This window comes from Sander vitreus, chromosome 15 (genome assembly GCF_031162955.1).
Source record: "Sander vitreus isolate 19-12246 chromosome 15, sanVit1, whole genome shotgun sequence".
In the NCBI taxonomy this organism is placed as follows: Eukaryota; Metazoa; Chordata; class Actinopteri; order Perciformes; family Percidae; genus Sander; species Sander vitreus.
The window spans coordinates 14,892,941-14,946,943 of NC_135869.1; the positions used below are offsets into that span (position 1 = coordinate 14,892,941).

Consider the following 54,003-nt stretch of genomic DNA (forward strand, 5'->3'; position numbering starts at 1 on the left):
AGATAGGGAATGGAGAACCAAAAGAAAACAATTTCATTCTGTGCATTAGGACATGCGCTCAGTTTGAGGTTTGTCTATAGAACTTCATTCACATGCGCTTCAATTCCCCTTTAAATAGAAAACTGTGTGTAGATATACAGTACATTCCCATTGAGTGATGAGTAGAATGTACATTGCAGGCCAGGGTGCATTATGTGCTCCAAAACTGACAGTGCTATAATGTAAATCATATTCAGCTATAGTAAACCTAGCCGAGCACTAGACTGATTACAAACTGTAACCTTGCATTGTGCATAGCAATGTATATTGTTTTTACTGGTTAAATCTCTGACACATTTGATGGACACATTTTTGGAACAACCAGCATTACATCAGTTGTTTGGGAGAAGGCTGGCTTGAGGCAAACTCGTAATAATTTTGTTGTCTGCATAAACTGAAATGGAAGTTTAACTGACATGGCTGTGATACTTAATTTTAGGATCATTTCAAGAAATAAATAATTTGTGTTTAGTTTAAACCTGCAATAACTGATTTTATGGCCACCGGGGGCAGCGGGAAAAACGGTTGTGAACATTGACATATCACCACATTTTACTGTAAGATGATGTGGCCAACTTGTTAGAAAACAGCTGCTTATTTATACATCCAGTGGTTACACAACATTATCATTCAATTGAAGTTGTGTTTCTGGCCACCTGAAATCTAATATTCATTCTCTCTTTTAGCTCTATTTTGGTCTCTATCATCTCCTGAGGGAAATATCTGGCTTTTTAGCTGCTTTGTGTCTGTCTGCTGTTTGGTGCGAAGACGGTCGTGTATATGTGTTTTTTTAGAGCTTTATCATTGAAAACGACACTGTCCAGTTTCACACTGTCACATAGTCATTTTATTTTGTTATCCTAAAACATATTGATTAATGCCGCTTTAAGGATCATCAGTATTCACCATTGCTTGATGCACTGCACTTAGTAATATACTGTCTGCCATATGAAGGAAAACTTTATTTTACTGCCTCCTGAGCATGTGTAGTAATTCCACTCAGCTCTGTACGCTGATAAATATCATCAAGTTAACCTCTGCATACTGAAGTGTACAGGGTGTGCACTGCTCTCATATCTCTTTCCTTGAGAAGGTCCCAGCAGGCTTTTACAAAGTTGGAAGTGTTGGTTAAATAGCACACAACCTTGCTATAATTCCCCAGTTTACTCTGTGTTTATCAAAACAAACTGGCTGTATGCCTTTGAGGTAAGGGGTATTTAGCCATCTCCCCTGCTTCTGATGTCCTTGAAAGGCAATGTCAGTGCTGATGTTACAGTTGTGTATTTTTGGCCAAGATACAGTTATAGCTTATACAGTGTAGCTCAATATCTACACTTTTGGCTATGGTTGTATCACTTCACTCATGCGTGTTTAGATGGATGTTCCCTCAGTTGCTGTGTGAGCTTTAAGAGATGTTTTCTGGCAGCTGTGTTCAGGGTAAAGTCTGCTTCTTGTTGAGCTGGGGAGGAGGAGGCAATTGTTCACAATACTACTGACAGACATGACTTTGGTACTGACTGCTCACTTCAGAACAGCCTGCATCAAAACTCTTGTTTTTAGAGCTCTCTTTGTCAAAGTCCTGGGGTGTACGCTAGAGAACAAAAAGGAGAAATCAAACATGCATCCCCTTCAATTCATAATTAAATCTATGTATAACATTTGCTAATGTTAAATAATGCACTCACATCACTGGTGTGCCCTGCATCAGCAAATATGTAGAAAATGGGGGAAGAGAAAACTTCTATGATTTGTAAACAACAACAAAAAGACATTTTAATAAAAATTAGCTTCACACTGTGCTTTAACGACCAAATAACTTAAAGTTGAGCATTTATAAGTGTTGTATATGTTAAGAGTTTGCAAACATGGTCACAATGTTGGCGGGTGTGCATTCAGCTACATTTTGTTTGTTTAATAAGATTTTTGTTAGTCTAATTTGTAAGTCAAATTTAAAAATGGTAATATAAGGAATTACATTTTGCTGTTTAAAAGCAGCTTAATGAGTTGACAATCTTATATGCTATCTTGTTTTTGTTTTCCATAATAACTGATAGAGAACTTAATTTATTACAATTAAATTAATGGGAGAAACATGCTTTAACTTTGACTTTTCTTTTCGTGTTTGTTTGTTTGTTTGTTTGTTTGTTTTATTTGGATCCCCATTAGCTTCAGCATAAGCTAAAAGCTATTCTTCCTGGGGTCCTACAATCTATCACGTGACAATACAATTTACGACATCACATTACACATCATACGCATAAGACATTACTTCAGATTACACAACATTTGAAAATTCAAATCATATTTTACAATTAACGCAATTAATCACACACAAAAAAAAATAAAAAAATACAAATAAATATATTTAAAAAAATTGAAAAAATTACGCTACTCCGAATAGATTTAAAAAAAGATAAGATATAACGAAAAGCCCTATAACAGAATCTCTCTAAATTGATATTAAATATTGAAATATCTTTGAAGGTAATATTTCTTAAGTGATTTTTTAAAACCATACTGAGTGTTTTGTTGTTTGATAGTATTTGGAAGAGAGTTCCATTCACACATTGCTCTGTACCTAACTGAATGTTGAATTGATTTGGTTTTCACTTTAGGTAAAATAAAACTACCTCCTACTGCATGCCTTGTTGGATAATGATGTATATCAGTACTAAAATATAGTTTTGTATATAAAGTAAAAGGTGTTTTGTTTGTTATAACATTATGTAAAACAAAAAACATTAGTAAATACACAAATCTGTTTTTAACTTTAAACCATGAGAGGCTTTCATGCATTTTATCAACATTTGATCTAAACCCACATGAGAGTGCCACACGTGCCGCTTTATTCTGAATCACTTGTAGTTTTCTTATATTAATTGTTGAGGTGCTGGACCAAACTGCAAATGTTGTTTTGCAGTTTCGGCTTTGCTCATGGCCTCTATTATTTCAATTAAATTCAATTTATTTATAGTATCAAATCATAACAAGAGTTATCTCAATACACTTTACAGATCGAGTAGGTCTAGACCACACTCTATAATTTACAAAGCCCCAACAATTCTAGTAATTCCCCCATTTATTTATTTTAAATTTATTACAAATAAATGTATTTATTTTATTTATCCCCCCTAATTATTGTTATGGCATATAAACAACAGAACTGTCAGTAACAAAACAAACACACAAGTGGAAATATATCTGACACTGATCTTGTGGTCATGGAAGATCTATCCCAGAGCCAAATTGTAGCACTTTACAGTTCTGTCTACCATGCACAATGTTGGCTATGACAAATCACCAAAAGAACTGCCTTCCATTTCTACAGTTTTAGCATCCCTGAAACTTGTTCTGAATTCTGAATCCCCACCCCTATGACACTTGGTGCAGGGAGAGGTGATAAATGATTGAAGCTTCCCATTTTTTTCATTCTTCTATATGTTTGCAACACTATCTCCTCTGACAGACACACGCTGTGTGTGGAGTTCCCTTCAGCAAGATTGGTATGGATACAGAGTCAGACCTCTGTGAAAAGACAATCCTAAATCAGATACATTCCTAGATTGTGTACATGTGGTGTCATATCCAAGCTCTGATAAAACATACAGGGCTCATACAGGGCGAGGAAATAAGATGAACATGGAGTGATCCGAAAGACAAAGCAAAGCACCACCATACAATTCAATTATTCCAATGCCTGTGTAAGGACACACAGTTTGCTTCTACTGCGTGTTTCCATGGACCCTGCCAAGCACCTTTCCTTTTAAATCCTCTCCTAAATCTCGATAAGAACATTAATTGAGACGAGATTCCTGGAGGATAAGGCGGCAAGTCTGCATGGATGACAGTAAATGAGATCTGAATATATAGTGGAGACCAAGAAGGATTTAAATATAAATTATGAATACGGCAGAAATTTAGAGTGCTCTAAAAATTCTCTCTCACGCTTGAATAATAGATATGGTTTAGTGCTCTGCCGATCCATATGGGATCCACATTTATACCCTGGTGTTTGTGAGAGTAATGCCAAATTATCTCTTTTTACATGATAACATTTTCATTATTGTATTGGCTTTACCTGTTGAATAGAATAAAACTCATGACACTGTATTTGATTTTCAAGCCCTTTTTAGTAATGTTTGATGCTAAACACTTGTTAAAGCACTCGCTTTAGGCTTGTCACCTGTTTTGTTTATGAAGGGATGGAACATATTCAAGTGCATAACCTGTGCATGATCAGAGGAATGATGGTGTTTTACCTCTTTACTTTTCAAGGAGGAGTACGCTGGAGGGGAGTCAGTATCATTCAGTTATTTCAGATGAAATGCTATGCATTTATTTTGTATAGATTAGTACATCTGTGAATAAAGAGTTTTTATGTTTTTGCCATTTTAAGCACACTTTTGTACTATGGCACCTATAATACACCACCTGTTCAAAGTCCTGCATGCCTAAAATCTGTTACTGGGACAGAACCTCTTAGTCTTATGTAGACCAACTGTTAACTTGAGGTAAATGGGAGTATGCCAACCTGCTCATTTGAATGGGTTTAGGTCCACAGGAACAGAATGGAAGAGATGACGACTCATTAGTCTGTTAAAGGATCGTTGCACAGCCAGCTCTTTGGAATGAAATGCCAATTTGCTGCAAAACTAAAGTTAAAATTAAAGAACATACTGTATTTTCCAAGTAAGAAAAATGTTTGTAAACCAGAACCAGAGAAAAACCAACAATTACCAAACTTGTTCACACAGCATCAGCTGCTAAATTGAAACAATCTAAAGTAGGATTAATACCTAAGAATAAACAGCATATAAGAACATGATGGAGCAATACTTGTTATTTTCATTCGCCGAATCAACAGCCAGGAATTATCCCAGAACAACAGAAAAAACCCAGTTGATATTAATCACAGATCATATTAATCAGAGATAACTAAGGTTGTTAAGTTTCTGAATAGGAGGGGCGGGGTCATTTGAACTGTTCTGCGCTGAAGTGATGCAAAGGCTCATGGGGAAACACACACATTGGAAATTAATAGCTCTGTCACCTGAGTGAAACTTTCCACACAATACAGTACTTTACATTGTTTAAGTACAATGTTGCATGTGTAATGTTGTCTCTCAGTTTATGGAACAAATGTATGAAATACATTGTACCTAAAGTCATGAAGGAAAAACAATTTTTATATAGACAAGCATTTTTTTTAGTAGTGGTAACTATCCGTTTCATGTTTTTTATGTTTCTTTTAGGCTTCTTTTTTTTTAGGCAAACTCGATTCCTTTTAAGGATTTGGGTTATTCTGGGTTGTGCGAGTCACTTGAGTCACTTGAGTCAGTATTGCTAAATCGCCAAGGAAACTCAGTCCTACTCGCCACCTCATTCAGCTGCTCACAGGAGAGCCATTTAGTCACAGGAAAGAAAGCATTTTGAGCCAGACTGTTTATTTATTGTCTTAACTTAGTGTAGCCTAAGCAATATATAGGCTTTCAATGTAGACATAGAAACAGGAACGGAGAAATGCCCATAGTGAATAAATATATATATATATATATATATATATATATATATATATATCTATATATATATATATATTATATTATATTATATTATTATTTTTCATTTTAAATCGATCAACCTAATTTTGATATGCTACATTTATAGGCAAGCCGAGGCGAGCTTGCAATGTTTGCGACTGTCTGCTCGACCTAATTGCATTTCAACATACTGCATTTATACACCAAACATAGTAGGCCTAGCTAGGCTACGTGCAGAACATTGTATGTTATTTCAGAAGTGAAAGAATGGCTTTTGTTATGGATTTGCTTGACCCTGAGCTTCACTCGCTCGTCTGCTACCGATCCACTCATGACAACGTAGCCGGCTGATTCGCACGACTGACTGACTCATGCGAGAACTCATGAGTCATCGAGAAAACATGAGTCATCGAGGACTCATGTGTCCGAGGCGAGCCGAGGCGAGCTTGCATTGTTTCGGACTGTCTGCTCGACCTAATTGCATTTGAATATACTACATTTATACACCAAACCTACAGTAGGCCTAGCTATGCTACGTGCAGAACATTGTATGTTATTTCAGAAGTGAAAGAATGGCTTTTGTTGTGGATTTGCTTTTCACCCTGACTTGAGGAAAGACTTCAGGCGCGAACTCATGAGTCATTGAGGAGTCATGAGTCATGATGACTTATGAGTTCTCGAGTGAGCCATGGTCTGCGAGCTTGCAATGTTTCCGGCTCTGAGTCTGCGGGTCGGGAAGTTCCTATAACCTGTCTCGGACTGTCTCTGCTCACTCAGTCGCTTGAGTTGACTTGTGGAGTTGTAGTTGCCTACGAAGTTATAAAGCATTTGGCAGCTAAGATGGCTAGGACTAGTAGTAGCTAATGTTGCAAGAGGTTTGTGTGTAGCACTGTTATCATTTTAGATTGAATTGTAGTAAGACAACTGATCTGAGTTAATGATACTAGAGACTCGTGAGTTAATTTAAAGACACGGGTGAAAGATCCGAGTGAATCACGACTCAAACAGGTTTAGTTTCTTTGCATGTTTAAAGCTATAGTGCGTAGCTTCTGTCTCTTCTGAGGAATCAAAATTGTCGGCGCGTCCACATGATACAAGCTTTCCGTGATCGCGCACCACCCCCACCCCTTCTCCACGCAGTTGCTAGTAACCAAGGAGGACACGGAGGATTATAAAAACATGATGGACTCTTCAGACGCGAAAATCGCCGGGCAACACCAGTTTCTGAACATAGTCATACTGAGAAATACAGAGAGAGTTGTGTGGAGCTGATAGTCTTAATTAGCTTTGTATCAACTCATTTGGCAATGGCTTAAATGTAACGGACGTTCATTAATATAAAATAGTCACGCACTAAAGCTTTAACTTTACATGCTTATTTTAGACAACATGCTCCAGAAAAAAATAATTTGTTATTAATGATTTTTAGAAAAGACTACTAATATAAACTTGATTTGTCTACTGCATCAACTTACCGCTCTGTGTTAATACAACTTGACCTGTTTAGTTTCACCATGCAAATTTGTAGTAAAATCAACTAATTCGGGATAACAGTTACATGCAAGCAACCAAACGACCCAATGTTCTAATTCAAAGGCCTTATTCACAGCAGACATTTTGACATGTCACAGTAGGAAAAGCACAGGTGTAAATAAATAATTTAATGATGGCTGATTTCCATTTAGCTGCTTCAGTTTCAGGGACGCGGTAATACACATGTGGATACTTGCTGACTTACTGTCACACTGTCATGGCTTACTGGGGCACTTAAATAGAACCGAGCCATTGTTAATGTTCTTAATGTCACCTGTCCTATTCACCTGGTTTCAAGCACATTTTTTATTTGTAACATTGGAAATATTTTAAAACCCATTTCAAAGAGTTTTTACACTTGGTTGAGGTGGAAAAGTTGGTGTATCAATAAAAGGAAAAAATGTGGCAGAGTGCAATGGAAATGGACTTCATTTATAGCATAACTTCAACAAAACACATTATTTTTTACCGTTTAAAGTTTTGACTGGCACTCTTTTAATTACGTAATTTCGTTGTGCCCTCTTTGACTTCCTGCTTTGTTCCGTCATAGTGTAACTACTATGGTCACTAAAGGGCACCACCTATCAATAAAACATACATATGGGTCGTAATTGCTGTTTGTACAAACAACGAGAGGACAATCTTAAAATGACATACAGAAAATCATTTATTGAGTCACACTAATATTTTAAGAGATGTTTTATGTGAAATGTACAGAAGAGCACTTTAGTAGGTCCATTTAAAGTACATCACTCACAAAGGCAAAAGTAAACACTCTGGAAAAGTTGGCACTGACAGCTAATCTGTGTATTGACTTTCTGTTTTTTGTTTGTCAGAAATAATTTTTTATAACCTGGAACATATTGCATATATTCTCATTTGTGTGTGGGCTTTCTACTGCCTTATATACTGTATTTGTATAATGGTGACCAATATAATCTAATACTCTGACAAAAGTCCTTTTAAAGAACATATATGTCATTGTTTTGTTCTTTAAATGTTTTTCCTGTTCACTATGATGGCTTGGGAGAATGCTTGATTGAAACGAGTGGACAACTTATAAATGCGTCACATAATATTCTGTGCATGCGGTCACATCAGCGTTTGTGAAAATTAAACACTTCACAGTTTTGCTTGAAGCAGAATATTACCAAATTAAATATTCTCATCTCTGTCAAACATAATATGCCGCAGGACATTCCAATCAATATTTGTCACTGTTAATTCTCTCTTGAGGATGTAAATGAGACAACTACCACTGAAATGTGGGATGTTAGAAACAGGTGACAAATCGAAGCTACAGCACTTGAATTTGCTGAACCAAATTTGACGTTTATGTGACAACACTGGTTCTTGACTTCGACATTGAGAAGTTTCCATATAAATTGGATTAAATAAATATACTGACTGATAGAGTATATTGGCTCATACAGAAACTAACAGAGGCTAACAATGTATTATTCTAACCGAGCAATAGCAACAGTTTTGTTTGCACGGAGACTCAATGTGTGCCATTATAAGTGTTATTTTACTATTTCCCAGTCCAAGGCTGTTCTGTGATGCAGGGTCCCACTGAGGGACAGTTCTCATTTTGTTTGGATTCAGGATTGTTGAGCCTCAGAATAACAGCAGGGATTAGGTACTCCCTGTTTATGTGCTTTTCACAAGGCGCTGGCCATCGAGAATAAGAATCTGTGGAGATACAATCAAAGGAAACAAATCTGTGAGGCACTGAAAGGACATTGCAATCCACTTCACAGCCATCAATCGACTCTTGTTGCATTTAGCCAACAGAAACAGGGGTGTAGCCTTCTATGCACGGTGATCAATCACTCACCGAAGCAACCTTTTGTCTGTGTCATTGAAAACCAAATAAAACACACAAAATCCATCAGCCATGCAGTTTGTCTCAATCAATAAGAAGTTGTGTTCAAAAGTGCTCTAAGCATATAAATGGCTTCATTTTTAAACAACGCTCATGTCCTTTTCTGATGGCAGCTGTCCATCATCAGAGAGCTGCAGTGGATGGAAATCAGTCAGTAACAGAGGTGTACGAATATTTTAATTTTGCGGGGACACAGGAAGCCTCTGCATCACTTGAAACTGACAGAAATTACAAAGATGACAACCTACAATCAATAATTTTTATTTTAAAAACTATTTAATCATAGTAAATGACTTACTGATGCAAGCAAGAGCTACGGATGCTTAAAATTAGTGCTGTCAGTTAAACGCGTTATTAACGGCATTAACGCAAACCCATTTTAACGGCGTCATTAACGCTTTTATTGCGAGATTAACGCTCTTTTTGGCATAGCAAAGTTTGTAGCAAAGAATTTCTAATAAGGGAAGAAGTTCCACTCTCTCGTTACTTCCGGCTTCTGAACTGGTTGCAGTTCCACTCTTGATCCATATAGGGGGTGCTCACAGGCGAGTGCAGAATGAATGGCTCTTTTTGAACTGGTAGCAGCCAGATCTGTGGGTGTTGACTTCAGCTCTCCATTCAAGGGGATCAGAAATAGTTGCTGGGTTCATGAAACTGCTGAGCGTTGTCAAAGCAAACTGTGTACTAATTGGACTATTTCGTCGAATATCGAGGCGCTCAGCGGACGGCAGAGAGGATGGTATTTCTTAACCATGTTCCTTTTTTGTGAAGAAACAAAAGAAAGCAATGCATCACAATAGTCCTGATTTAAACAACATGGACAAAATGTCAGCAGCAATTAGCTGACACCATGGTTGGCGAGGAGAGAGGTAACCTGCTGTTCAATGGCCTTTAGTCAGTGCTTGACTTTTGTTCTTGTTGTCTTTTCTTTGTAGATCAGCAACAAATACACAGGAAGAGGAAGAGCATGAATAATGACACAAAGAAAAAGGCAAAAATAAATTAGTAGTAATCATATTATTTAAAAACAAACTTGCAAGATTGGAATTTGATGCTGATTTTCCTAACTGAAATCCATGGCACTACAGCTTTCATAGTCAAAGCCGCTTTAGTTTAAAAAGTCAGCATGTGCCTGATGGGGGAAATTTTCATTTTCACACAAATTTTACACAAATTACAGAGCTTCTAGTGCACCAAACATTGTATTATGGTATGTGTTAACACTTTTTCAAGTCTGTTAAAACACAGGTGCCCAAATGTTCATTGAAACCGTTTTAGCTTGCTGTAAGTGTTATGGGTTTGGCTTGTTGTTCTGTGTTTTGTTTTATTGTGGTGGTCTGTTTTGTAATTTGCTCTGTTTCTGTTAGGGTTTGGCATTTTGGTTCTGTGTTGTCTTATTTTGGTAATCTGTTTTTTCTGTTTTGTATTTTTGCCCTGTTTCCTGTTTTATTTTGACGGTCTGGTTTTCTGTCTTGTTTTGTTTTACTTCCTGTGTTTTCCCGCCCTTATGATTGCCCTAATGTGTTCCACCTGTTTCCCAGCCTTGTGTCACCTGTCTTGTGTTTCCTCGTTACCTTGTGTATTTAGTCTTTGTCTTCCCCTTATCCTGTGTCAGATCATTTTGTGTCCTGTCGTGATGTTCTCTGTAAGTGTGTTTTTTTGTCTCCTGTCTGTATTCCTTTGTTATTGCTCCTGTCCGTGTTTTTGCTCCAGTCTCTGTGTTTTGTGTTAGTCTTCCCTGCGGTCTCTGTGCTCAGTTTTGTTATTTAGCTCTGTTTACCCTTTTTGTATTTTGGACTACCTCAGTTTTTACTCCTTGTGTGGTTTCTTGTGTTTTTGCTGTTTTGTATTCCTGTTGGTTTTGTACCCTGGATTTTCTGTTTGGAATTAAATCTTCACATAACTATCCTTGGGTTTTCTGCCTCTGCATTTGGGTCTGCATTTTTCTCCTGCTACACGCAACAGTAAGTATTCCTTCCATTCATTGTGGCCATTATGAGCTCCCTTCCTAATGTGTTTCCAATGTAACTGATGGAGAAATAAATCCATAGGTGTCTCTTTGTGCAAAAGTCCATTCCAAAGTGTATATGAAGCTAATATGATGCGTCAGTAGTCTAGCTAGACAAATCACGTGAGTGTCCTTCAAAGTTAGTCTTTACTACCGCTTTGTGACCCCATTCATCAATTTTGCACTAAACTAACTTTGGAAGATCTGCACTTGTTTTGATTAACTCAGACTGCTGAAGCTTCAGATAAGCTTTGGGATAAGTTTTTGCAGACTGAGGACTGAATTTTGTTCACCATTGTCTATAGATGGGCCTTGAGTATTGTTTTAAGGCAGACTTGCATACCTCCCAAGCACAGAGAGCTCCAGCACACTTTCTAAATAAGTGAGACATGTTTCTTTAAACGCCTACATGCAGAAAATTGATAGCGTAGTATAATGGCTAACACAAAAGGGGTCCATTGGTGTGAAAACTGCTTGATGTTACTGCCCTGTAAGTTTCTATTTTGTCAGTCTTTGGGTGCAGTTCAATTACTTGAAATGTGCAGGAGTGACTGATGGCAGAGTCTCAACCAAGACAAGAAAAGCAGTGTCTCACTCTTCTACCTGAGGAAGCAGCAATAAGATCATCTCACTCTACTGATTCACAGCAGCCCACATTTATGTCACTGCTTGCGCATTTTTATGAACTGGGTTCGTTCAGTAGTTGTATAACACTGTTTTATAGATTCAGTGGTAGGGTAATAACATCCAGGATGCTTGTTTCAAAGAAAACAGTAGTGCAGTCTCAAAGCATCAACATTGCTTTAACTCCCAGAGTTCCCTTTGTGCCTCTTGTTCCCGGCTCTTCTCTCTGAACAATCATCTCCTAACTCGTCCAATCAAAGGGCACAGTGCTGCAGTGTTTAGGATGCATTTTGACTAAATCTGGCTTTTACAGCACTTTATATAGTATATTTGGAGTTAAAGGGGTGATTGAATGATTATATAGGTTGCATGTGCCCTAATGCAACCCTGTGAAGTAGCCCTAGAATGAAACGAGAGGGTTTTCTCCCTTATATGGTATGCTCACAAATAGTTAGAGGAGCTGTGCGCTGATTGGTTGATTTGACTGTCAATGTTACGATAGCCTTCCAAACGTACAGACCCGCCTGCAGCGCCGGCGGAGCGGGAATGGCTGGAGCAGCCGAGGCCCGAGGAAAATATCCCCGGCTGGCTTCAAACTTCATTTCTGCTCCAACACAAACTAAGTTGACGTCGACTACTAGCTTCGTTGGGATTTGCCCATTTTCAGCAGCAGTTTCAAATTGTGAGATTTTCGTAGGAAAGAGGTGTCAATGCGACTTTGAGGTTCTGTATGTCCATTTTACACACAGAACTGTCGTTATTCAACTATGACAAGGTAAACTCGGGTTTGCATTCTATCACCCCTTAAATGACTCTCCCAGTGGATTTTTCTTTTTAGGCTGAAAAAAGATTGAAAGGCTTGAGATACGCATTCACACTGACTCTCGATCTGATTTGCTACCGGATAGAAATCTGGACAACACTGAGTGGGTGTTTACCACAAATAACACATTTTACTGTAAAACTTTCCTTCTGAAAATCATCAGTCAAACCTTTTTTTTTTTTTTTTTTTTTTTAAAAACCATAGTTGTCCTTTTTAAGCTGGCATCTTTTTCAACTTTATCTCAAACTGCAGCCTACAGTGTTTATAGCCTACAGTGTGCCACATCAGCTATCCTTATTTCAGGTTTTTCACAGAGTGGGTAACAATTTAATGCTGTCAAGTCCTGATGTCATACTGATAGGGTGACCCTATAAATTCTGAATAGCAAGAAACTAAATGAAAAAGCAAAATATCCTGATATCCTTGGCATTATAGGACACCAGCAAGAATAAAGGGAAGGTGTTTTAATACCACAGGGCGCTCTGCTGCGCCATTTGTGCAGAGGCTTGCCAAGGTTGCTTATTCTTAATGGTTTATATCATCTTAAAAGGGAAAGATTATTTGAATCCCTGAGGACAATATTCTCGGCTGGAAACATGAGCTTCAGCCAGAGCACAGCTGGCAGTTTAGCAGCATTAATATAGCAGCAAGGATATAATAGGAGAGGTTGATTGGCATATAGCAGAAAGTGGTCAACAGACTTTTTTTAGGTTTTGTCTATATTTATGTGACATGAAACGATTTATGTATTTCCAGATAAACCAGTACATACTGTTTGCTGTGATGCAGAATCTGTGTGAACAAAAGTTGCCGCATGAAAGTCAGGATGCTGCCCTACAAATGTCATTTTCTGAAAACTTTCTGCATGACAAAGTATCACATATAGCAGAAGCTGGTAATTTAGGAGCAATTTCTGGGATACCTGCACACATCAAACAAGAGTTTTACAACAGTCTGCTCTATTACTCATTGGAATTGCATCCATTTGCACAGAATACAAACAACTTTAGTTATTCGTTAAAGCCCAGATGGGGATTGCACGCATATAGTCGTGCACAAGTAATTTCACTGTTTTATATCATTACAACTTAAAGGAATATGCCACTGTTTGTTGAAATGGGGTTATTCACTGTCTCCTCTATATTTATATAGGTGGGCAAATGCATTTCTGTCTCAGTGCATGCATTGTCTTAGTCCGGCAGCGCCGCCGCTAGCTTAGCGTAGTGAGTAAAAGTGAGCCAAAAAAAACGAATTACTTCTTGTGGCCTGCGTATTCACATTGAGTACAAATAGCAATGCAGATTAAGACTTGATGATTTCCTAGGCAGATATTGATTTGGGACTATATTGGGTGGAAGCACAGCCGAAGCACTGCAAATATGGCGTGGAGATATCACGTAGCAACTCTATACAGGTCTAATATGGGTCGATCTATCCCGTAAAATAACCATGCGTCATGTTTACAATAATCATACTCTGTGGACAGCTGTTTTTATTGGGTCCATTCGATGTTTTTCCCAGTTGACTTTATCCCACCGAGAAGAGAAAAAAAAGTCGAGGACTGCAGGATGGATCAACGCCGAGAAACGCTCATCTTGATCTGATATGTTGAGCCTGGTCATCTAGGGCAGTACCTTGTCCCACTCGCCACAACATAGACACACTATTTCAGTCGGCATAGGTTGGTATATTTCCCCCACACTCACACCACCAGTTTGTGTCGGCTCTCATCCTCACGTCCTCAGGCGGTTGAGCGATCGCAACCTCCTCCTGTCATTCTATTTCCAAAGCACGCAGCTCCTCTTCTGAAAACTGCAAAGCAGAGGTATGCTTCCGGATCTTGACTGTCTGTCTGAGAAGTCATCCTCTTCGTCTCTCACAAAATCTACTGTAGGAAAAATAGCCAGCTAATATTCATGCTGGTATGTTGATGGAAGTTGGGGGTTTTCAGGTGCTGCATGATATCTCTGCGCCTAAGTAGCAGTGCTTCGGCTGTGCTTCCACCCAATATAGTCCAAATCAATAGGAAAGTCTTAATCTGCATTGCTATTTGTACTCGTGGATACGCAAGCCACAAGAAGTAATTAGGTTTTGTTTTTGTTTTTTTTGTTTTTTTGGCTCACTTTTACTCACGACAATGCTAACCGGCACCATAGGATTCCATTCACTACGCTAAGCTAGCTAAGACAATGCATGCACTGAGACAAAAATGCATTTGCCCACCTATATAAATATAGAGGAGATGGTGAATAACCCTATTTCAACAAACGGTGGCATATTCCTTTTAAGGCTGTGTGTGTTTATGGCAGGCTTGGACAAAGTAGTCCCGAGATGCTGTTGTGAGGGAGTCCATCTTTCACAGTGTAAAGGATGTGAGGGCAGACAAGTGCAGTGTTGTCCACACGTTTAAGTGCTGTAGGAAATATTTTGGAAAGGCTCTTTCCGTACCTGCTGTCCGTGTGAGCAGACTTTAAGTCGGTGGGGGAGTATTTTCTGGGTAAGGTGTGTGAGGAGTGAAAGCTTTAGTACTGTTACAGTAATGAAGTCACTATGCCAGGTTATTATAAAAGGAACGAGTCCCTTAACATGATCAATTGCCAATTTAGAGTACTTTATTATCTACAAATTTGTATTGCTTCGGAAAGCTAATAAAAATGACATGTGAACCACTCGCCCACGAATGCAGACAGATTATAAAGCAAAAAGGTTTTCAAATTTGGACACTGGGGATCAAGAAAGATTCAACGCAAGACAATATACAGATTTTAAAGATTATTTCCGTTTGTCCCTGAATTTCACTTTGGAGTCTATATTCATTAATACCAGCAACAAACATGAGTGTCGATAAAGCCCAGGGCCAATCTCTAATGTAGAGTCTGAGTGACACATCAAAACAGTAAAGTGGGAAAGAGTTGGTGCCGTCTTAAATGCATATTCAGCAGTTCCAAGTGTCTTACTGTCCCTTTTTGAATCGTAAAATGGTTTGAGCTCCAACATTTTTGTTTTTACATTTCATCTACTTTGACCTTGGACTCATGTGATCTACGTGATTGCTGATCATATTTCACAGTCAAGGTAAGAAACCTGAGCCGCGAACCAAAAATGTTGTGAAAGCCTCGGTAATGAGGAATTACAGCAACTTTGTCTCAACCCACTGCTTGTTTTCTCACTGCGGCATGTATTGGTGGGATTGAGGGATGTGGTTATCTAATTAATTTGTTATTTATGTATTTTTCTTTTTAAATACCAGTGCGACAAATGAAAAATACACACCCAAAGGAATTGCTTGTGCCCGTGTTTTAGTAGTGTAAAATAATAAAACAGCCACTTGTTTATTTCCTGGAGTACATGCAGTGACGGTAAACCCCAGGGAGCCAAGACTGTTTAAGCCACACTAAATCTCAGAGACTATACTTGTATAATGTGACAATATTCACAAAGCACCTCTGAATGTTCTCCTAAATGGATTCAGTGAACCCCAGTATGCAGCATAAAACAGTTTTATACACTTCTTTAATTTGCCATAAACAAAAGTTAATGAGCAAGGAAGGGCAAAATAATAGATACCAATCGTTGACGGTTTTGTCGTGAATGAAAATAAACGGTCGGTTTTGTTCTTGTTCTGTTAATTTTACAATGCTACTGTTGTTGTAATGGCAAATGTGAATTTTATGTGCCCCGAGTGCAGGTGTGCTGAATTAATAAAGAGTTAGAAGAAAGCAGCGGCTGGTTATTGAATCTGCATGTTCGATTTAAGAGTGGTTTTCCCTTTACCTCCTTGCACTTCACACGTCTGTTTTCCACTTTTAGCTATAAGTACACTTTTGTGATTATAATTCTTTAGAAAACCAACTTCTTTCACTTTTGTGCTTTTACCCTTTTTTAAGAACTCTTTTCCTTAAAGCAGCAAGTGTGTACTGCCACATAACTTAGCTCTGAACTCTTTCACTTCGCACTGCTTAACATCATTGCTGTTGCTAAGATGTTGCTTCAAAGGACATTCATACAACCACAGCAAATAGGTCCCAAACTTCACCAACGAAAAAACAATAACAAATTGAAGCAAACAGGAAGATTCAGGCATGTGTGGTACCTGTAAAAAGAAAAAAATTTAAATACCATTTATATCATAGATTTAGTTCTTTTGTTCAGAGTTACACACTTATTGCACTTGCCAACAGGTGGCACAGTAAGCTTTCAGCAATGTGGCACATTGCTGAAAGCCTTGCATTGCCAGACTTATCTCCACATAAAAACGAGTATTGTCTGGATACACTGCTCATCTATTCTGGAATAGCGGGAAAAAAAAGCACTGTGGCTTGTTTGTATTTCTTTAAACGAATCACATCGGTCCTGGGCAGCACTAAGCCCTGGATGCAGCAATGGTGCCCTTACAAAATAGATAGTGGAGATGGCGAAAAGGGGAGGGACAGTTGATGTCAGCTTTATCCCAGCAATGTACATCCGTTGAGCCAGACTACTGCAAGTCTAGAGTAAGACTAGTTGCAGTTGATAATCTGAGCCTGTTGTCCGTGATAAAAGTGTTAGCTTTTATGACAGCCAACCTTTACTCAAGGTGGGCTTCCAGAGGAGTACAAAGACTGGGTACCTTCATTGCAGCTAGAACGGGTCTTGCACCTCGCTAGACAAAGGTTTTATTGGCCTTGGAAGCAAAAAGACATTGAGCTTTTTTAAAAAGCTATTGGCAACCAAGAAAATAGTCAACGAGTAAAAATTTGAAATTTGGCTTCCCTATTGAGCTATACCATGATCAAGGCAAGTAACTTGAGAACCAGTTGCAAAAATACGCTGGCATTGAAAAGTCAAACTACTTTGTAATACCCACAATGGAAAGATTTAATCACACCTTGTTATTTATTCTGCGTACCTTGGATAAGGAGACATTGACTGTGAAGTTTCTATTTGCTTTTTGGTAAAAAGCCCCATTTGCCAATTGACTTGATCTTTGTGATATGATGAGGAAGGATGTAACTCACACCAGGAATATGCTTAAAATTGCAGTAGCAAATGAAAGAACAAATGACATAGCACCCAAAGCAAACAAGAAAAACATACTATAATCAACAGACGCAAAGTTCAGTACTTTTCCTTGTGAAGAACATGTCAGAGCATGGAGGACCTGGAAGATATATTTTGAGAAAATCAAATACATATTGTGATTTCTCAAAACGGGGTCTACAGCCCAGTTTATGAGGTAAAGCCTCAATGGGCACAGGGCGAGGATGGATTTCGGTATTCTGTTTTATTTACTTGAAGTAAACATAATTGCATCAAAACATTTATTTGATCTAAGCAAGTATAGAGTCAATCCAAGAGAATATAGTCATTTGGTGTAAGACCTATGCAGAGAACACTCATCACAACACTCATGCAGAGAATGTTCAGCCTTGGTGAATCTGTATGTTGTAAGTGAAGAGCAAAGGTTTTGCACAGAGCAGAAAATTGAATACAAAACTGTTGCTGCTTTCAACTGTGTTTTGGTAGAGTCCTCTGAAGTGAGACATGTTAGTAATACACTGAACGTTGAAAACACCATCTCATAATGCTCAGTTAACGAACCTACAGTACCAGCAGCTCTGATTTCCTGAAGTCATGCAATTAATGTTGAAATGCACTCTGGAAGCCAAATGTTGCATATTTTAATCTCCAAATATGATGTTACCTAAATACTCAAGAATTAAAACAAAAAAAAGGCATATAGAATTATGATGTGCATGAGCATGACGTCAGGAAGTTAATGTTAAGTTAATATGTATAGCAGGGTAATCTAAGTGCATATATCTTCACAACTTCTTTATGAAAGGGAAAAGTGGGCTGAACATCAAAATCATCTCGGAGGCGACCAGAATAGTCGCGATGGTGAGAGTTTTAGAGACACAGGACGCGTTGGACTTTGAACAAGGAGAAGGAGAATAAAGACGAGCGTCAAATTCCTCTAGGATTATTGACAGTGGCATCAGTAATTGATCCAAATGACTCACTTCAAAGTAAACTTGTTTAAAGTAGCCTACGACTGACCCATTTCTTCATTTGGAAGCTGCTGTAAACATATTCCGCTCCAAGTTTCTTGCACAGTTCAGCAGCCTATGAAAATGAATATTGCGACTTACGCGCAGTTGATGCCTTCGAGATCCACCCCTATCCTCATATGCCAGTCTGTCTGACTTTGAAACCTATTTGCCAGACTCCGACCGCAGACCAAGGAGGAAGAGTCCGATGGAAAATCATGCAGCACTTTGAACCCATGGAGACATGGCACATATGTTTCTCTCATCTACGAACAGATTTAGCGCTAGATTCGCCTTTATATTCACTGTGTCACTGTCCTGCACCTATTTATGCTACAGTATTATTTTTTGTCGCAGCACAATCATGACAAACCAGGGTTATGAGAGAAAAGGATGCCCACCGAGCAAGAACGCAGGAGGGAAGAAACTTCTTGGAGAATTAAACAATTGCGCTTCGCTGGAAGTCAGGTCCGCGCTGGATGAGTCTGCTGCCCAGCGAGAATCAAGCGATCTCCGCGACCAAAGTAAAGCATATGCTTCGTCTGGAAGCCACTGGGCTGACATGAAGTTGAGAAACATGAGTAGTGCGCAAAAATATGGGAATAAGAAGCTGCCTAATGCGTTAATAGTCGGTGTAAAGAAAGGAGGCACGAGGGCGGTGCTGGAGTTCATTCGGATACATCCAGATGTGCGCGCACTGGGATCTGAACCGCACTTTTTCGACAGAAACTATGACAGAGGGCTTGACTGGTACAGGTGAGGAACAAATGATACAAGTATTAAAAGTAGGCTATAACAAGTATTCATTTCTATTTGTTTAGATAGATGCACTTGCTTTGATATATTTGCTTTGATATTACGGCATAGATGCACTGTTTTCACTTAACTCATCCCCCCCTCTGCTCTGCTGGGTAGTGTTCAGGGATAGGGTTTTAGGGATATGTCCAAATATCCTCGTTTTTCTGACAAGTATGAAGGCACTTTTCAGTCATATAATTGTTTTACAATTTATCAGTGGCCTATACTGTAATTAAATTTAAGGGGCACAGTTAGCTGTGTACACACAAAGGCATTATGTCTATTATTGGGGATATCACACATACACATGCAGACACACATATCTAAGTAGCATGCCACCACTAAGATCACAGGTTTGGTTTTAGTCTGTATGTTTTTGTCAGAGCTGCAGATGTTTGCTGTCAGCAGAGCTCCATGGTGCTGCACAGACAGCTCTATTAGGCTGATGTAGGATCAGTTCACACAAACAATCACAATCAACAGGCACAGATGACACAGGCAGCCCCCAGGTTACCAGCCGAATTAAATGGGATACACCAGGGCAGAAAATGTTCTTGCGTTGGTTGGTAAAGGAAAAGGTGCATCGAGCCCAGAGCATCACTCCCTATCCACCTCTGTCTCTCTATCTCGCTCACTTCTTCACTCATTTTTTTTCTATTTAAATGGCCACTGACAAATCTAATCTGAAGACAAAACATATTTTTTCATTTTCTGTCTGTTAAACTAAAATTGAAGCAAATAAGTTAAGTTTCTTCTCAACAAGAAACGTAAAGATCATTGTCAAACTGACATACGCAGTGACTAAAATTGTTACAGCCAAGTCTGCAAATGTCCTCCAAAAAGGTTTGATGGTGTTGTGTTACAGTATGTCTAATTGTTGGAGCTGCCTACAGATTTCCACTCACATACCCTCATTGCCACCAGTGTGTCAGGAACAGACCACAGAGCAATTCTTCCAAGAACATGGAACGAAGATCACTACACCGTTTGAATCTAATTGTTTCTAGGGCCTCATTTTAGAAAAGTTTAAAACTGTTTTCTAAAGTGAAAGTCCTGTAGAGCTGAAAATATGCAATTACACCTTAAAGTACAAAAAAGGTTGGAATTGATTATTACTTTACATTTGTGACTCACACATAGAAAATGATTTAACTTGATAGTCAGTCTTGTCCTATCAGACAGTTAATTTCAGAGTGAAAATACATTTACAAAATAAAATAAAAATCCAGTCTGTACAATAGAGTTACCTCAAAAGCCACACTCTTGAAAATAGAATCAGTCCTTTTCATCTTCAAACCAATGAACCTGAGGCTGAGATATTACAAAAATGCATTAATGTAAGACACAAAAACACTTCAGAGTCCCGTGGTCGAAAGTTAAAAAGCAACCACGAGTTCCAACATTTGCATGTTTATTAAGGTCTCTTTTTAATTGCAATTTCTGATATAAATCTTAATTTTCCATGTATTCCACTTGGTTATTTAAAGTTACACTGGGATGTCATTTTATTTGAATGTACAGGACGGAGCTTTTTAAACCCTAAAGTAAAACCTCCTAAGGGGACAGTCTGTATTGTGTGTATTTCACAATTTAAATTGATTTTGAAACATTCACAAACCAAAGGTGCCGCTCTTTGTCATACTTAACAGAATGAGCTGGACACATGAAGACATTTAATGTAGGCCCAGAGGATGTTCCTTTTCAGTGGTGAAAGTGTTGATTATTGTGCAGTGCATGTGAAAAGGCCCGATGTAGACACAGTGATGGATTCAGTTGTACATATTCATAGAGTTTATGCTTGGTAATAAGGAAATGTATTCCTTATTACCAAGCATCAACTCTGCAGCAACAGTAGTTAACCAAACACTGGTTAAACATCTAAACAGTATGCAGAAAGAAACAACTGTGGTGCATTTTTCTGTCTCTCTCTGTCCTGCCTCAACCATTAGATAATTCACTGCACTAGCAACTTTCTTTTACATGAATCTACCATCCTAATACAGCTTAATGATGCATTAGCATCCGTTTCATCCGATAAAGATAAATTGAGGTCCCACGCTGATATAATGCCATAATTACAAAGCCGGAATATTGCATACTTGTGACAAGCTGACAGTTCATACATTCAAGATACTTAAAGCTATAGTGCGTAGTTTCTATCGCCCCCATGATGAATTCTAAGTAATGATAACACCACTGTTTTTGCATCCACATGACACAAGCCTTCCATAATCGTGCACGTGCCCCCAGCCCTCCTCCACACAGTTGCTAGTAGCCAAGGAGGACACGGAGGACTAAAAAAACATGATGGACCCTTCAGAAGAGGTAATTATCTTTACTCGAGTTTCTGCGTGCGAAAGTCGCCGGACGACACTATGTTCTAAACATAGCCATATTGAGAAATACAGAGAGAGTTGTGTGGAGCTGATAGTCTTAATTAGCTTTGTAGCAACTCATTTGACAACTGCTTGAATGTAACTGACGTTCATTAATGTAAAAAAGTTACGCACTAAAGCTTTAAACAATACCATGGATACATAGGCTGGTTTATTTCAGGCCAAAGCAGCTGTTTTTCAACTTGAGTGACTGAGTGATGCATCGTGTTTGACTGGCTCTCAGTGATTATCTGTCACAATGTTTGGGTTGTTGGCAGCACGTCACATGAAGTATCTTTCCATTTTGATTAACTGTCACATTCGTCTCTATAGCAAATAACACAATGTATTTGGACATTCTACATGTGTTGCTCTGTTTTGTGTTAGTAGTTGGCCTTTCTATCTGTCCATCAATGCACTGTAAATTACAGATATTTTTATTATGAATTCATCTATCAGTTATAGTTTTTAATTAATCATATTTTTCAGTGTATGAAACCTAAAATAAGGGCGTAAACTCGCCTACACTAATAGCTAATTGGGAAAGCAACATTTAGTCCATAGGCATTACATTCACTATAATGTACAAATAAACATCTGTATAATCAAATCACAAACCTTCAATCATTGTTAAAAAACATACATAAATGAGAAATGAAGTGTAGCTTCAGATCCACAAAATACAATAGAAAACTATCATTAGAAAGTCCTGGGAGAAAGTACGAAATAAGTAACAGAAAGATGTTTCCTTTACAAACTAGAAGTCATAGACAGATAAAACAATGTATACAGAACATATGAACAAACTAACAAAACAAGATCATGATTAATGCCTATAGAAGATTATCAGAAACCAAACTGACCGTCTTGTCTCCGCTGCTGTTTATGCCAAAGTCCTACCCTACCTATGTTATGCAACTTAAAAATAGTAACATCAATTCCCTTTAGTTGCATTGAATGAAAATTAGTCATCCTCCGATTTGCTGTGTTCATACTAACTCTCTAGCATCACATGGTAACTCTATGGCTGTTAACTGCTAACATTACAAAGGTTCATTGTTGAGCTTGGGGACAGTAGTTTGACAAAATAATCCTGACTTCCACTTTGAGCAAACGTATCTTTCTAGTGTGTAATGAGCATTATAGCCTTGCAGGCCTGATATTTGATAAATTAATCCAATAATTAATTCACTACTAAGATGCCAATTATTCATTTTAAGGTAATTTGACTAATGGGGCAATGTGGGCATGGAAGTTTATTCTTGACCTTTTGATTAGTAGGTGTGAGAAAATAATCACCATTTACTAGCTTTTTCAAAACTGCAACACCGACCGTATTATGGTCTTCATCATCGAATGCAAATTGCCACATCACAAGATAACAATGGACAAACTAATTAATGGATCATTTTCAGCATTAATTTATCTTTAAAAACTAGACTTAAACCTCTACTCACTCTTTTCTACAGTGCCATTCATGATACATTTCAAAGAACCTTGTTTTTATTGTAAGTTATTCTTATTAGCTAAATATTTGTTGAACAAATACAAACATACATGTGACACCAACTTAACTCTTGTCAGTTTCAGTGTACTGGCCAGTTGTTTTGCACAGTCTGTCATGTTACATTACATTAAGCGAGTGACAGATCATTTAGGCTCTGAAGGAAAATGGTGCAGTGTTCATTACTGTGCCTCCTGAACAGAACACACACATGGCCTCATTTATTTTAATGCAAGGGTCTTCAAATAACCATACAATACCTGATAAAACAGACATTTCACGCCACCAATTCCCTTGCACTTCTCTCTCCACTTTTTCCATCCTCCACAGAATCAGAAAGATCAAACAAAAGCACGTCGCTATACACCATCAAGACTTAAAAGGGCATCTCAGCTCTATTGATTTCACAGGAGTCAGAAGCACTTCCAGTAGATTCCCCGAGAAGGGTTGAAATTGTATGATAGGCTGCAGCAACAAATATTCTACAGGTCCACATTAATTGGCTCGGGGAGGCAGGGAACTCGGGAACAGTATCATCAGAAAGGTTGATGAGGACAGAAAGTTAGATGGTTCTCATTTAACACAGAAAACTGCACATTATAGAGCAAGGGATCTTAAGGCATATCTCTGCATTATTAATGAGCTGTCCTCATTTCAGTGCAGCTCAGAGACATATAGTGGTTAACATTAATTAAAAAACAACTCTTTTCTGAGATGTTTCCCCAATGAGACTAGTCTGAAACGCAGAGACATGGTGCTTTTATTCCTTTAATAGAATAATTCAGGAAATAATGTGATCATGCATACATTATGGACCAATCACATGCTAAAGCTTTAGTGTATGCAATTAATCAACCAACATTGCTAATCTGGCAACTTAGATGGTGTGGAGAGTCGGGTATTTTGATATAATACAATAAGCTTTCACAACTTGCACCACTTGCTTATTAGCCATCAATCGGTCTAGGCTGAAACATCTCAACAACTATTAGATGATTTTCTATGAACTTGATAACTATGGTCCCCAGAGGATGTATCATAATAACTTAAGCGATTGATTACCTGACTTTTTCTTACCATAATGAGGTTCACATTTGTGGCTTTGACTGAAATGTCTTGACAACTATGAATTGTAATCATTTTGGTAATCCCTCAACTTTTCCGTAGTGTCATTAACATGACAAATGTTTTTGTCTAAAACTGGTTTATGACTCAATACACACAAACAAATGGCATTCTCATCAGCCACAGCTGTACTTATGTACTAAATGTTAAGTAGCCAATGTTGGCATGTTAACATGCTAAACTAAGATTAGCATGGTAAACCTTATATCTCCTTTTATCAGCGAGCATTTAGTTCACGATTGTGCCTTACTACAGCCTCACAGAGCTGCTAGCATGGCTGAAAACTACAATTGTTTTAACAATATTTCAAAGGTTCCTTGTGGAGTTGTGTCCAGTAGTAGCAATATGTTCCCCATATATATGGTCCTGGGTTAAATGCACTAGATTATTTCCAGGCATGTATACATTGCAAATTATTCCTTTAAATTAAAATTAAAAGAGTTGCACTACTTTTGAACAACCCTGTCTAATAAAATTACATGTATATACTACTAATTTGAAACAGCAAATATGTTTTGACAAAAACACAGTGCCGCCTGGAAACATTTTAATAAGCATATAATGCGAATTCGCTAAATGTTCGTACTGTACCTATCTGCTGACACCACATTTAATTTCCCTGCATTATCCACTCGTGTCAACTACAGAATAATTGACCTGGTAATGTGGCAATTCAAAGCACTTGGTTAAGATATGAGAAAGATGCAGGTCTTGATGAAATAACAAAACAAATCAAGAATGATTTGAAGGGCAAGACATGCTGTGTATAGCCTGAACCACACACATTACTCTGGATGCAAACCCCAGTCTGCTGTGTCAAAGTCCTGTGCTTTGTACAGCCATCATCTGCCCCAAACACTGCTCTATAACTCCTCTGCAGCTCAAAAACATTACACTACCTGGACTGGAAAAGAATATTCCCAGTGAATATTCCCACTTAATGTGTCTTGAAAATAGTGAAAATAAAATTTCATTTAGGCTTCAGTAGTCCCTGAAACAAATGATACTCTCAAACTAATTTTATCATTCTGGAGACATTGTGATTTTGGAAATATCCAGCAGTCAGCAATCCTTAGCTCACCTTAGCTTATCCTTAGAGATTGTCAGCTTGTTAACTTCTCCTCTTGGCGAACCCAATGCATCCCCACTGACCAAGGATCAAATCCTGTTTGAGCTTTCATTCATGTTTCTCCCCTATTCCGTCTCTTTTTGTACTTTCCTACCATCTAACTCAAGAGTAAAACTACTATGGGTGTGTGGACTGTCCGCTTTCCATTTATAGATACATGTCTCTGTTACATAAATGTGCAATGTAAAACCAGAAATAACTTCTTAAAGCTCCAATGTTGATGAAAATTCAAGAAATCTCCATTTATCAGTCAGTTGAGATGCTACTGTAAAACTGCACAAATAGACGGGAAGTAGGGGACAGGATGTAATCTGCCCATCACTGTGTTTAAGACATTCACAATGAAAGGCATTTTATGTGAATTATAAGATTATACAACATTTTAAATTAGCTGCCACACTATATCATTGCAAAATGTCTTGACATACTTTATACAGTATAATGTTATCATCCATTAAATTCGGCAGCACAACAGCTGTCATTTCACCCAAAAATACAAAAAAAAGCAGAAATCCTCATCTGAGAATGTGCAGTTTTGGATTTCAGAGGCTTTTTTTCATCTTCATTTTAGTGTCCGTGGATACTTTCCTGTGCCACATGTTAATGTGACAGCTCGTAGCTCAGCTCAATTCAACGTGTTATTGTTCAGGAGAGCAAGTGTCAATCATTTCCCTCTGCAGACCAAACCATGAATAATTATTATTTCAAGAAAAACAAGAGTCTGGTGTTGAAATGACAGCGATTAAATAGGATTTGGTTCAAGGTCAGATACATTATGCAATTTATTTTCCAGTATTGCAGGACTGTAGTATCTTACTATGAATATGTTTTGATTCTATAATGTGGCTGAGGATAGGCCAGGAATTCTCTACTGCAAGAAATCCTGCTCAGTCAGTCTGCTATATTCAACCAATTTGTCCTCTATTAAATTAGAAAAATAGATGCTTGATTCTCAGAGTGCTGAATTGTTATTCACCCCTTTTCCTCTCCTAGCTGAATTGGCCGCAGGATTGTCGAATTCGTCAGGACTGCTCTTTGTTAACTCTTAATACACTTTCAAGGCAGCAAGCCTCTGTGGCTAGTGATTAATGATCAGATGTCATCACAGCTGTAATCTAAGTGAGTGATACTTTAATAATGAAGCAGCCTCTCCAGTGGATCTATGCTGTATCAAGAAAAGAGGAAGATGGCATTTTTAGGAAGTGCAGTGGCACAGACATTATGAGACTCACACAGCATAAGAACATTTTATCTGCGCAGTCTACCCGAGTCATTCAAACTGTTAATGGGTTTGGACGGCAGGGAAGCAAATCTCTGTGTGGTATTGCCTTTTCAGGATATTTCAGGACAAATGGTTTGGATGAAACGCTACTTCCCCAAGTCAGTTTCTAAAAGTATGGAAAGGAAGTTTGCAAACAGATTTGACACCCCCAAATCAGCATTTATAAAAGAAAAATATTAAAATGTTAAATCATGTAAGCAAAATTACCAAAAAATGAATTTGCTGCAACTAAGACAAGACAAAAACCCAATACATAAAATCCCCAATTGAAAACATACTAATGTGTCCGAAAAAAGCAATCACCCTGAAGCTGCTATGACAGGCTCTCTAGTGTACAACTCAGATACTCATTTAATAGGACTTTACTAACTCGACCAAAATTCATTGATATGTTAGTTCAACATTGCATGGTATTTGTATTCTAATGTGTGTGTGTGTGTGTGTGTGCATTAATTTGCTGTTCCCTTTTGATAGCGCTGTCGTTTCATGTTTTTGAGTAGCTCTAATTAAGTCTGAAGATAACGATACAAGCAATTTCAATAATTAAATGATTGTGTGTTGGATATTATTTGACTAAGCAGTAACTCTGATAAAAGTTGTAATCTATTTCTGTTAGGAAATGTCACCTTTGTTTGTTGTTTGTATTGCCAAGGACCGTGACCATTATTAGTTTGCATGCTGCTTACTGTGATAACACACAGGCAATCAGAGCCCAGGAATACTTTTCTTATAATTTACTGTGTAATGGTTTTGTTGTTAAATTACTCCAGAGACCAAACAAACACAGCACATGTAATGGATACTTTGATTTGGGCTCCTCCATGGTTAGCCTGTGAGCCTGCATATTGTTCAGTGGTCAGGGTTCTTATTATTTGCCTTAGTAATGGCAAACATTTGTTGTCTGGCAGGAGGGAAAGGCCATGCTCTAAATCTCTACTCCTGCCCCAGCAGAAACACTTCACATTGTGAATAATAGTTTCTGAGTTAAATCCCAGTCTGATCAGTGCAGTGTCAGTGAATCCATTAACTCATTCAACAGTTTTGTTAGTAATAGTCTGTTGCCACAATTTGCCTTGATTAATTACAAGTGATAGGAAAGATTGTGTGCATTATGTTCAGCACTGGTTAGTTTCCAGGTGAATTATTGGATGCTTGTAGGTGCAAATTGTGAAAACATGAATGAGCTTTTGAAAGGTTGACCGTACCTTTGTTTTGACAGAGAATACGGAGGTGATCACATTTGATGCCTATTGTATATGATGAGAATATATTTAATCAGATGTGAAAAAGTGTTTGAGAGAAATTTACTGGTTATTTTTGCATGTGTAGCCTTGTTGCATGACAATTTTGTATTTGTGCTGCAAACATTTACTGAGAACTTACTGACAATGTTAAGGTTAACTTAAAGTTCTGATTTAAGTTTTAAGTTCTCTGTTTTAAGTTCAAACTACAGTGAATGACTAATAAATTCTGAGTTCATTGATCGTTCACAAGGAGAAGTTTCAAAGCTGACCTTTACTTGTTCTGATGGTCTGCATCCCTGATGAACCTGCATTTCTCTTTGGAAGTTTAAGTTGTTCAACAAGACACTTGGCTGGAGCTGAAGAGTCCACCATTTTGCTGCATTGGCTATCTTTACACTATGAAACAAATAATGCACATGCTGTAGGGGAAGCAGCAATTTGCAGCTTTTTTATTCATACATATGCAGTGTCACATACAGGCGTGGATTTTAACAGTCTGCAGTCTGTACTGTAATACAGCCATGCACCAAATAGCTTTTAACATCAAAATTAGTTTGTGAGTCAGAGAGGTTCTACTTGTTATTATTCTACTGGTATGCTGGATTGAAGTTTAGTTAGTTTTTGGTATTTGATCTGGCAGTTATAGGGTTGTGAGGAGGGTCTGTTTATCTGTCAATTGTTATCTGCGATTGAGACAAAGGAAGATTATTATTTGTTACTGGCCATTGCTCTACAATTTTGCTATAGATACAATTCCCCCTTAAGAAATCCTATTATATTTGTTGACCTCTTAATGTTTACTTAAGCACCACCAACAGGCCAAAATAAAAAAGTATGGATGAAGTATAACAAAATGTAATGGCCAGGTTGCCACAAACATGCTGAGCATATTTGTGCTCCATAGAGGATGGACCCTTTCTAGTTTGGACACTGTATGATTCCCTCTAGTGCCACCCTCAGTAGTCACAGTCTGCACAGGTCAACTGGTGATTTACTGTAGCTGGGGTAGGAGTATCAGCGTCACATGCATCCCTCTGATAGTGCTGTTACTGAAGTCACTGCTAATGTTGAGCCAGATCACTGTCTAATTAAAGCACAAAAGTCTGCTCCATGATGAGTTGCACCAGGGCTGGACTGGGACAAAAAATTGGCCCTGGCATTTTTGTTTCAGGCGGCCCACACCCACTGTGATTGGTCAGACACATTCCCTGCAGACAGTCCTCTTAAAATATGCGTGCATTCTATGATATGAGTTGCCTAGTGTTCTGCGTTTGTGATAGTTTTGGATCCTTCAAGAGGGGTCTCAAGACTTATCTGTTGATCTTACACTTAAATAATTCATTCATTCTTAGAGTTATGATTTGTATATTTATGGTATTTTTATTACTTTTTATTATTGATATTTGATATTGTATTGCCATTATTGTTATTATTATTACTATTTTGCTTAATATTGGCTTAGCAACTCTAAAAACAGTTTACTGTTAATTTTAACTATTGTAAGATTCATATTTTTCCGCTTTGGACAAAAGTGTCTGCTAAATACAATAACCATAACCCTTCCCAAAAGCTACAATAAAGCTGAGAGTAGTATATGCCCTGGAAAAGAGCTAATTAAGCAATTCAAGGAACACTGATGCTTGTATCAACACTGATTTTATAGATCACACAGACTTTTCAGCTATGTAAGCTTAAGCAGTTAGGTTACCTGACAGCCACTAACTTTAATGTTACAGCCAAACTACTTGTTGTCGTTATGACGTGAGGCACACACACACACACACACACACACACACACACACACACACACACACACTACACACACAGCCTCCCTCCCTTCCTGAGAATCTGTGTTAATTTGCCTACTCTTCACCACATCGTCATCTACTCTCTCTTCCATCTTTTCCTCACTCGCTCCCCTGGCCCTGTCATGGCCACTCTCCTTCTTCCCTGTCATGATGTTGTTTCTGCTTCTCTGTATAGCCAGCCACCTCTCCTCCTCCTCGGCTTCAGGTAATGCTGATGTTGAAGCAGCTACTACAGCCCCAAACATGTCAGAAATTTCGGCACATTTTGAGGCAGCCGCGTGTAGATTCTTAATTTCTTTCTCCTGTAATTTCTCGGCACCTCCCTTGCGCTTTGGTGGTCGTTTGTCCATTTTAACGTGGATGCTAAACTTCCAGCATAACTATTACAGCTCGTTTCTCAGGGCCGGGAGGCATGGCCATAGTGGTATTAGTAAATTTGCGGCCCGGAGTGGGGAAGGGGGTTCCTGGATTTGATTGGGTCAGGCCAGTGCCAATAAAGACAATTAACCAATTGGCCGCTGTGAGTTCTTTATGGGCCTGTGCGGCCAAAAAAATAAAAAAAAGGCCTATTTATATTGGTGATTCGGCCCAAAGGTGCGTCGGCCCACCGGGAAAATGCCCGGTATGCCAGATGGCCAGTCCAGCCCTGGGTTACACCACAGCATTGCACAATGGAGAACTAGTTTACATTCAGCCAAAAACTAACCAAAGGTGCAGGCCAGATGGGTGGTTTTAAACTCACAGCCAAATTAATATCTGCCTGAGCACTGTGTTCACTACCCTGTTTTGATGAGGTTTTCTCCTGACCTGTGTGAACTGTGAGGGCAGACCCTGTAGGGTTGAAAGTTCTCATCCCGACTGGTTCAGCAAGTACAAAATACTGAAATGTTCAGTATGTTGAACACCAAAGATGAATGACTGAACCTTTAGGGCCCTATGAGAAGTCAAAGCCTAAGTAAAATAGAACAACTTAGCAATTTACAGATATTAACAAGCAAAAGACAAAGCAATCATTACAGGAGATTAGTTTACAGCTATAAATGAATTGCTGTTAAATGGCTTTAGGTATAAATGAGAGTAAGAGAGTAAGATTAGCATGTTCTCCCAGTGGAACTGCATGCTGCAGGAGAATGGTGTGTTGTGTGTGGGTCATTGGTACTTAAAGACCTCCATGTTTGTGGCATATTCCTCCATAATGATATGGCAGCATCCAACTCAAGAACCCCTGCCTTCACTGCGCCAACAGAGATAAATTGTTCAGCAGCAAGATAGCCAGCAGGCTCCTTCACGGTCATTACAATATGCAGACAAGCTTTCAGCACACCACAGGTCATTGATGAGTGGCAATGACTGCCATGCTTTCCACTGTTGACCTTAACTACCTGAAGATAAGAGCTCAAGAAGGATGCTTGTTTTTGTGTTTTCTTTCTCTTCTCTCATGGAGTGGATAATGAAGCTAATTTAAAACATAGTGAAAAGTATAGTTAAAATTGACAAAGTGCTTATTTATGTCTTACTTTATAGCCCAACTTCTAGTTAAAAAGCCATATTTAATAATGAATACATGCCTCTAAATAAGTCTGTTCAATTGTAGTGTTTGCTTCATCTTACATAGACACATCTACATCTTTACATTATTCAGTGATACATACATTGTAATATACTGTAAATTATCCCTGTTGTGAGAAGACCCAAATTAAAACCTTCACAATAAAAGAAACACCATGCATATACCAATTAGTGACTGCCTTAACACATTTTCAGTGATTTCCTGTTTTGTTCAAACAGAGGGTGCAGCTCCTCGCTGTTAGATTTTTTTGGTTAAGATACAACAAAGTGTTTTTGGCCTTACATACAGTAAGAAAGGACACAATTTATGTCACGGTATAGACATTGAAATAATCTTCACAAAAGTAAAACTGATACTTGAGGGTTAATTTATAATGCTGCTGAATTAATATTAACCAGCCAAGACCCTGTCTATTATGTCTGTTAACTGTTGGGGTATTTACAATAAAATATCATACTAACATTTATAATATAAATTAAAAGTCAATGTTAAATTCAAATTCAATTCAAATGCGTTACAGAAATTAGCGACAAGAATTGTGCAATGAGAGCATCAAACGCAATGCTGAAGCATCCAGAACAAATTAGCGTTCAACCATGTCCTCTCATTTGACAAGGAACAGGTCGCATTACAGTATCGAGCTGATCTTCGACACCTGAGTTCATTTTCCCAGAGTGATTAAAATGTCACAGCCAAGCCTGTAATGCATTCTGACTTAAAGTTTCACCAAGAATTGGGAAGAATACTGTAAATGCCTCCGAAGAATTTAGCATTGACTCTGAGTGAAAATGTCTCAATTAATTAAGGTTTGTGTCTGGGTATGTGTTTCACACATGTCCCAAAGCAAAAGCAAAGCAAGATGTTCATATAAACATGTATTTTACAGGTTGTTTCTACTCATACATGCATACTGATGATAAAGAAAGGGTCTGAAACAACAGTTATTTATTACCATCGGAGCAATTCCATTGGTATTACAATCACGTAGATTTTCTAACTGCAAGTAATCATTACCAAGAGAGGATGGATCAGCTTTAAGTGAAAGAACCCACTGCCATAAAGATCCTCAATTTCATATTTAACTTTCAGATCCTGTGTGCAGTGCTGATAGTTTCTTGGAGGCATGGGGGGAAAAATCCTGGTTGGTTCAGACACCTGCCTCAGGTATCACGTTCCCCTTCTGGCCTGATTCCCGCTATCTCAATAATGAACAGATACATAAATGAGGCTGCTGCTGCTGCTGCTGCTGCTGCTGCCGGGTGTGTTTCGGTGAGCAAAGAAAATGATTTATCAAAAATAATGAATCTCTACTCGTTATTTGCATTTTGTTTGTTATATCACATATGGCCATTAAAGGTTAATATGCAGCCATTACAATCAGTTGCAGCAGAGCTGGCACATGTTTTGTATCGTAATTTTTTTATAACCAGATAATTGAAAACACATTGTAGTTCAAATACATTTTCCCCATTAACATCACTCCAAGACTGATGACTTGGAATTTATTGATCCAGGCTGCTGGCATCCCCTACAATTGCCCTAATTTCAATAAAAAATAAAGACTAACATCCTTTGATCATTGGGTTGTACCTTGTTCTCCTTGACTGCAGTTACAGCTAGTTAAGCAATCATTTGAATAGACAACAGAGCTCAGTGAACACAGAGGCTATAGGTATCAGTTTAATGAGCCACAGTGCCAAGATAAGAGTCATACATTTAATTAGATGTTGTCTGTTTCCATCTAATCTAGTCTGAACAGAAACTGAAGATGCAATTAAAGTTGGTTTTGAGGAGAACTACTCTCAGAACAAGATACTACTGTAGTGAGGATTTGTTAACCCATCAATGACAATAATCTTAAAAGACCGCATACATTTATTGTGAATCATATCCAGTAACTATGTTTACTCTGACTCTGACAGTTTCACATTCGCACCCCAAACCCTGTGTACATCTGGATAATGACATCTGATCACATGCCTTTGCATTCACATACGGATTCTCTTTTTTTCATTTCTGGACGCATTGTTATTGTTTCCTAACATGCAGATTATGTGTCATTCTAGAGGATTTTTATTGTTATTTAATCTGGAGGACTTGGACAGACAGAGACAGGCAAAGGCATATGTTAGCTACTTTGAGGGGAACTGTGCTAACAAGTGCTATTGTTACTTATACTGAAGGTAATCGATTCCAGCATGAAAGCTTTCTAGTCTTAGTCTGAGTTTTGCCACCCCTGTCAGTCACGTCACATTTGTCTTGCACATCGTGATGGTGGTGGTGATGGCGCAGTGGATATGACACATGCCTTTAGTGTCGGAGGCTGGGTTCGAATCCCACTGCGTTACATCAACCAATGTGTCCCTGAGCAAGACACTTAACCCATAGTTACTCCAGAGGCGTGTGACCTCTGACATACATAGCAATTGTAAGTCGCTTTGGATAAAAGCGTCAGCTAAATGACATCTAATGTAATGTCCCTCAATGAGTCTCCGCGAACAATGCTGTTGTATGAGCCATGGATGTATTAAGGAGAACTGTGTTTACAGATGGAGCCCCATTCATTCCTATAATAGTTGCTTACGCGACAGGCGCATACGTCTCCTTCCCCATGCTTTTGTTTTTGAGTCCATAGAGCATGTGGTCTACTTCTCCAGCCAAGCCAGTTGAGAGCATGCACGCCCCAGACTTACGCTGGTTGAGCCATCTGTCTTCCTGTTAGCTCCCCACACACATGATTGCCATTAAATCATTTAATTATACCTCACTTCTAAACTTTACAAATGTTATTGGAAAAAATGGATCAAATTCTAATAATAAAAAGAGTAATTTTGCAGGGGTGTGTAACACAAAATGTATTTACCATTGGATAGCCACTCCTTTTTAATGACTGTGTTTGGGAAAAACGTGTTCTTATCCAGATAAGAAAGCCAGAGCCAAATCACATGTTAGCTGGAACTGACTGTGGTGGTGATGTGTGTATGAATATGTGCATTCAAAAAGTTCCATTTACTTTCAAGTCAAATCTTTGAGTGTCTGTCATAACACCTTTAATGTTATTACCCTTCTTTACACTTTTAATGATTATTGATCCCAGTGGTGCCGCTGGCTTCTCAACTTGACAGTCAGTCTTTTTATTTTTTCACACCTTTATTTCCTCTTGTCCATATCAGTCACCTCAGTGCTGTATAATTTCAATGCAATATATCCGGTGCTAAGACTCACAGCTGTAAAAATCAATAACTCAAGGTAAGTTAGCACATGTTGCAGCTTCGTCTGATGGACGGGCTCACTTGGAGTTTTATATTCTGTAACCAAACAAAAACAACCAGTGTGAGGGAAAAATGGCAGTGTGAAATCCTCTTGATTTCACATTATTGGCTTTTTTGAACTCCTTATTGCCAGTATCATCATGCTATGGTCAACAGCAGGTATATTGTATAGTAAACAGCAGGCAGCTCGCTCTCTATTTTCAAGCAGAACCATCTGCAACCTTTCACTGTATGTGTTCACTTTGTCAGCCCAGTTTTGCGAAATGACAAGTTGCAGTTTTAAACCAGCATGTACAGAGTCCTCAGCTACACAATCGTCATCTCTGAGCATGGTGAAAATGTATGGAATTGACAAGCCAGATAGCGAAGACAGTTTCCTTAGCACACAGCCAAAGACTGCACCTCCCGGAAAATGGCTGCACGTTTTTTAGTGTGTAGCAAAGCTGTTTGCTTGAAAAGGTGCTGTTCTCATAAAAGATTAATAATTGCTTAGTGGCCCTGGGGCACCAAAGCCAACAACTCAGGATTCATAAATAAAAGTAAATGGATCAATATTTTCAAGACTTAAGAGGTAACCTGTGGCTACCCCTACCTTGAGAAAGAAAGCTTTGAGAAAGGTTAGGTTTTAATCAAAGCCTTCCCCCAGTAATAATAAAGAAAGTGTTGTATTTAATCATCAGAACTGTGTGGTAACGTACCTGAAATCCAGAAACCAATGCATATGCTGTGAAATATAGAAATACAGTCACTATATATTCTGTAATCATAAAAGAATTTTTTTTTAATATTACTATTTTGTAATTATTCTCACAAAACTGCAGTTATTGTGCACAGCCTTTTTTTATTATTTACAGGAAACAGGGAACGTGTGGATTAATTGTGGCTGAGGAAATCCTTGTCTCAACAGCCAACATCAGATGCTCATTAATCAAGTTTTATTGAAGCGAAGTGCCAAAGCAGAATGACATATTACACTAGGAAGAAAAACTCACATGAATAATATGACAAATAGAAACATTTGCCTGTAGTTTAAAAAGCCATTATCTCGGCAACATGATCATGATAATTATGATGCATGTTCTGCGATTAATATCTACTACATTTGCATTGTGTTCATTTCAACATCTACAGTTATTTGATACTGTGTATTAGCTGGACAATATCCCTATAGTTTGACATAGTCTATGAAATATTATAAAACTGTATTCTCTAGTGTTATCATAACACATGTTAATACTAAGGTTGTTTTTAACTCAGTATTTGTGATACAAGAAAGGATTCATGTTTGCTTCCCTCTGACTGTTACATTTTTATAACCTATCACCTGTCATCCATCCAACAGAAAATATGTGGAAATGGTGCTGAACAGGAAAATATCAACTCTTGCTGACTCATTCATGTGTGTTCTATTCTTTTATTTCTCTCCTAAGGGGACTAATGCCACGAACACTAGACAGCCAGCTCACATTAGAGAAGACACCCAGCTACTTTGTCACCAGAGAGGCACCCAGACGCATCTCCAGCATGTCCCATGAGACCAAGCTGATTGTTGTGGTGCGTAACCCAGTCACAAGAGCCATCTCTGACTATACACAGACTCTTACCAAAAAGCCCGACATCCCTACGTTTGAAGAGCTGGCCTTTAAGAACATAAGTCTGGGTCTCGTCGACACTTCCTGGAACGCCATTCGGATCGGGATGTACATTCTGCACCTGGAGAACTGGCTGCAGTACTTTCGCCTGTCGCAGATGCACTTTGTGAGCGGGGAACGACTAATCACGGATCCGGCAGAGGAAATAGGCCGTGTTCAGGACTTTCTAGGACTGAAACGAATAATCACGGACAAGCACTTCTACTTTAACCGAACCAAAGGCTTCCCCTGTCTGAAGAAGCCGGAGAGCAGCAGCCAGCCACGCTGCCTTGGCAAATCCAAGGGCAGGACTCACGTACAGATCGAACAGGAGGTTATAGAGCAGCTGCAGGAGTTTTATAGGCCATTCAATATCAAATTCTTTGAAACTGTGGGGCAAGACTTCAAATGGGATTGAGAGTGCCATACAGAAACGGTGCTGTTTTTAAAAAATGGCTACCCTCTGGAGAGAAATATAAATGAGGGTATCGTTAGCTTAATGTTTAGATGACAAGTTTATTGAGCTATGTAATACCTTGACACAATTAATATAGAAAAATACACAACTCATTAAAATCATATAAATGGTTTCACATTGTGCTGGGTTTTGGGTTTGGTCATTCTGATGTGCCATTTCATACATTATATACAAATACCAAGTTTCTTTATAACACACATAACATATGAATTCAACAACAGGCAACCAGCATTAATTCATTAACCAAGCCTTTAACCAACAACCATCACAATGCCTCATTTAGAAACACCAGACCTACATTAATGACATTGTTTAAATATTCAAAATTAAAACCACCAGCTTTACTGTTAAAATGAGATCTCAACATGAAATTGCAGTGAAATGTCAAATGAATAATGAAATAAAAATCAGCCTGCCAATTATTCTGCACTGAAATTCATCTCCTTATTGTTGACAGTGACAGAATAACTGAATACATGTGCTGTAACTGTACTGAGAAGCAAAAATAACAGCTATATTGAAACAGATGATATAGCAATGGTAAAGGTTGACCGTTTGTTAAACTTCAGCTCTTACTGTGTCAGTGTTTTTGTTGTGATCATCAAAATAAAAGACACAAGTCTTAAATTCAAGTATTTATTTAATATATTTTCTGGTTTTCTTGCCACATGAATGAAAATAGTTTTTTGTTCTTATGGTGCCCAGTAACATTATACAAGCATATGTTTTCCTTACATTTGTGGTATTTTCTTGTCCTCCTTATATTGATCAGTATCTGATCTAACATATCATGTACACTACACTAACTGTGGGGTTTCCATTACAAAGACTAATCAAACCTGATGCTGGTCTCTGTACAGGCAGTTAATGCATAACCTGATGAGCCATACTAACAGGGGCGCCGTATAGGGGGGAAAAGTTATTCCAAGGGCCCATGACTGACAGGGGCCCCAAAAAATAGGTAAAAACGAATTTAAAATTATTAAACCATCATCATTCAGTATATATTTCAAATATAATAATAAAATTAATGATCTCTTTGTTTTTACTTGTTTTTGACAGTAAAAGTTAAATATCCCCATTGATCAAAAAGTAAACATCCATCCGTCCATATAGACCTGCCGTAGCGCACTCAGTGACGGTGTTAAGTTGCAGTCAATAGATGCGGCAGAACTACAGTGACCACAGTGTTGACAAGTAATGTTAAATCAAAATCTGGTTTTCAAAAAAGGAAAGAGAGAAAAGAGAGAGAGGAAAGACAAAGGAAAGGGTGTCAAACTGTAACCCAGTTTTTCACCAAGAAAGGTGGGTAGCCTATAGTCTGTGAGTGGTATTTACCTGTTGGCTTAATGTCCATAGTGAAATAAGCTAGCTACAGACTAGTGTTAGCCTAACATTTAATCATCATGATAATCATCATTTAATCAGTGCAGGTAAACGTTTAGCAAGATATTCATATTAAATCATTGTCCCTGCCCCTTTTAGCAGACTTAACAACAGATGAGTCAGCAGCACCCCAGTCTCACCCTAACTGTGCCCCTCCCTGTCCCGGTGAAGAAGGTGAGCAACATTGTGTTCAATGACATGCCAGTTAGCATCATTGCAGGGAGTCTGTGGGGATTTCTCTGTCTTTCATTAATAATTATAATAATAATTCATTTTGTTAAGAGTATTTTTCCATTTTGTCAAATTCTAGTACTAGTATTGAACTACAAGAAGCAAGACAGTTGCAAGCCTTTAATTAGAGTTATGTAAAGCTTTTGATGGGACAGTTAGGTCCTAGAGATGTGGTGACAACAGCTGTGCAGAGGGGGCCCAATTAGATTTTTTTGTCATGGGGCCCAAAATTCCTGGCGGCGCCCCTGCATACTAAACATGCACCAGCTGTAAAGCCCTGTTCACACATGACTACAATAACATACAGACTTCACTCACATCTCCTGACTAAATTTCAAAGAACAACATACCAGTACAAAGAAGTTTGTATTGAGCCTGTTAAAAGATAAAATGTTCCTTATCAAATGCTGCCATGCATGTCAGTGATCTTATTAACTTTCAAGATTCCTCTTTTGATAGATTTGATTGTGCTCTTTCTGAATGGGTCCCCATGCTAAGCAGCTAGATTAACCTCCTGAATTTGCACCCTGAAGCCAATCAGAGTTGTCATTAATAATTTCCACTGAAGCCCCTGAAATTCACAACACACAAGAGGAAGAAAAGCTCAGACAACCAAAGAATCTGTACAAAAAGTAATAATAATACAATAAAACTCCAAATTAATGATATGTAAATGTGTGCTGGATGTATCTGTGTTCTGTGAAATATGGCAGTAAATACAGATTACAGATGTCGGATTAGCACAGGATTAAGAACACAGGCAACCTCTGCAATTATTTTAAACAAAGTCTCCGGGTAATTGTTGTGTCCCGTATGAATACAGCTTTAGATTTAACTTGACTTGACTGACTACAATATGACCTTCCAACCCTGTAGAAAGTGCTGGCATGTTGTTTCTAGGTTTAACATTAGATTACCAAGCCTAATTGGTCTGAGGTGTTGGTATCCTCCTTATATGAGTCCCTGTTTTGGTGGTACTTACTTATGACTTATACTGATGTGTGCTTTTTGCTTAAATCTATTTGTTTGCCGTAGGAAACACACAGCAGCAGGAAAATGTGAGGTTTTACTCTTTTTCTTGATGTGGAAAAATAGTCTGAATCTGAGCATTTACTAACAAAAATGTAAGAATTAATGAAAAATCTGAATAACTATATGCTTCATATGATGTTCTAATTCAAAAGTATTGCAAACACAATACAAGAAAATTTAGGAGGTTATTTGAGGTAAATTTGAGATAAGATAATATGGTAATCTAAGCAAAGCACCCTGGCTGAAACAGCCAAGTTAATTTGCTATGGTAATGATGAAACAGTAATTGGGGTATGAAAAAAAAGTCTGCAACTTCTTCCAAATAGGTGTTACACTTTCATTGTTTAATCCCCGACTGCAGGGCTGTGTATTGAGCAGCCTTATCTGGTCAAACTTAGACTAATGTGCAAATGTGACAATGTGACCTTCCATATGATGGAAATTAGATATTCACTTTACTTCCAACTGTGCTCTTCCAGTACCTGTCCATTGGCCAACAGCAGTATTTAGACTGTCATTTGTGATATTCTCCATATTTTTGATTTACCTGCTAAAGTCGTCTGCAGCTGCCTGCACCTTAGTGAGCCATCAGCAGACACGCCAGTTTAGCAATAAGCTCAACTTTATCTCAGCTCAGTTAATTATAAACTTTTCCCCAAGAATGCTTTGGGCTTGATGACATGGCACTGAGGGAAAAACTCCCTCACGGCTGCCACCCTATGATACCCAATGAATACTTTGATGTGTTATCAGTCCTGCATATGGCTACTTTCCATGTGACTTCTGTTGAAGAATATTAGGTGAACTTTTTGGGGAATATTCATGGATGCAAGACATGTATGCTTTCTTGCAGTATCGTAGGCATCCTACACATGCTATTATGTCACACATGCAGTTGTGGCAATGAAAACAAACTGCTCATTGATGTATATAATGTATGAACTCCTCATTATGAGATATATATATAATAAGAAGAAAAGTGTTCTCTGTGTAGATAAACGCTGTCTGACCATTCTAACCTTCAAAGTAAATACCAAAGAAGTGATTGTAAATGTCATGAACTTTGAAAGACTCTGAAGTGAAACACACCTCTGCCACTCATCAGAAATGTCTCACAGTACACAAGAAAATCAGTTACCTCGGAAACCATTTATTTCCCTGCTTATTTAATGAAAAGAAATAATGGTGCAACATTCAAATATGTGTTTTGCAGTTGCCTCTTACGGACTCCAAAGTTGTCAAGGTCTTTTATAACTCCTGCCTTGAAAACCTTTTGAAATTCTACTCAGGCTCCAACCCTGAAACTTCACACACTTTACAAGCTCGTGTCTGTAATCTCTATATTGTGGGGATGACATCTAAAGAAAAACAGCTGCAAATGTGCAGTCTCCCAGAAAGCACAGAAACTATAGGCTTATTCAAAAAATGCATCAATAACATAAAAAAATGCTCAAATACAATGTTAGGAAAAAGCAGAGAATATCTTACCCCGTAATGAGCCAAAGCTATGGAGGATAATGAGGATGTTCCCTTTCTCCAATGGACAATGAGAAAAGCAGACTTCCCTTTAGATGATTTAAAACTTGGCAGCCAGAATCCCCTCCAGAGGAAATCTCATTAAGCAAACCTCTACCTGCATCAATGCACCTTTTGAATATGTCATCATTCCCCAAGGTTCTTCTATAAACATCACTGTGTATCGTACGTCAAGCTGTTCCTCTAAATTAAAAGATGTACCCAAAAAAATGGATTTATTTCCTCTGCAGATACATGTTGCTATTTCCTCAGGATTTGTGTCTGCAATGCTGTTTCATGCTTCATGTAATACAACTGATGAGCTCAGTGTCACACGAATCAAAAGATTCCCATTAAAGAAGCCATGCATTCTTCGGAAAAAAAGGAATAACACAGCCACACAAACCTACCGTATGTACTACTCTAATAAGCACTTTGAAAACCATTCCCCTCACCTCATTTCCTCTGGTTTGTTGAACATGCGCTGCTTGCCTTACCTTCAAAAAGGTCAAGTGCAGAACAGTTCTCCAGGCACACAGTCAACTAATTAAGCAGTAGCGGTGGAAGATGCATACCAGCTCCTGGGATACCGCAGCAGTCGGTAGCCACCCTCAGGGTTAAAGAACATATTGTTTCACATGCAAGAGAGGTATTTGCATTACATTGTTTTCATGCTAAATATAAAATAACTATACTATGGCAGGAAAGACAGCAGCTGCATAATAAAATGTACTAATGTCTAAGTGTTTCTACTTAGTATTCCTCTATGAAATAGAAATCTTTTTGAAATGTATTACTGAAAATATAATATTGTATTTCTATAGAAGTTTTGTGGCCTCTTTATTCAAATGACAATGCATTTTGCAATTGGCATTTCAATGTACAATTTGGTCATGCATTTTGTAAATGGATTTTGCAACTGGCAATTCAACATGCAAAGTGGCAATGCAATCCTCAATTCAGTTTGAATTTTTTGGATCAAAAATTAGAATGTAAGTTCAATCAATTATTTGCCCCGGTTTTTCGGCCTCTTTATTCAAACCAGCCAGCCAGCCAGTGTAAACAGGATACAAAGAGTTTCTCTGCAAGAAAACAAATGTTTTTTCTTAATATGTCAAACAGGATCAACTCTGGATTAGATTTACGGTAAATTTACAGGGTAAATCAGCCTGAAGGGCCTACTTACTGAAAAAATAAATTTGACACAAATTAGTGGTTTAAAAAAGATTTCATTGGCGTCGATATTTGACGATGTTGCTCCCCACCGGAAGTCAGTTTGACCCGGTGAGTGTGAGCTAAGCATGGAGCTAACTAATGCTTGCATCACTGTAGCCGTTATCGCTGTTACTGCTCCCTGTTTCCTCCACCCTCTATCTACTTTTGTGATCTGCTGATTTACGTATGTATGAGCTCCGTATAAGCACCAATCTCCCAAGGAAGCCCGACCCAGGTTGTGTGCAGTGCAGAGCGGCAGCAATTAGCTAGGCAGTGGGAGCACTATTGCCTACAGACTGCTATATGTAGCAACAGTCTGTTATACAGCAATGGTCTGCTATACAGAAAAACAAGACATGAGAAATGCCATGATTTACCATGGATCAAGTATTCCACAATGTAATAATGATCTGTAATTTATGCCAATAGATGCTTTTTTGTTACCATAACAGCTTCCCAGTTCTGTAATATCTGGACTTTCCAAGACATCTGCTAAACAGCATTATATTTAAATGCTATTTTGTTGGAACATCAAACTAGAAGACAAAGTCACAGTTATTCAGTGTTGGCAGAGGCTCTGCTCGCTGCCTTCCATTTAAATGTCGGATCAGAGAGGATGTCAATTCAGTGTACAGGACTGCGCCCAGGGGGCCGCCAGAGGAAAAGAAGGGGTCCACAGTGATAACAGACATCCTTGCCAGGAAGCCTGATAAATGCAGTCAGTCTGAGTCTGTAACTTAGATAATTAAGTCCTTATTCAACTGAGGGAATGTGCCCGATGGCATGTTCAGAAGTGTGGAACACAATAAGGAGCGATGCCAAATGACCGCCACTTAGCACAAACTTTCAACACTTTTGTCATTCTTGCAAAATCCCAGTGCCCGCCAGCCTCAGCTAAAAGCAGCTCAAGCAAAAAGATCCTGAAACTTCACTGTGAACAACACGGAGAGTTTACTTAACTACTAATGGTGAAAAAAGGAAAAATAAGCAGGTAATTTGAATGCCATTACCAAGAGTCACTGAGCTGTCAGACACATGTTCCACATATACATACATACACGTACATAATAAGTTAAACGGTTTGCAGAGACTTACAGTATTTTAACCCTCACAGTCTATTTGTTACAGCTATGTATTACCAGACTAATGCTTCTGTTTGGCTTTTTGATCGATCCACACATTTGTGTTGCTTATTCAGATGTAATTATTAACGTGAGGTTAAGATTTATGAAGGCATCTCTAATGAAATGGAGCCATAAAGCTGTCACGATTGTTTTCGGGGTGTGAATAAAATGCCATCAGCGCCGTAAACATAGATGGAGGACGTGCTCTGTTGACATAATGCCTCATTGACCCTTAATGTGTAGGTATTCTGGAAAAGAAATGGTGATTCATTCCTGAATATAACTCTCTGTAATTGTGGAACTAATGGCCTTACTTTGGAGAACAGGAGACAATAATCAGAGCAAAATGCAAAGCCACTGAGATTGCTTCTGCCTTCTTGGGATAGATTCTCAGAGGGAAATTACAACCCAGTCTCACGGCAGTTCGTGCAAAGCTCTTTGCAATCACACTGGCTCTGGTTTAACGTAATGTGACTCATCAAAGCATTTCCATTGTGTCATTACTTTCATGCTTTCAGAGAAAATGGGCTCATTCAGTCTGCATCAGTCTAGTTTAACTCCTTTCTCTTGTCTTTTACCATCTCCCCTTACAGCAGCTCTCAACCCCCAACCCACTTATTTAATATTTGAAGATACTTGCTGCTCATTAAAGCCAGCTCTCTGCTCCGATTACTCTTCCTCGTAGGGTTTTACTATTTGAGTCCATATGTCTTGAAGGAGAATCTGCATGTATGTTTCTCCACTTTTTTTGAGACTGAAATTAAACAGAAATACAATCAAAATTTTAATTTTGAAAAAGATGTATTAATTGTTTGTAGTCTCCTACAAACTCTGCTCCATCCCTTTGAGTCTGCCATTGCTGTAAAATCCAAGTGACAACATGTTCAAGGAATAGTTTGACATTTTAGGAAATCCCTTATATTCTTTCTGGTTGACAGAGACCACACATGTACGGTGGCCGACAGGGGCAAACGCCCTGAAACTTAAGAAAACACGCAAATAGACAAAACACAAGCAAATTAAGAAAACAACTTCAATAATTTGACAACACGTGCAGCATTCAGCAAACGCGCTGCAAATTCACACAACATAACCAAATACATAAACACGCTGCAAATATGAAACGATGCAAAAAGAAAAGCACACAAACCCAGAAAACAAATGCAACAAAAAAACGCAGCATCCAGATTACACAACGGAAGTTCTCCAGACCTCTAGAGGGGGCAGCTAGTGGAACAGCTTGATTTTCGACCCCACGGGGAGAGAGCGCCCTTCCTTTTTATTAGAGTCAGGTATGGCTGCAGTCTGGAGAACTCCATAGACTGTATATTAAATTCATATTATTATTAATAACATAATATATTAATAATATAAAGTCTATGCTCCCGTCTCATGCCCTGGTGCCGTCCCCGAGCTTCGGCTTTTCAAAATAAAAGCTCCCGTCTGGTCTTGGTGCTTTGGATGTTTGTGAACTAAACAGTACGGCAATCATAGTAGATGAATACAATAACTTTTTCAGCAGATGTCTTACTTACAACACGTTGGAGTTAGCAAAGCAGTTTTGTGTTTATATGTGCGAGCGGGATTTATTCAGTTTGATAAATCCCACGGTAAATTGGCTGGTTTACTAAACAGGGAGGGACTAGAAATTCTGTCTGTTTTTTGGATTTCAAGAGTGAATTGCTCCACAATATGAATACAGATTGATTACTTACTTGCATCGCTTCTTTTTTCGGGGTTTGTGTGCTTTTCTTTTTGCAGCTTTAGTGGTGCTTGTTGGTGGAATTTGCTGTGGACCTTTGGATTAGTCTCGCATTGCTAAACCTATCTCCACAGCGCTGTAGAGTGAGCTCTGGCTAAGCAACAGGTACATTCTAGGATAGGAGAAATATCTTAGAATCTTAATATCTTTAAACCAATCACACTTGTCTTGGCCGATGCTAAATTCCCTCACTGAACATTTACCCCAGAGTTTACCTGTCCTCGTGACTTCAGACGCAGCCTCGTAATCTAAGGAAAAAGGTAAAAATCGTAACAAGGCTCGTCTGTTCTGTCGGCCTGTAAAATGGGCAAAGCTTAAGCTTGTGGTTGGCAGAGACGTTCTAAAGCTATATGAAGGCAACAAAAGAATCAATCTGAAATGCATGATAAGTTGCACTACACAGTTTCAAAATTTAAGAGGATTATTAATGTTTGCCGACATAACTGGGACGTACAGTGAGCTACACTGGATTTGTCAGCCTTTGTGTTTTACAGCATCAAAATTGTTGGACTACTGAATTATTAAAACTAGTCTATCAACAATATTCTGTCTGAACACATTCAGTTTAGCAACCTTGATTTATACACTGGAAACTGTAAGGAATTATGTATAAAATAAGGCCCTAAGGCCTGTCAAATCTGACTCCAATTTATTAATTCCCGCATCTTCTTTCATCGGACTTAAGTTTGCCAGAACACAAGGATTAATCTGAGATGAAGAGTTCAGTTAATAGAAAACAAGGTAATATATGAAGGGCCATATGTATATTCGGACAGTGGTACATTTTCTTTCAGTAGGCACTTGTAATGACATTTCGAACATGTTAAGAGGCTAAAAGCACGTTTAAAACTTGCCTGGTTTCAGCCTCCTGGGTCCTCACGCGTGCAAACATAACCAGATGCCCATGGCCGCTTAGAAAGAGAAACTATTATAATTTTTTTTCTTTCACTTTCATAATTCTATTTGTATTTTAGACATGTATCTAATTATCCTAGCCACAGCCCCCAGTGTAAAGTGCAACAGCAAAATAAGGCTGAGTTCTTTACATTACCAACATTACAAGCAATTAAGAAACATAAGTGAAGGTGAAGTTAATAGTGCTCTTTTTTTTTCAAGCCAAGACTACATTAGAGCAAATAAAAGGGGATGATGTGGGTGAACAGATTCATGGGGCCAAGCAAATACAGTGTGTCCTAGCTGCTTGTTAAATGTTCCGAAAATGGATAGTGGCCTTTAAAAAAAACAGAACTCTGCCATGCATCCTTGCACTGAGGAGAGTTGAGCCTCTTTGCCAAAGACTCCCAAGACAAAACGACATGTCAGAACTGTGGCCCCACATGGTTCATCATGTAAAGGTCACACATATTGCTGCATGGAGGGCCTGATGAGCATCCAAAGATAGAGACCATGTTAAGACGAAAGGAGCCACAATTTAACAGACTCATGGTACATTTACAAAGAATAGATTACTGATAGCACCATGAATTGTGCATCACCTGCAACCGCTATTTGCCCCATTTAGAAAAACATTGTGGTTTCAGTAAAAATCAGTATATTTGTTACGTTATGTTACTTCACTTCCTTAGTTCTGTTTGTTCCATAAAGTAAAAAATAAAAATACCTGCATTTTCTGCATGTCTTCCTCCCCTTTCTCACCTAGCTGCCCTGTCAAATTAAAGATGGAAAAGCCCAATAAAAAATAGATATATTGCATATATCTAAAGTGCTACAGTGTCTAATCATGCTGATGATTTTTAGCTGGCAATCGAAATGAAAGAACACTAGTGTAATTTATAAACAAGGCAGTATGCAACAAGCTTTTAACCAGGCCCATTACCATGTTATACATTAAGCAAGTAGGAATCTATATTATGCACATTCACTAATCCATTCCACATTCACTTTTTACTAGAGAAGTTAGACTGCAGGGGATAAATTGAAACTTGTCCATGGAATGATTAAATTTGTAACAAAAATGTGGAAGAATCTTAAAAGCTGTCCATATATATATATATATATATATATATATTCTATTCTATCACTGGCATCAAAACATTACTATTGCATTCAGGAATTAAAAGTGTGACGTTTGAAAGATCCTTGTGATTCTTTGCATTATTCAAAATAGATCAGAGTGTGATTATTCACTGCAGGGGTTATGAAATGCCACTGAATCAGCAATGTTTGAAATCAGGAGCCCTCAGCAGAGCGGCCGTGTACTTCAAAGGTAATCAGCGCAGTTTTTGATCATTGGAGACAACTGATCTTTTGTGTTCAAGGAATATTTATGCTTCAGGCTTTCCTAAGACATGTCAAACAACCTGTCATTAAGTGTGTGATTGTAATATCAATGTAAAGTAAGATGCAACTAGATAATCCACTCCCTGATAGTACAGTACATTACCAAGCCATTTCCTGTACAGTAGCATTCAGTCCCAGACAGTCCAGTGTGGATTCAATCAGTGGATGGACGGTTGGAAAATGTGGCAGGAACAGTTAGTACTCTAAGGCAGTAAAGGTGATAGATTTACTCGTATGTATAAGCATACGGGTCTGCGACCGGAAATTAATGCATTTGTAATTAGGTCAAGCTTTTGGAACATTTTGTGTTTTTAAGATCCTCTTACATACACTATGAACAGATATCTTTGGTCAGGCAATTCAGCAATATACACAGGTGTTCCTGACCGACTAAAGATCTGGGTGATAATACCCTACTTAATACTGATAAGTTTGTGTAAAATGAAATTGAAAAATCTTTATAACTGCTCTAATGCACAGTGCTCATGGACTGGCTGCTTTGTCTCTATTTTAGCAACATCTTGCTAAAAAATGCTTCTTCTTTTTAAAACCTGCAGTTAAAAATCCTAATTTGTTGCTGTAGAGAGACAGCAAAAGTACCCTTCCTATTGTTGTATTATTGTCAGAAGAACGCCCCTTCTCAATTTTCTGCAGCTCTGATTAACAATTACAACAGCGTGTGTATTTATTTCCATGACAGAAAGTGAGAGAATTAATTCTGAAAATCAACTGTCACACGAAACTGGTTGAAAGTCATTGCAGGTTGGTGTGTGAGAGTTATTTCAGTGTACTGTGTAAGAGGAAAGTGACACTGACTGTATCTGATATTGGCCGCACAGGTATAAGGATGTGTTGGCATATAGTCAAATTTGAGAACGTAAATGTAACATTTAACTTGTCTCTCATATGTGTTTTCCCCCTGGCCTTTGAGTGATGTTTTTTGCTTATTTAAAGCTTTAGTAACCTCTGTGCACTCGCTGGTGGTAGACAGCATCGTCTAATGTAACAATGACATTGACTGGGGTCAGTAAGTCAGTTATAGTATCTTCAGAAAAGGGTTTCAAGTAAGGGTCAGACCTCATTCAAGTCCCGGGAAGAACTTTAGTTGCTCTGCAGATGTCACTGAGGTCAGGTCAGTCTGACTGTACCCCCACATAGCCAGCAGAGTCTGTGTCCTTTCTGCCATTGCTTTGGATTTTATTTGGAGGCTAAGGAAACCTGGCTGGCTCTGTTGTGCCAGAACCTCGAGTCGCCTCATGTCCAGAAACAAAGAGCCTCTGGCAACCTCCCTGACAGTTTTATCATCACTATTCAACATGTTGAGAAAATGGGACAGGCTGCAGGATTTGTAAATCCACTCCACAGTCTGTGCACCAAACCCTTGCTCCAGTTGGTGTGAATGAAAATGTCTCAAGTTGATTGGGAGTTTGAACCACTCAGAAACCAAAGACACTGTCTACCAATGTAGCTCAATTACAGAATTTACTGATATATTATTAATGGAGAGATGGTTTTGGATTTTGGACACCTGAATACACACAAAAGCACTTATACTTTATGAACACAAAGAAACAGAGAGTGGACTGATCCTTGGTTTAGAATAAATATCTGGCAGATGCAGATCCGGTGAAAACAATGCTAATCTGAGGGAAATTGAATATTTATGTGTCACAAAAACTGGCCTGGAGGAACAATCAGAAGGCTCTGCTGTAGGAATCAGATAGCAGCAATCTGACTGCGCACCAGCCACACACAAGCTACTCATTTGCACTTGCTTCACACTTCTGATTGCAAGTGTGTGTGACTTGCAGTGTGCATGATGAATTTATGTGTTATGTTGGTGTTTTTTCAACCAGTGTATCCTCACCATCACTGGCATCCTTCCTGCTCAGAGTAGGGAGTGCTGCCGACTCCCACAGAGAGGAATCCAGAAGCCGAGATGTGAGTGAAGTACACAGGGACACTTTGTTATGCACCGTGTGGCCCCACATGGGTCGTAGAGCACATAAAGTGGCCATAATACTGACTGACAATTCCTGATACTTACTGTCCAGGCCCCATACTAATCTCCATGTACTGAGAATGGTGGGCAGACATTTTATAAAAACGTGTGAGCTGCAACCACGAGAGGAGGGGGATTCTTTTTTTGCTCTGATTGAACACCTGTCGATTGAAAAACATTTCACTGATTGGAAATACATGAGTGGAGAAAATAATCATCCCCATCAATCATCTATCACTCGAGAAAGTAAATGTGAGCTACGTATCACTGGTGAGAATTTAACATCTAAGCTAGTTTTTTTCCACCAGTGAAAAGGAAATTTACTGGTGCTATAAATAATGATAAATATTTCCTCATTACAATTATTATGCCTCCTGTCAAACTACATTCATCGATTTCCAGAGGCTAATGGTTATGTAATGGTTAGTAGAGATGTTGTTCCACTTTAGATATAAGCTAGAGTCAAATACTAAAACTACAAGCTTATGAGAAAGCACTCTATGCAATATTATAGTTGTTAAAGAAATATTAAACCATACATACTTTAAAATATAATATACTGCTATTAAGTTGACAATAGGTTTAAAGGACACTCACACTTGATTGTATTGCCCAATATATAATATTTTACAAAATAGTTTATAACAATATAATGTAGCTGTAAGCAGGTACAAGCATTTATTTTATGGCCTTTAATTGATAGGATAGCTTGAAGACAGGAAAGGGGTGAGAGAGAGCAGACGACACGCAGTGAAATGCCGCGGGTAGGATTCGAACCCGGCCCACTGCCAAGGACTACAAGTGGCGCACACTCTACTGGGTGAGCTAGAGGTTGCCACAGATATAAGCATTTATTAATGCATTTGTCAAAAACTATAACTTCTTTTATTCTTTGGGCAGCCATAGGTAGAGGCTTGTGTACAAACAAATAATGTATGACATATAGTAAGAACCAGCAGTCATAATATAACATGTATCATAAAAGAAGGTACAATTGTTGGCAAGTACTGTACATTGAAATAAACAGTTAAAATGTCCTCATGTCTGCTTTAACAATTACATTATAAAATGTGTTATAAACCATTTATTAAATGTTTATATAGCGCTTATAAATGCAAAATAAGTGGTAAAACACATCAACAGGAGCATGCAAAAGAATTCTACTTGGTAATGAATGTAAATGTATCGAGCGATCCCTTTCCTCCAGTGTTTCCTAGTGCAGAAGCACTAAAACAGTAATACAAAATGAGCCATGAACCATCATTGAAACTAATGAAAGTGAAGTTCTTTGACTGCTGTTTCAGGCATATGTGAGCAGACCCCTTCTACTTATGCACTATGGTAGTCAGAGGCAGTAAAATTCCTGCATGCATGTCACAAATATTATCAAAATTCCAATTCCAATTGTAATGTTTTGCTTTGGTATCCAGTTACAGTAATTATTACAGATTAACCTGTGTGGCTGCAGGCAGTGAGTGGTTTGACAATACAACCTCATTATCTAAAAATGAAAGGCCTCAACAGGAAAGAGAGCAGGAGATGTATTCTGTATTATTATTATTTTGCAAAAGCTTGGTCCAATGCTTGACAGGCATTATGTCTTTTTTGATGGAGCGCAGATGATGAGAAAGCAGCCCTTCTTTCATGGGACGTCTAGGTCTAGTGTAGCGTTAAAGAATAGCAAACAGTCTGGTAAATAACATGTCCAAGTGACACACTGTATGTTGGCGGGACGTGGAGTGAAGGCCGATGAGCCACTGCCCTCAGAAAAACTCAAGCGTATCCTCACCTCAGCCCTGTCAGATTGAAAATGAAAACAAACATGAATCAAGACACTGTGGATATATGTATTACCATATATATATATATATATATGTGTGTGTGTGTGTGTGTATTTTAGGTAGGTTGCCTTTTCATTGATTTTTCATCAAGAGGTCATGTCTTATTATTAAGGGATGAGAGCAGGATATTGTACAGAAGATTTGTTTGTGCTGACATGTCCAAGAGGAGCTGCATCATGTCTTATGTAATTTATTAGAGGCTTGTTTGATGTTCAGAATAGCGTCCAGAGGGACGTTACATGTTCTTGTGAAACACTGCAAGACTGACTAATTGCTGATTGCTAATTGCTTGTGTTTGCAAGGATGGAATACAGTCTGCTACGTACGGTAGCTGGTAATTGATAGATTCACGATCATTACCCCTAATGATTATTATTTTTACAAAAATAGGGACATGAGCGTTGGCGTTGTTGAGGGGCACAATTTTAAAAGATGGGCTACATACAGTGGGGCAAAAAAGTATTTAGTCAGCCACCAATTGTGCAAGTTCTCCCACTTGAAAAGATGAGAGAGGCCTGTAATTTTTATTATAAGTACACTTCAACTATGAGAGACAAAATGAGAGAAAAAAAATCCAGAAAATCACATTGCAGGATTTTTAATGAATTTATTTGCAAATTATGGTGGAAAATAAGTATTTGGTCAATAACAAAAGTTCATCTCAATACTTTGTTATATACCCTTTGTTGGTAATGACAGAGGTCAAACGTTTTCTGTAAGTCTTCACAAGGTCTTCCCACACTGTTGCTGGTATTTTGGCCCATTCCTCCATGCAGAACTCCTCTAGAGCAGTGATGTTTTGGGGCTGTTGCTGGGCAACACGGACTTTCAACTCCCTCCAAAGATTTTCTATGGGGTTGAGATCTGGAGACTGGCTAGGCCACTCCAGGACCTTGAAATGCTTCTTACGAAGCCACTCCTTCGTTGCCCGGGATCGTTTGGGATCATTGTCATGCTGAAAGACCCAGCCACGTTTCATCTTCAATGCCCTTGCTGATGGAAGGAGGTTTTCACTCAAAATCTCACGATACATGGCCCCATTCATTCTTTCCTTTACACGGATCAGTCGTCCTGGTCCCTTTGCAGAAAAACAGCCCCAAAGCATGATGTTTCTACCCCCATGCTTCACAGTAGGTATGGTGTTCTTTGGATGCAACTCAGCATTCTTTCCCCTCCAAACACGACGAATTGCGTTTTTACCAAAAAGTTCTATTTTGGTTTCATCTGACCATATGACATTCTCCCAATCCTCTTCTGGATCATCCAAATGCTCTCTAGCAAACTCCAGATGGGCCTGGACATGTACTGGCTTAAGCAGGGGGACACGTCTGGCACTGCAGGATTTGAGTCCCTGGCAGCGTAGTGTGTTACTGATGGTAGCCTTTGTTACTTTGGTCCCAGCTCTCTGCAGGTCATTCACTAGGTCCCCCCGTGTGGTACTGGGATTTTTGCTCACCGTTCTTGTGATCATTTTGACCCCATGGGGTGAGATCTTGCGTGGAGCCCCAGATCGAGGGAGATTATTAGTGGTCTTGTATGTCTTCCATTTTTTTTTCCACAGTTGATTTCTTCACACCAAGCTGCTTACCTATTGCAGATTCAGTCTTCCCAGCCTGGTGCAGGTCTACAATTTTGTTTCTGGTGTCCTTTGACAGCTCTTTGGTCTTGGCCATAGTGGAGTTTGGAGTGTGACTGTTTGAGGTTGTGGACAGGTGTCTTTTATACTGATAACAAGTTCAAACAGGTGCCATTAATGCAGGTAACGAGTGGAGGACAGAGGAGATTCTTAAAGAAGAAGTTACAGGTCTGTGAGAGCCAGAAATCTTGCTTGTTTGTAGGTGACCAAATACTTATTTTCCCGAGGAATTTGCAAATAAATTCATTAAAAATCCTACAATGTGATTTTCTGGATTTCTTTTTCTCATTTTGTCTCTCATAGTTGAAGTGTACCTATGATGAAAATTACAGGCCTCTCTCATCTTTTTAAGTGGGAGAACTTGCACAATTGGTGGCTGACTAAATACTTTTTTGCCCCACTGTACCAGTAAAACTAGAAACTCTGTATCTCACTGTTAACATGTCAACAAACCGCATGGCTCCACAAAACAGACAGTGTTATCATGAACCCTGATAGGCCGGCTTGTGGTCCGTTTTTTCCCAGACAGCTGGCGGGTTTTCTGTACAGTTCCTTGGCGTTCCTTTCTCTGGCTGCTGCTTCTGCTTCCTTGGCCAACGTGAAGTAAGTGTAACGTGAACACAGTGCGATGCCGCTACCAGCGGCAGTTGTTTAGCTGTCAATAGGTAATTGCAAGCCCGGCTACAGGCACCGCCAGATGACGGTGCTTTTAGGGGCCATGGTAGTAACGTTAGAGTTTACCCAGAAAAAGGTAATGTCATGCGGCGATGCATACAGATCCATTCTATGACAACAACCGAGCATGTACACACTTGTCACCATCTAACGTAGCTAATATCAATCAATCCAACACAACATGATCAGCAACATATCATGATCAACATAGCCAGCGCCACAAAGGCAGGATGATAACATGTTTTTTCACTCACCAAGGCTGAGGGCTCACTAAAGAGATGGGCAAACTTGACTTACTTTGTAAGCTAACCACTCCATGTTAAACCGCGGTTACTCGTGGGGCTACGGGCTGGCAGCCCCACTGGCCATCAAATTTGTGTGATCTACATTAAACACACTAACACTCTGAGGATGCGTATTCATAATTCCCCACGTACAATGCACATTGCATTGTGTGAGAGGGGCTATCCCCACTCTGACACATTCAGGCTGCCGTAGTCTACCGCTAACACGGGAGAACGCAGTCTGAAGCAGCAAGGCAGGGGCAGAATGTGAAATAAAAATCCTACCACAAATGACATGCAATTTA

At 38.7% G+C, this 54,003-nt stretch overlaps 1 protein-coding gene across 1 annotated transcript; it reads left to right on the forward strand.

Moving 5' to 3' along the window:
• Positions 1-18,722: 18,722 nt before the first annotated feature.
• hs3st2 (heparan sulfate (glucosamine) 3-O-sulfotransferase 2) lies at positions 18,723-37,110 on the forward strand. Its single transcript, XM_078269690.1, has 2 exons — positions 18,723-19,234; positions 36,016-37,110. Exons 1-2 carry the CDS (start codon positions 18,723-18,725, stop codon positions 36,632-36,634), a joined length of 1,131 nt encoding a protein of 376 aa, XP_078125816.1. The 3' UTR covers positions 36,635-37,110.
• Positions 37,111-54,003: the final 16,893 nt, after the last annotated feature.

Coding starts and splice junctions, on each gene's coding strand:
- hs3st2 (XM_078269690.1), top strand. CDS start 18,723: ATGGCACATATGTTTCTCTCATCTACGAACAGATTTAGCGCTAGATTC. Junction 19,235..36,015: donor AGAGGGCTTGACTGGTACAG/GTGAGGAACAAA, acceptor TTCTCTCCTAAG/GGGACTAATGCCACGAACAC.